We start from the raw sequence: 72,089 nt of genomic DNA on the forward strand, positions 1-72,089 counted from the left end.
TTAGTAAGTGATTTTTTTCCCTTGCTTACTTACTGTACTGGACTGGAAATAAACACACGATTTTGGTGAAATGCTGGAGGACTGCATTACCTAAAACTTCTCCACTTTTTTCAAACATGCAAAGACAGAAATCCCTGAATCAGTAGCTACAACCAACTATGAAATAGTGTTGACTTTCCAGACCCTTTTCTTGCCTTTTTTAAGGGTGTGTCAGGCCAAAAGCTAATTTAACTTGTAGCGTGACTACATTACTTAAAAAGTAAAGGGCAAGACGCAAATAAGCAATGAGTAACACAAATCTGGGACTGGAGACAGATATTAATGATGACGAAAGAAGAAGAAATCCAAACCGCATTTAGATTACCATGACTTTGTAGGATGAATCTGAAGTAGAGGTGGGCGATATGGGAAAAATGTCATATCACGATTTTTTTTTTTTTGCAAAATGACTCACCAGTTCAACCAAACTTATTTCCCTGTATAATGTTTTTTAAATGCACAAAAACTGCGCTGACAAGTTTAATCTATTTGAAAAACATCTTTGTAGGAGGTCTGGTGGTCTCTCACCCAGAAAATCTTTAGCAACAGAAATGTCTTTCCCTCGATTTGATCGATATTAATGCACAATTTGAAGGTTTTCCTCACCACTTTGAAATTAGGAGTTAGTAATGTGTCCTCTTTTTATGTTCATCAGGAACATTTTCACGCAGTGATGCATTCATTTAAAAACATGTAGACTTCGAGTTCTTGTGTTTCTGTTCTATTTTAGCTCTGCACAGTTCCTACAGCTGAAGCTTCATACAGGCTCTGCAGCCTTTTTTTTTTTTTTTTTTTTATGAAATCATTGGACTAACTTTAGTTTTGTGTATATATAACCATGGTTACTCACTCTCACCTGCCTGCTGCACACAACGTGTAACGTCGTTGAGTGTAATCCCTATAAGTTCGGTTATCACAACAAGTGAGATTCGGGTGGAGAGGCTTGATAGTAACTTTTAAAAACTGAGAAAGAGCAGAAAACACAGACAGCAACATTTTAAACACCGGGATTATATCGCTCATCACTGACTGTCTGAGCTCCGCTCTGTCTGACTCTCTGCAGACTGTTAACGTCTCTCCGGCTCGTTAAACGGTTCCTTGTGTCGCTATCTGAGATGTAAACTTAACTATGCAAACTATGCAGATAAGTTAACTGTTTCTCATGCCGTGTCGGTTTGGAAAAATATCATAACATTTGCATGTAACCGGGATGGAGTTTTTTTTGGGGACTTTACTTTTAAGTTTTGTTTTCGTTTTCACCCCTGCAGAGCAAAAAAGGAGGGGGAGACGCGTCTGTGTCGGAGCATAAACTGCAGCATGATAGAATAAACACATTAGCCCGGTTCTACGATCTCTCTGCTTTGGCAGATCGTCAGCACGTTAAAATCCTTCACGATCTAATATCGTTATATCGCCCACCACTAATCTGAAGTGATTGTTCTGCCCTCCAATCAACAAATTGAAAGAAAACGTAAAATCTCCTCTCCTAAACTTCACATCCCTAGCATCCCCTTGATTAATTTTAGTCACCAGAAGTCTCACTGCTCTGCACACTACTCTTCTAGAGTTAATATATGGTCTTTACACTGATAATTTGAGTTTGTACAGCAGGCGTCAAAGGGAAGATATGCCAAGCCAACACATACTGCATGTGTGTATATACTTCAGCCTATGTGTGTGTTGCATGACTACAGAGTGTAAAAACTGAAATTTCCCCTTGCGGGGATCAATAAAAATAAATCTTATCTTATAAATCTTGTAAATCTTACACTGCTGAAGAAAAGCAACACTTTGTCACTGTGAGTCAAACAGCACAGCGAGTTTGTCTAGAGTGAATGGAAGTTGCAAAGACTCCGACATTGCAAATTTGTTGTTGGAATAGTACCATAAAAACATTTTACAGTATGAAGCACATGTTTTTAGATAATGTAAATTTGCGCACTTCATTGAGCACAACAACCCACACTAACTTTAAAGAGGCTATATGTAACTTTCAAAAATACTGCGTTTGTAGTGGTACCGCATGGCCGCTATAGGAGAAGTGCATCAGTAACCTGTTGCTCGCTCTCCCTCGCGTGTTCGTCATACGTGCTCGTACGTACACAAACGAGCATCATAATCAGCCTCGAAACACTGGATATTTACCGGCATAATGTTTACAGAGGAGGTAAGTGGTCATACACATGTGAAAGTCTGTGAAGGAGTCTGTGTGTCTGTATTCATTCTCCATCCTACAAATGACAGTCTCTGCAGGCACTGGCTGAGAGCAGGAGTGTGTTATGAGTTTGTCCGCCTTTGAGAGCTCTTAGAGCGGATAGAAGTGTGTGGAAGGCGGCCTCTGGCTGTGCAGGTGAAGACCGGGAGTGTGTGACGAGTTTGTACTGTTGATCTCTGTAAGCGGAGTGAGGAGGACGTTGAGAACGTGCATAAAATGTCACTTCACTTGGAGCTTTCGCAGAAAATACGACCCGGGGAAAAATGTTATACAGGCAACACAGATAGACAGTGAACATATACTTTTTTACATCAGTTAACCGTTCGCTTATTAATGGGCGATAAAAAACTATTTATACATGTAAAAAGTTACATATAGACCCTTTAAAGAGCTAAAATGTTGTATTTTGTGTTTATCAAAAATTCAAATCCAACGGTGCATTTTGAAGGCGTAGTAATAAAGTTTAGAATAGTTAAGGCTAAGGCCTTATCCTCTGTAATCTCTAAGACACAGCATCTAACATGTCATTACCAACCACAGAACCTCTCAGCTTCTGTTTCTCTACATTGCAATCAACGTGGCCCAAAGCTTCCTCTTTTAGGTGTGTTCTGACAGCTTGGATATTTATGGTCACCACCAGGAAACATTTTCAAGAATGTATTTTAAAGATGACTCCATCTTTTATTCTCCAGTAAAATGTCAGTAAAGGGAACTTACTTAAGCTTGACCAGGATTAATTTTCAGCCATGACCGTTAAACATTGTTTCCCTTGATTACATCAGATCAGTTATACCGACTTGAATCTTTCATCTGTGCTTTTAATGTAGGCAAAGCTCCAGGGTCTGACTATTTTAAAGTCCCGTGACGGCCATAATCTCTATTTCTGGTTTAGGTTTCACTCCATCCATTATAATCTGATAAGAATCGGGGCCTACTAAACAAAGGATGGAGGTCTAAGAGCAATCCTCCCTCACCTCAGAAAATAAAACTGTCGAGAGAAGCTTGAAAATGAGCTTATGGTGAAATGTCTCAGGGAATTTCCAGAGAAGAATCCCCCTACACTTTAAACTCATCCTAAAATCCCTTTTGGTGTTTTGACAATAAATACTAAAAGATATTTGAATCTTGTAACTTTTCAAGGACCTAACTCAAAAACACCTCCACTGGAGTTTGCTATTTCTTTCAATCAGTGTTTTTACCGAATACAGAATACAAGGTCTGTTTTTGAACGGCTTCACCAGCTTGAATCACTGTAAAATCAATATCCTCTAGTGCCCACTCTTTTGGGGGGAATGCAAGACCATCTGTTATCATTTTTGACTTTAATGACATAATGGCTTAATGCACGACTCAGGCATTATTCATACCTCCACTCAAGAGAAACTAGTTTTTTTTCTTCTTTTTTGCATCTATTGGGCCGCAGGTCAACCATCAAATGCATAGAAAATTACACGCTGTCTAGTAAAAGAGGCTGATTTTAAAATTGATTCTGCAACTTGACTGCAGTCTTTTCCTGAATGACAAACCCAGGCTCCTTGTTAATGAAAACTAGCTAAGATTTATTTTAATAGTTAAAAGAGGCAACAAAACAGTGCAGCAAAATCCAGACCCACCCCACACACTGTAAAGCAGGAGCCAGGAAGTAAACAAAATCTGTCATCAATTTCCCCACAATGGTAGCTGTCCCTTTCCTTCTGGGTGGCTGTGACATTCAGGGCGTCTGCTGGTTCCCTGATAGTTTGCTTACCATTGCTATCAAACAACATTTATCAGATGCACTTGATGAATTCATCCCCAGGCAGCGCTCCTCTTCCAAATGTTAGGCCTCACACAGAGAAAGCTGCACTGGGAGGCGAACAAAACGCAAACACGTTAGGGTTTTACAGTCTGTTCGAGTCAAAAATGTGTCATCTTGCTAATACGAGCTAAAATATCAAAGCACATAAAAACCACCGTGTTGCATAATCACAGCCCCACAGCTACAATCAATCACTGCTATTCAGACGCAACTAGGAGTAGATCCCACACAACGATTGCAACTGAATTGCAGACTGAAACATTGACAATTACGGAGCACAGTGCCAGAGCTGAGAGAAAAAGTGAATGTGGCAGAGCAGGTATGTCCTGAAGTTTAAAAGTGTCACTTTGGTTAGTATGTAGTTGCTATATCAGCTGAGCTCAAGGGTACATGCATAGCCCCTCATCTGGCTTTGATTTACAGCAATGAAGGTGGAAAAAACTTTTTTTCTCGTCTCACAAGGGGTGTGCTGGGGCAAAAAAAGAGAGAGAGAACCCTTTCATTTCAGCACTCCTTATTTCAGCTTCTCAATTAACTTTCTTGGATTGTCAGTGTTTTGGATGCTTTCACTTAGAGGTTTGTTTTTTTTCAACTTGGCCATGCAATTGCAAATTTAATCATAGCTTACTGCCAAGAATTTACAACAAAGAAAGAGTAAAAGGAATTTGATTCCATGTCCAGATTTCTACTTCTTCAGAGAAGATCTATTACTGGATATAAAAGTCAACTGTACAGGATTATATGGAAGGATACATGATTAATGTACTGCTTTGATGAACTAAGAATAACCTGTGAGAAAATTGCCCATTTCCCCAGTTTCTTATTTTCATCACAGTCTAAGCCCCTCACTCAGTATCCTCATTCTTTATGGATTTTATTTTTTTCCTTTCGAACCTTTGGTTGAGAAACAACAGTACAGATAAGATTTCCTGTTTGCACTCCCATTTTAAAACTGGCCTGAATTTTAAATTGTACCATATGTTCCAAAATACAGTTTTTGCAAAAGCACATCCAGTAACACATCGAGTTAAAAATAGACAGCAGGGAAATTTGGAGGTCTTTCAGGTATGTTGTTGGTTAGCTCCACATGGTAGATCCATCGGAGTCTCTCTATTATGATCAAGTATATCTACAGATGTGGTCGGAGAACAGATTTATAACAAACTTGTGTTGGGATTCTTTGGCTCCAATAACGTTAAGATGTAAATCTTAAACTCAGACATCGACCTAAAAAGAAGTGTTTTTTAAAAAAGGGATTAGTCTTACTGTAAATCATGGTGCAAAAATAAGAGGATGGTGTCAAGAGTTGTGTGAAGCTGCAAATATGCAACTATATAATTGTATATCAAGAGAATCATTATGTAACCATAATGCCCGACACCATTACTTATCATTGAAAAGCTATAATACTGAACATGTCTGCATAAAAATGTCTCAAAAAACTATTGCTATGTGATGTCTATTTTACTTTTTTAGATTGTGCACTTAAATTATAACAAATGATTGCAACAAATGTCAAACACAGAACGATGGATCATTTATATTGCAGGTAAGATGTGTTGCATGTGCATATATCTTTTGGGGAAACATTGGAATCACCAGCTGAAACATTAGAGGCTGAGGAAGGAAATAGGGCCTGCTATTGCCAATGACCTCACAATACGATACATGGGCAGGATACCATACATATCGTGATACTTTGCAACACTATTAATTTAGTGAACATTTCAAAGAAGAGCTGGGACAAGAGCTTGCTGTGTCATTGAGTCAAAATATTTAATTCTATTCCAATATATCAGAACATGGGGTTTTCACAATATCAGAATTTAAAATTCAATATGATACAAGTAAAAATAATGGTTTTGAAACCACAATAACACAAATATAGACCCTGTGGAACCAAAATTCAAAAACTGCTGGAACAGAAAAAGCCACTGAACATTTACCAACTACTTTGAAATACTGTTTGCAGTTACAAAAGGCATAATAAGGAGAATTCACCCCCCCCACCCCCCCCCCCCACCCAATTCTTTCTCAATGCTCACTAATAATCCACTTGAAGTGTGTGGAAGTGTCAGTATGTTGTGCTGTGGTGTATAGAGCGCACAGCCAACACTCCGGTCAGGTCGGGCCTCAAAGAAAACTTAGTGATCAGGCTCTCTCTCTCTCTGCCTTTAACAGACACTACCCGACCCCTCACTTGGTCTGTAGAGCACAGCATACAAAATCTAACTACGTCTTCCATGTTTGGGTGGAGCTGTAGACATGTTAAATAGTTTGTTGTAGAGTATACAATATATTTCTTTATACAGGCCTTGAAGGAAGCTAGCAAACTGTTTGCATAAGCTGATGTTACTATTTCATAAAATTTCATGGTGACAATTTACTTGGCTAAACGTAAAACAAATAAAAATGTTATTCATGTCCTTGTCATTGAATTTACGAGTTCTCTGTGTCATGCCAGATCGATTTTCATCTTGAATGAGGATTTTTTTTTTAATAGAACAACTCCCATGATCCAGATGCTGATGATGATTCAAGTTTTTGTAACTGTTTGTATCATTGACTGTTAATAAAGATAGATTATGCATCTCTTGCCAACTTCACTGGTGACAGTATTTAAAGCCAGAATCTGTGGTGATGTAGAGATGGGCTAGTGTAGTCAGCGTCAACATTCTGTCCCCTGCTGCCACTCAAAACACACATTTAACTTCCCCTGTGCAGAAAACACGGACGAAATCACAGAATCTGACAGTGAAAATACAATCAACTGTAAAGTGTGAAATATTGTGGAAATTACTTAAATGTGGGTGTGATTAATAAAAAATATGTTGTTTTAAATGCATTAAGTGTAGCTGCTGCTTCTTTCTCCTGCTGTCTGCATGTCAGAGCTGTCACTGTTGAGCTCTATAGACACTGATTTTCTGCCGACCCTTAGTTTGACCTATATCCCCTCTGTCAGTAGTCAGGCTGTATGGCCTTAACTGCAGCCATGCAAAATGAGGTGTTGGAGATGTTTTGATTTTTCAATTTTGGAGAGCAGTCATGTTGTTCATCTCTTTAAACAGTATTTTATTTGAATTTAAGAGATCCCTTACTGCAGGAAATTCATCTTCAAAGGATTTTTTATTTTTTTAGGAACTTATTTTTGATCGATGGCAGAAATATTGGCAGCTTTTAAGTTGGTTTCATTTGTCCAATTTTGAATATTGCTGGAATCAACACTTTTTTGACAGCTATGTTATTTTAAAACCTAAGGTTGTAAATTCAAACAAAGCCCAAAAACACATCAACCGTTAAAGCTAGTAGTTTTTTTTTTTTGTTTTTTTTTGCATACACAGACAGTGGGATAGGAAAGACTGGTTTTGCAATTCAACATTTCATTGGACAAACGACAGCGCTCATTTCTTGGGCTTTCTTTACCAGGAATCTGATATTGGATTTACGGCATTATTGAATCCAGCAATAACTGAAATAATTGTTATAGTCATGCTCATACTGTCCTGATTTTAACCAAAAATACATTCCAAGGTCATAACCCACAGTTTCTGTATTGCTGTTCCTATTCCTATTCCTATGTGCTCTCATTTTCATTCCCTCTTCTTGCATCATCTCATACTCACTCAGTAATATGTTTTACATCTATTATGGGCAATGAGACTAACATTACATTACACTGCATGCCTTGTATTGCATGTAATGCTTGACAATCTACAATTTTAAGCCTATTCTGCTCATTGCAGGTTGTGGTAGATGGAACGATCAGATAAATACTTAAAATACAAAAGAAAATATGGGTTCAGAGTCCAGATGATGAGAACATTTTTGAGAAAATAAACTAACTAAACAGAGAACTCTGCAATGTTTAAAGAACTTAGATTCTTAAATATTTGATCAGTATTTCCCCCATTAAAGATTATTTGAGACGATTACGTCGTAATCGATTTAAGTTTTACTAACTGTGACCCAATAGCCTAAACTGGATACACGTAAAAATGCCACAAAAATCCATTACAAGGAAAGTTGATCCTCTCATTCTTAATTGACCAGTTAAATGTTGGCTACGTCTGTAAAGATACAATTTCAGTTTAACTGTATTCCCCATGGAGAAGATACAAGAGAGAGCTTTTTGCTTTGATGCTATACGGCTGTCTTCTCTCAAGAGTAAATACCATCAGAGGAGGCCATTAAGATGCCTGCCTACAAGCCTGTTGGAATCTGACTTCAATACGTTGGCCAACAGCCCTAGGAGAAAACAAAACTTTGGCCCAAGTGATGATCTGTGGTTGGCTGAGGGAGCAGAGGAGATATATTTTCAGGAACATGACATCAATAAGAGCAGTGTGCCTGTGTATTGGATCATCTCTTATCATGGTTGTCATCTCAAAGGAATTGTTTGCTTTCAAAACGTAATAGCAGTGGGACAGTTACCATCAGTCATTCCCTTCAGAAAGTCAAGATGCTGTTGCAATTAACACATTCAACTAATGCCTGGGCAATCTGCACAACATCAGACTTTTGTTTAATCACAGACATTTTTCTGCAAATTTCTCTTGCGAGTCTTTTACTTTACAAGAATTAGGTCAAATGAAAGCATTCAAATGAAATCAAGACAATAAAAGTATCCTCAACTTGAAAAACTGTTGTGCTTTCCATTAAGACTGATTATGAACTTTAACAAGATTGTGGTCCATTTCCTGTTCCTGTTAGAGCTTTTATAATCCAGAGTCATCTTTGTTCAGGTTACTCACTACAAGTGCAACCATTTTTGCACTATAATAAAAACACTTAGATATAGTACTGTGATATTAGACATGTAAATTGGCAACAACCCCAAAGGGAAATTTTAAAACCCTAGAGGGAAGGACCAGTGCTTTTACAATCAGCATCAGACTAAAACAATACAATACATGTGCAATCCTTCTGTAGTTTTAATTCTGCATTTTCAAACAGTTGGCTTTTTAGAATTTGAAAATATCTTCATGGCCCGAGAACTAATCCAAACAGGACATCACTCTGGGAATGACTTGTCATTGTAGACTTGGGTATAAGAATAGACATGGCTCTTATAATGTATTACTTCTACAGGCAATCTTCCCCAAACCGGTTATAAAATCGGCTTTGTATCTCCCTCTCCACTAACCCCTTCTTCCTGTTGGCTCTCATGTCAAGTTTCCATGAGATCGCAATGCCTTCCTGACTCTCCGGAGCCTCTGAGCTACCACACAGTAAATGTAAAACGATAATTCACTGGAGGAAAAAATGACTGCACGGGTAAATGCTAAAGACACGGTCGAACTAAAGGACAATGAGAGTTGGATGACAGATTGATAACAAAAGAGACAGAGCATGTACTTCTGTTCTCTCCATTATCCGTTTACTACAGATACATGCTGAGGTATGTCTGAAGCCATGCTGTATTTTGATAAAGCACATTCAGAGCACGGACTATTAAAGAAGCTTGAGGAGTTTAGTGTCTGGCTGGTGTGGATTGATTGTGCATCTGAGAATAAAGAGCTCTAATTAAAGCCTATTCAACGGTCTCATGGCCAATATTTTCATTTTTTATGTAACCAATAGGGCAGGTGGAACATAATTATATCATGAGATATGGGACTGCTTTTAAAACAGCAAAGAAATCTCACTCCAACTTCAGAACTTCAGGTCTAGAAGCAAAGATTCTGATAGCAGTAAGCTTGAGCTGCACTTAAATAAGGACCAGTGTTACAGTAAATATGGTAATGCATCAGTAAAATGTAATACTGTCAGTGAGTTAAAAGAAACTCTGGTAGAATGGCAATCCTACCCTGGGCCCATTTGTCTATGGATTTGTGTGTGGGTCAAAAATAAATCACTTAGGGTCGCGGATGGTCCCTGATTGCCAGAGCTTATAGTTATGGAATTAACAAAGAAAAGACGATTAAAGTTTTTTTTTTATCACAAAGTAAAAGTAAGAAGTGTCTGACATTTGGACAACTTTATCATTTTCAAAACGATGTATAAGAAATGAAAGTTCTTGCTATTTGTCAATTAAAGGTGCAAGTGCTACGCATATGTTTAATCACCTGGGTGGCCGCTTATATACCTGGGCGACCCAACTAGGTTAGAAACACTGCACACTTCATGCTCCTCTAGGCCACATGAAGATTACAGTATTGGGCTACAGTACACATTCTATCCATGGCAGTTCTATGCTCATACATCAAATGCCGTCTTTTTTTTCCCTCAGCCAAATCACACTTATAATCAGTTCCATGCCTTTCCTAAAGACACACTAATAAACCAAATATAGCCAATTGAAGGCATGTCCTTTGATTTTTTTTATGTAACTGGTTTGGATTTTCCCAAACCAACAAGGCACAAACAACGGTTAATGGCAAAGTTTGCACACATAAGGTTTACATGTTGGATGACAATTGCAGTTTTGCTGTGGAGCTAATACAGCTCAAGTAAGCCAGAGTGAAGCCGCAGTATATTCTACTGTTGAATCTCTACTGTTCAATATCCTGACAGATGAATGGGCAAAGCTCCTCAATATAAAGGACAGAGAAATGATAGCGTTTACATTGCAGACGTAAATGCCACACGGAAAAGCAAGTCTTGCCTGGAAGTCAACCAACTCTAACTGCTGGCTTCTCCGGAATTGCAGAGAAGTTAGCATCCATTCCCAGAGGCTATCAGACGATTTGAGACGATTATTACAGAGATTGGTAACGTGCAAAACAGTATTAAAAATCAATATGAAAAGAATCGTGATCAAATTGGGACTGTAACACTGCCATAAAAAATTGTGTTTTAAAGAAATGTTTTCCATATTTCACACCTCTACTTTGCATTATTTACTTTACAATGTTTTATTTATTATTATATAGTTGTAATACTTTCTGTTCAATGACATTTTCTCGCAGCGATTTCCCAGGCCACAAAGATCAGCAGTGTTTGGAAATCCTGACTGAGACTCTTGAATGTCTAACGAGGTGTTATTAAACACTGGGGATGAATGCCACAAGCAATCTGCTGTTCTTCTAACCCCATCCAAGCACAATGAAATTTCCCACCATCTTATCTACAAGTGAGACTGAACAAACACAGAATGTGTGCCCCTCTGGACTGTGAGAAACTGTGATTGTGTTATTTGGCTTCACTAACACTACCTCGGGAGCTATTATTGAGCTGATGTTGTGCAGTTAGAGAACAATTATCTGGCCTTTTTTAGCCTGTGAGGATGATGTAATTATTGTCGTTTCAGCCTTCTGTCCAGCTCAACGGACCTCTGCTTTTGAGCAGCTGCAGCAAAAGTATGTCACTGTATCATGCTGTTACTGTATAGATGGGTGACAAAGACAGTTAAAAAGGGAGCTTTGACATGGAAAGATAATAGCTGGTTTACATAAATGAGATGGCCTTGAGGACCACTAATTTCAAGTCTGTAGCGTTCAGAGGAATGAGAGGAATGAATCCTCCCAAAGGATTATGGTAAAAACTGTTTGTTTTTTCTGCACCTATGTGAGAAAAAAATCATGAAAAACTTCTGGAATCAGGAAAGTTAATATTAGTAAGCTTTGTTGAATGGAAGTGAAACAACCTTAAAAACAGTGAGCGGATAAGGATTCTCATAAGATTCTCATTTTCAGGTAGAGGTGGGCGATATGGGAAAAATATCATATCACGATTTTTTTCATACTGATCTTAAGACTAATTTACAAGTTACTGACCAGTTCAACCAAACTTATTTCCCTGTATAATATTTTTAAATGCACAAAAACTGTGCTGACAAGTTCAGTCTATTTGAAAGACATCTTTGTAGGAGGTCTGGAGGTCTCTCACCCAGAACATTTTTAGCACCAGAAAAGTCTTTCCCTCGATTTTATCGATATTTATGCACAATTTGAAGGTTTTCCTCACCACTTTGAAATATGATTTAGTTATGTGTCCTCTTTTTATGTTCATCAGGTACATTTTCACACAGTGATGCATTCATTTAAAAAAATGTAGACTTTGAGTTTGACAGACAGACACAACGAGGGATGGGAGGAGAGGCTTGATGGTAACTTTTAAATACTGAGAGAGAGCAGAAAACACCAAGAGCAACATTTTAAACACCGGGGTTATATTTATATTTATATGTTCCGAGCTGGAGAGGAACGATAATCATAACTGAAAGAGGAGTAGGAACAGTATACCGCAAATTCACTGTTTATTTACATTCATTTAGCTAAGTGCACTACAAGAGCACAAAATTGATGCATTTATAACTTTAAAAAAGTACAAATTTTTCTCCCGGGGGTGCATGCCCCCGGACCCCCCTAGAGGGTTCGGTGTCCCCCCACCATAGTCTCATGAAATCCTATGGGAAACACTGCATAGTAATGAAGTGAGATGTGTGCTGAAGGTAATGTGCATAAAATCCTTCATATGCAAATTTGACTGCAACATTGTAGAGGTCTGTTGCTCTTTACAATAAAGATTGCACACAAACATACCATCATCACCTGTGTTTGTTTCTTTTATATCAACTCAGTCGTACAGTCTATGGATATATATGGATATTACTTATGTTCTGCTTCCAGCGTTTCTCACAATAAGTTACTAAAACAATATTGTGGTTTTTAGGCTGTTGTGTTCTTTTTTTCTTTTTTCTGCCAGTGTTAGGATAGGCTGTGCCCGGCTGTGAAGCTGTGCCCGGCTGTGAAGCATTTAAATGTTTTACCCATCACCAGGGTTAGAAGAGGTTCCAGAGTCTCCAAAACCGTTATTTTGGTGTTGCAGGCCAAAAAGTCTGGGAATCCCTGAGCTAGAAGACTGACTGGATAACTTCTTATTTTTTATGCCTGTCAACTACTGTTACGCAGCATTTCAACATTTTGGTGCTTATTATTCAAAACAGAGTGGTACCAGAGATTCCTGACGCTCTGTCCTTTTTTTTTTAGTTTGAATGTGGCTCTGAGTTGAGTTGCTGAGAGAGTATGATCCAGACTAAGAGATTTTTTTTTTTTTTATCTCTAACTCAACTAAGGCGGCGGTATGAACGAGGTAGTCAAGTTAGACCGCCAGTGACAGTCATTTTGATTTTAAGTGCTGTTAAAAAGCACAGTTTGAGTCATGCGGCTGAGGAGTATACCATACTGTATATGTCATTTTTGTGAACCTAATATCATGTGGGCTAAATGAATGTAATGCTTTATTGATTCATGGAGATTAAAAAGCACAGTAACAGTCATGGCTAAGTGAGATCTTAAATCTTTTTTCGAAAAAAGATCCAATCGGTGACACAAATCCGTTAACCAATCCAAACAGTGAGATCTGTGATCTGTTGCACCACTAATAAGTTATACTTAAGAATTTTAGAAGGAAGCAAGATGAAGTTTGTTCACCTCTGTCTACATTAATGAAACAAAAATGTGAGATTAAGGCCTATCCATTCTCAAACAGCCAGACATCTAGTCATCCAGCTGAAAAAAAGGACATTTCCACCGATTATCATAAATAAGTGAGCTTCTGTCGAGCTACTGATTTTTCTTCTCTGAGCGGCTTCCGTTTGCCTCTCCATTCAATCCAGTTCATCAGTCAGCATACACAAAGATAAATCGCTGCTCTGCAATCATGAACATCTGACAATGCGGGATCAAATAAAACACCCTGTGCCGCTCTCTTCCAGCTGTTCACCATGCCGAGGTGGGGAATGTGCTGCCATGTGAAGGCCCGGATGAAGACATTCATTAAAGGATTAGGGCCCACACTTTGTACTGACACAAGAATGAGAGCAGCTGAAAGGAGAAGAATGAAATGATCAAAATGATATTCAAGCATCATTTTGCGCATGAGAGGAGATGCCAGCGGTGTAAGTAGCGACAATGAAAACAAAGTGCAAAGATCCTCACTCTTCTGAGGCAGCGCCGTGCTGGCAAAGATAACAGCAGAGGAGGAATCCTGCCGTGGCTAATCCTCTTTAGTGCACTTTTTCATGTTGTGTTTTAAGGTGTCAAACAGCCTGAGATCAAAGCGGCCATGTCCATTTTGTAGCTTATTTAAATAAAGCAGTGAGCAACAGATTCTCTAAAAGGTTGGAAGGTAAAGATGTTCATGCCACTTTTTACTTGCTGATAACTGACTTTGCAAATGATCAGACATGGGGTATCATTACGATACTAATGTCAGAGTTAAAAAAGAACGGTTTTATTCTATTAACCCTGTATGAAATGTTATCATTGCTATAATTTTTGTAACACCTGGCTCAGAGAACGAATGACAGAGAACTTTCTTTAAACGTTGGTAATAAATCATGATCCAGAGAAAGAAGACTTTTGGTCTAAGAGGATTTAAAAACAGATTCTAACATGAAGCTGCTTTATTCAGTTTTTTTGAACTCATTAATTATTGGGTCAGTTTGTTTGGAGAGGAGGAGCCCTCTGGATTATTCAGCACCAGTTACTAACAGCAGGATCCATGAGTGATAGGGAAGTAACAGTATCGTCAATTTCTAGAATGAAAGTGTCTTGATAGTGATACCATCGTGGACCTGTGACAGTATGAACAATAGGTCTTCCAGGCAACAAATATTGTGCCTTGGACTTCTTATATTATCATATCATGAAATTTTGAATGATAAAGGAACCCTAAAGTGTCAACCTAAGAAGCTCAGCTAATGATAGTGGCAGCCAGGCTTGCATACTGGTCTCAGAGTCTATCCCACCGATAAACCCAGATTTTTATGTCGGAACAACTCTAGTGGGCTGACACATTGTCTACGGAGGAGCAGCAGCAAGGTTATTTAAGAGATGAATTCAGAAAGTAATTCAGTTGGGGAGCTTTTCTTGGGAATGCTACCAATCTTCCAGGCTTCCAGTAACAGCTCATATCTTCAATTTAAGATGTCTCTGCGCTCCTCAAATACTTCATTCTTTGGTGTCCTAAAAACTGACTTTAAAATGTTTCAACTGTGCTTCCAAACAAAACAAAGGCGTTACATGTGTTTGCTTGTTTATTGAAAGTTTCAATAATAGGCAATTTGGCAGCAACAGTAGGAATCCTCAGCAGAAAACCATAAAAGTGGCAGTATGTGTGGTCTGGTAGTGCTGCTGCAGTTAACTCCAAAGAAGCAGGAGGAGGACCGGGGCCAGCCTATTTCCCGTAGCATAACACACGCCGACAGCAGGAAGACATGGCAAACTGGACTCCCCTTGTTCTCACACTCTGTGCCAAATTAAGGGAAATTCTTCTTGTGGCAAGTATCAATTACTCACTTTAAACAAACATCCAAGGCTTTTAAATATCAACAGGGTGCATGCATGTCCCCCTATAGGGCATCTGATATGGAAAGACCTCACACACAGAGTCACCTTTTTGCATCACCTTTCTGCTAAAAATGACAACATTTTCCAGACTATCTTCAACAAATGAAGTAAAATGACACAAGTTCACCAGAGAATTGATGTGAGTCCAGGGCTGTATTCAGTTGTTTTTTTTGGGTTTTTTTTTACAGTTATGTCACATTAAGCATCAGCAGGCAAACTCATCCATCATTCTCTGTCTAAAATGTCTCACTTGCAAATTGCCTGCAAGTGAAGTCTGTATTGCCCAGCTCAGCCCCATCTGGTACAGATATATACTGGCAACTTCAAATGGTCAGCCTCAGATCTCACAGCCGCCACATGGTGATTGGTGCTGGGGCGCGGTATGAATGAGATATTAAAGTGTGCAGTAGACTTGGGAAGATCACACTGCTCATGTCAAGGACAAATTAAACTAATATATGACAGATTTTAAACTGTCAAAGATGGAGAAATCTACAGCTTATACGTTAAGTCTTGAATGAGGCACAGCCACAACTTTACTTGTATGTATATGAATGGGCTGTTTCATATTTTCTCTCTTTTTTTTAAGTCATCAACCTGCCAGATTCAAACTGCAGACACACTTTGGCCTGAACAAAGTCTGGCAATTGATACACATTGTCCATATCTAAATTAAATAAACACATAGCAGATCAAGATTTTTAATTGGCTCTGTGTGTTTATGTGTGTACACAAAGGAACACTAAACTTTAGCATGGGGCACTGATTTCCATTATGCTGAAAAGACAGATGGAATTTGATAATGAAAATGGAATCAACAGCAAAACATGGAATATCTTGGAATTTTCTGAAATGTGGGAGTGCTGACAAACACAGACACACAAACACACACACACAGGAGACCGGAACACCAGCCACCACTACACCGGTTTACTTTTAGTGCAACAAAACAGTCGGTTCAACTTTCCTCCATTCACTCAAACTAGGGATATTAATGATTAATCGTTAATTGCAGTGTTTCCCCTACCATTATATTAGGGGGGCGGCCCGCTCCCCCAACGGCCACCCCCGCCCCCTTGAAGGTCAAGTAAAAAAAGATAAAAAGATAAAAAAATAAAAAAAGATTTTTTAAAGATTTTTTGGGGGGGCTTTTTGTGCCTTTATTGTAGGGATAGGATAGTGGATACAGTCCGTAATCAGGGAAAGAAGTCATTTAAGGATACCTTTCCGATAGAAAAGGACAGCTGTCATTTAAAAGTAACCCATGAACACCAAGATTCCTTCAAGTGTTTGTGTCGGTGTGTCCCCCCCACCCCCCCAACGCTGTAAACCTAGGGGAAACACTGAATTGATTAATCACTGTTAAGAATTTAACCGATTAAAAATGTATTAACCGACAAGCCGCCTGTGCGCCTCACGTCACCTCAAGTCCTGGCCAAAAAGTTGCACTTGAACGCACCGCAAAGACTACAGCCAACCTGATCCCAGAGTCCTGATCACAGATGTGCTAATCTTAAAACAAACACTAGGCAGTAGGCTACATGTATCATGGTGAGTATAGAGTATTTTATGTGCTCACAACTCACTCCTGAACGTGTAGAAATGTTGATTTGCCTACAAAACAGAATAATTAAGTGTATTGTGAAGAGGCTCAAATGGTTTTACTTCACCTTTATACAGAACTTTATAATGATTTTAAAAAGGAGTTTCAATCAGCCTTGTTAGAAACGGCAGTAGCGCCCGATAGTATTGTTTTGTTAGCAGCGCCGTTAATTAAGGACAGTCATACATTTGTTCAGAAATCTCATTATATAGGCTCTTCTAGCTGCTGGAGGAACTGTGGTTCACATGAAGCAAATCACTACTACCTGTTTTGGGCCTGTCCTAAAATACACAGCTTCTGGTGCAAGATCTACAGAGAATTAACATACGTCTTTGGATCAGATGTTACCCTTAAATGGGACCAACTCTTCGTTGGTAACTTGCATTCATCCACAAACCACAAAACTAAATACTTATTTGGAATCTTGAGCATTGCTGCCAGAAAGGCAATAACAAAGAAATGGCTCGAGCCAGTTACTCCATCAGTGAAAGACTGGTATGATGTAGTTTATGAAATATATATAATGGAACGGATCACTTTTTCTCTGAAGCTTCAGAAAAATAAATTTCAGGACCTCTGGATTAAATGGGTATCCTATATCTCCCCTAAACTCCCTTCTTTTGTTTAAGATCCCTTAAAAAACCCTTCTGGTTTTACTTTAGTTGTGAAACCCTGTATGCTTTGTTTTTGTATTTGCTGTGGAAAATCAACCCATGTCTTACAATTTGTCTTTTTATTTGATTTGTTCGGTTCTATTTCTATTCTTTTTTTTTTTTTTTTAATTCCTATTTGATTTATTTTGTTCTGTATAAATTTACAAAAATGTGAAAAGAGGAATCACTCTATTGTCTAACCACAAATTAACAATATGTACAAATGTCTGTGAATGTGTGATTCTAAATAAAATTGAAATAATTAATAATAATAAGTTGTGTTTGGCCACGTCCATCTGGAAGGGCTTGAATGGCTTTCTCACTCGTTTTAAAATAAGCTGATGGGGGATAACAGAAGAGGTAGACAGCTGGATAATGTTGGACAGTGGTGAAAAGACGAAAAAGGATGAGGGGTCACAAGAGGTCAAACTGAAACCAAATGACACTGAGTGAAATTCATTAATCCTGCACTTTACCTTTCAGGTCATTTTGTATTCATCAGTTAATCAGTATATGATTGTCGTGCGATATCAAATATCCCAGAATCGCTGGGTCATTTTTATTACTTTTATCTCAGGAAGCAAGTTGTACCATATTCTGAGTTACATATTTTCACATGTATGCATTTTAAATAGCAACCAGTTAGTTCATAATGGGTTACCACTCCATGGCATTATTTTATGTGCACTGAACACTTTCTGTACCTAGGAAGTGAATTACAACAGTCTTTCTAGGAATTTTTAAAAAAAGAAGTGAAGGACAAAATATCATATGATCCCCTAACAAGCAACCACTTTTTTAGTTACTGCACAATGACTTTAACAAAAAACAGTTTTTCTTTCCCAAATGGTTTCATATTTTAAATGACACAGCATGAGCATGAAATTACTGGCAGATTACACATCACATAGCAGCTCACCACAGTGGTCTTTCACTCCTGCTGCTTTATAATCACCAGCAATGGAGGGATGACGTTAGCTGCTAAAGCTAAAACTGGTGCACATGTCAGCAGCTCTACAGGCTTTAACATATTGCAAGACTCCAGCATTAGGGGATTTTTTTAGTGTGAAAAGTATTGAAAAAAGGAGTCAAAAGTCCACCGCTCGCCGGGAAATTGAAAACATGAGGGCGTTTTCTCCGAGGAAGGAGCACGGAGGCTTTTATTTCTTAAAGTGTTGACAGTGTAAGGACACCTGATCCAGAAACCTCCCTCCCCGCGGCTTCTTGAGTAGCTCCCAACGCTACACTGACTTCAAAAGAGCTGTGGGTCATTCAGTTTAATGGAAGTACTATAAAAAAAACATTCATTGCACGCTGTAATGTAATTTTAATTTTGACCTAGAAGAAAAAGGGCAACTGCTGAATGTAAAATAACCTACAATATCTCCATTCAGTGTTGCAATTATAGACAAAATCAGTTCCGGGAGTCCCGCTGTAACTATCAAACCGGTTTTATTTGAACTCCAGGGTTGTGTGAAACAGCTCCACTGTACATCCAAAGAAAATAAGGATTTTTGTGGCCGGGTGGCCAGGGACTGATGTGAGGCAGCAGAGACTACACATGTGAGGTTTAAAATCACACACAGTTAGAATGGCTGTGGACCATGAGAATCAAAAAGGAGCTGGGTTTTCATATCAGACTAATAAGAGTCATATGGAGGGAAAAAGGCATCTGCAGTCCACAGTGTGGATTGATGTGGAGAGCAGAGTGAGAGATCATGGCAGCTCACTGTTTTTTTTGTGCCGTTGCAAAAACAGACACCAGGACACGATGCGAGTAGCAGCCACTTCATAATGCGTTTTTCTAGAAGCAAATGAGGAATATAACTACTAGTGACTTTAAATGCCCCTGCTATGTATCCACATAAAACCACAACAATCTGCTAAGTGTGATTTACATCTATTGTATCAATATACGTATATGGTTGGGAAATTGTGTTTCAAACACAAAGCAAACATGTTAAAATTGAGACATTTTGGAAAGAAATTAGACTTTTTAGTTATTTTTTTTATATAAATCTCTTCTTGGTGCACAACAAAGGAGAGTTCACTTTAAAAGGATGTAAAGGCGACTGGAGCTTCCATAAGATCACTTTTCACTGGGAACCGCTTGCTGAAGGGCCCTATAGGCTTCAATTGAAACCTTAATTTCCTTGCAAATCCCATACAACAATATTAGTTTTAAACCAGCAAAGCATTTTACGTCATCTCAAGAGAGTGAAGGTGGCCAGAAGGAAAGGAAAGGAAATAGAGTCTTTTAGAGATTTTACACTTGTGCCAAAGGACTTAAATTACTATAGCACCTGAATTTGTTAATATAAAAAAAACTCATAAAACCTGTTGGAAAGGTAAGAGCGTTTAAAAAAATATATATATTTAACAGTGTGGTTTCAATTCTTATTTCCCACATCTGAATATATCAGCCATAAAATAGAAAACTCCTAATACATCATATTTGATTCTTCAGATTCAGGACTATCAGAGTTTAAAGACAATTTGAGCCGACTTCTTATTAACTGTTTCAAATCATATCACCGTTGGTTTTAACTATTTCACTTGAAAGTGAGGTGAGGTGCAACTGTACTCCCAAGACCTAAAAGCATCACTGAAGACAGGTTTTTAACATAAAACTGATTATTCATACTATTCAAGCTTTTTTTAATAATCAAGCCAGTTGATTTGGACAGGAGGAGATTCCTTAAGGACATTTGAATATACCCCTGTTCACAACACTGACAGACTATTTTGAAATTCAGTCTACAGCCTATATCATGCATTTATGTTGCTCTGTGAGCAGACTCGAGGCTCTGGACAGATTATTCCAATCTTCAAATCTTAGGCCTTCACCACAGGGTCTTAAGAGTCAATTTATATATATATATATATCTTAAGAGTCAAGCATATAAAGCTAAAAAAAAAAAAAGTACAGTAGGACTTTTTGCACCACACCAGTGTGTAAGTTGTTTATACATGTTTTTTTTTTACATTTTAAATTATATTCAGCATTTAAGGCAAGGCATCTGTTTATCGCATCGTTTTTGGTTTTAACCTGGCTCCTTCTGGTTACATGGCAATGTCTCCACAAGACACTGAATTTAAAATTAGACTTACAGTGAGGTGAAAACCATGCATGCAGCTCTTACTTTGTGCATGGGTTAGTGAGAATGATTTGTTGAGTACGGGTGGCTGACAAGGGCAAACACTCAGCAAAAGCCAAAAAGACTTACTGGTAAATTAGGAAAAAGGTGCAGCACAATTCAGAAACGATGCAAATTTAGTGGCAAATAAGAAGTTGAACACAAATGCAACAACTGAAATGCACTGCAAAGAAAATACAAGCCACACCCGGTCTGGGCACCCCAGAGACCAAATGAATCCAGTAAGATTTTAAAGAAGACGGTTGCCTGGTGGTTTTCTTGCCAGGTGTGTCTCCAGGCATCCTAGGGCTGCTCTCACTAAACACGACCTCAGATCTCTGGAGATGGTCACGTGAATTTATTATCAGACCTAATAACGATAAACTCCTGTGGTATACAGTGTGGGGAAAGTGGCATTGTTTGATGAGAGGGAGTGATGTTAAGCTGTAGTCAAGAGATTTACAGCGACTTCAACCTGGACACTGGGGATGACAGAGACACAGTGGAGATGGAAAAGGAGAGAAATGGATGTCTAGCATTCATTGGTGCCAATCTCCAAAGACCTGAATGGGGGTTTTATGATAGTAGCCCCTGGACTCCTTTGGTCTCAAGGACTGTATTGTATTGGTACAGACACTGGTTGTCTCCCCTCTCCTTCAGGCCGAATAAATCCAACCTCCTGGTCCAAAGCTCCTTTTCTCCCTCTGCCTGGAGCCCTACCCTGGGCAGAGTGAGCAAGCTAAAGTTACTACAGAAAACAGGTCCGTATCTTCTATCAGGTACAGACCTCAGTCAGCCGGGCAGCTAGCAGGACGACGACCTGACTCTGCACGGTGACGTCACAGCAACCTTTTCTCTACTGTATGCTTTACTATTTGCTGAAAGAGCAACCAAAGTCCCCCTCATGGATCATTAAAGATTCATTTCAGCTTGTGATTGAGTTCAGTTTTGCTTCCAGCAAGCTCATCAGTGAGTGTGGGGGGAAAACCCAAACATCAGCAGCAGCATGTATTTCTCTGAGAAGGATATCAGTTGCATCACTCAGACATTTTTGTGCGGTGACTGATGTTTTGAAAGGAATACAAAAAAAGAGGCTAATTGCAGTGTGGGATTAGAATAATAACCAGTAACTTCCCTTACATTGATGCAGAAGGTAAACTAGGATGAAGGGGGATTACAGCTTTGAGTAATTGACTTGTGCAGCATTTTAGCTCCCAGGGGCCTGTTTGACCTTGAAAAATTGTACTCTGTATTCATTATGGGCTCTAAAATAAAAGGGATGAATAAAGACAGACATGCTTTTCAGCAAGCAGAAAGAAATCCTCACTTGACCAAAGTATAATGCTGATAAGTTAAACACGGATAACACAGTGCATGCAGATAGATAAATATTGGGTGTGTTCGCAAAATGTCTTTTTGATAAACTCTCTGAATAAATCTGAGGCTGTAAAGGCGCCGAGTTCGGTAGTTGACTGAACCAAGCCAAAGCCATCTCTTGACATTGCTTCACATTCATCAAACCCTGTGGAAGCCTCACACTGTGATTGATCATAACTCACTAACCTGGCTTATCAAAGGGATGATGTAACTTCCCTTTTCAGTCTCAGTGATCACATTCACAGTTGATCTTTTTCTTGCCAGGGGATCGTTTACAGAGGAATGTTGGTTTCTTACCTCACTAAAAATCCAAACAAGAAGACTTCACGTGACGGTCAGCCAGAAGGGCAAAAGGGCATGAGGACAGACAGCTGATGCAGCAAATCAGAGATCTGCATGGTGATTCATACACCTGCTCTGTCCAATAGTGAGACGAACACATGAGAGCCAGCCAGGGGATCCTGGATCAGGATTAGCCTGATGGGGCCAGACAATGACTCAACAGCAGGTTTATCTTAGCAGAGTAAATCAAAAAGGACAGAGACGGTGCACCCAGGACCGTATGAGCAGATGCTTTGAAGATTTTTCTGTGAATTAGTAGCAGCTGATTCTGATGTTGCTATACGTACAAATAAATGTAAGTATATTTTTGGGGGTTGGGACTGATATGCTTTTTTCCCAATTCGATTTTTTCATGATTCTTGGGGGGCGATTCTATCACTATTTGATATGAATGGTGATGGCAACTTGCTGAATAGTACAGGCAGAAAAGTTTCAGTAGAAGCGCCAAGAGTGGCTCATACAATCTGAACGCTCTGAGGAAAAAAAAAACAAAAAAAAAAACACTGGGTGCAGCGGTTTCCTTTCACGTACTTCGTTGCTGCTGATCTTGCTCTCACGTCTTTGGAGCAGCTTTGCAAAAAGATGAATGGAGGTCTGTAACATGGCTCACTTCAAGCTAACCACAGCTAACGCTAACAGGCTAACGTTAATCAATGATCACCTCAGCAGCAAAATCTCCTCATTGGTTATCTTTATTCAGTTAGGATGTATTTGTTTATAAGTCACTTCAGTCAGAGAGACTGATGGGGGATGACAGATTTATAGCTTTAATAATAACCTGAAACACTTACGGCTTAGGTGTGCATTGTTCGCTTCTTTACACTTTACGCTGCTCCCAGCTCGCGGCTATTTTTCTGTGAATGGATATGACTTCACATTATCAAATCCAGGGAAAACACTCACTTTTTTAATCTTCCAAAAAAAAATCTTGATTCTTTAGTGAATCATTCTATAGCTGAAGAGAATAAGTACTCAAACCTTCTTTTATAAGAGAAAAAGTCATAATATCAAAGAAATGAAATAGCCTACTGTGTTTCAAGTAAAATCACAATAATAGCCTAAAAATAAATCTTAGGAGAAAAAGTGATTTGAATCACATTATTAATGCAATTATGTGTTCAACATTTATTGCAGTTTCTAAATAAGTCACAATAATATGATGCTTGTTGAGGTCTTATAAAATAGATAGATAGATAGATAGATAGATAGAGCCTACACCAGCACATGCACACAAACACATCTCACTCATACTTGTACAAATTGTAAAAGAATGTAATAAATACTAAATAAAAACTGAATATCAGCATGGCTATAACATGATTGGCACTCAGCCTGCTCCCTTATGTCATGACCAGATCACAGCCATATCATAACAAAGTATGAAAGTAGTCCATCTCATTAGACAGTCATTTTCATATAATGGCCAGGCACCATCTTTTCTTAAGGAGCTACTTAGTGCCGTATACCCTCCGAGAACATTACGGTCCCAGAATGCAGGCCTGCTAGTGGTACCTACAGTCTCTAAATATAAATATACTATGGGAGGTAAAGCCTTCAGTTATCCAGGTTATCCAGGTTCTCTCTCTCTCTCTCTCTAACCACCTATTTTCCTGGGAGCTCTTGAGCTCTCTTTTTACCTGCTCTTTGATGTTAAAAGACAAAGAGTAAGGTCTTTTACCTGCTTTTTGTAAAGTTTCTCGAGATAACACTTGTTATGAGTTGACGCTATACAAATAGAAAATTGATTGATTGATTGCTATAAGCCCTGTGTTATTGGGGGCTCCGATCTGTTGAAATGCCCCAAGACACAAAAGTCTGATACTGAAGAATCTAAATGAAATAATAGAAGTTCATTAATTTATTAGCTTTTCCAACTGTGTCTAAAAGTCTTTCTGTTCACACATCCAGTGGTCTGATAGAGGTCTGACCTGAAGTATCTTCACTTGCCTGCTCTTCAACAGGACTTTCAGGGCATCCAATTCAGCATGCTATCAATTAAATACAGTATTAACCTGCTTCTCAAGAGGGTTTGCAGTACAGAAAAAAAAACCTGTCAGTAGTTCAACTTACCGGTCAGTGTTTCACCTGCAAGGGACTCCTCACAGCGGCCTCCTCCTGTCCTGTCCCTGTGGTCCAGCTGTTGCTCGTCTGTCCGTATGCTGACGGCGGACATTCAGAGTTAGTTTGCCTATCATAACTATAGCTTGCAACAAATCCTTCTCCTGCATAATCGACGACAAAACGTTTTAAATGTGACACATTAAGACACTGTGCAGCTGTAGCCTTGACGTAATTTATTTTTAAAAGTTGCAAGGCTTTTTTTGTAACAAAATGTTGAATCTTTTACAGAGTTGTGGATTTGAAATTGTTATTATTTCATTTTTTTTGCCAATTTTTCAAAGTAGGCCTACCATTAGATTGGTTCACCCAAGTACAGATAGGCTACAATATTTTTTTCTTTGTGTCTTTTAGGTCATCAACCTGATCGTAACAATTAAACATCTATCAAAACACAAATCTGTAATCATATTTCGGCAACATTACATAATGCTGATTGCATGAATCAAAATCAAAGTATCCCCATCCAATAACATGTATGGTTTTATTCAGAACTGGAACAGATATTAGAGATTAGATGTGCTCCACACATAAAAAATGTTTGAATCAAGGCTTAAAAAACATTTCCTTTTTCACATGCCTTTGAATGAGCCTTAAAGCTTAGGCTACTCCAATTGTAATATTTGAGCCTTGTATTTGTTCACAGTAAAGATGTCTTCCCTGAGTAAAACATATTGAGTTGCCTTTGTGCATGAAATGTGCTATATAAATACAATGGCCTCTTTTTCTCTTGATCAACTCGTTTGTAAGGTTTGTTCTGGTTTTATAGAGAGAGAAAAAAAATCTTAACACTGGTGGATGAGGAGCAGAATGACAGTGAACCAAAACAGTAATATTTGAAGGCTGTAAAACTAAAACTGTGAGCTGAAAGGTGATACAAGTGTTTGACCAATAATGTGTGTGATTGTGTGCGTGTGTGTGTGTGTGTGTGTGTGTGTGTGTGTGTGTGTGTGTGTGTGTGTGTGTGTGTGTGTGTGTGTGTGTGTGTGTGTGTGAGTGTGTGTGTGTGTGCTTCCTGTCTGCAGCAGCTGTGTAAGTTTGGTGAATCACAAACAGGGTGTGTTTTTGGCTGCAATTATTTGCCTTCACTTTCTAACATCTTTGTCCAGATGATGATTGTCAGAGGCAGAATCCTGATTTTATTTCGATCTCAGAGCCTGTCTGAAGGATCAGAGCGGATGTGGAGGTGGTGGGGCTAAATTTTTCATCTTTATGTCCAAGGATTGATCTCAGGAGTATTTGTTGGACACAGGTTTGTCAGCATAGATGTCTAGCGGCTGCTCTAAAAGTGTGCATGATGTAGCCTACTTAAACTGAAAATAAAGATTTGATTATTATGGTTTGTTTATGTGTTTTACCACACTAGTTGGAAAAAGCTAGAATCTTCAGACTTTGTCTTGTTTTTATTTCTTATCTTTATTTGCCATTGGTTTTTAGAGTACTGCCTAAAAATGGTAGAGTAAGAAATTACAGAGTTCAGATGATACTAAGATTATTTGATGGTTCAGACCTTCATTTTTTAAAGGTGTGTCAAAGATTCTGTGTGTCTTCAGGTTATGTGGAAATCAATGTCTGCATCCAAAATGGTCAAACCTTACATCCAGATACACCAGTGAGCTCTGCCGTATTATGAAGGAAGCTGGAGAAGTGGAGGTCGATCTGAGGTGAAAGACTATAGGCCATCTGTCCCCTGAAACGGGAAAACCTATTGAGCAGTAAAGCATTTACAGCTGCTGTGTGTAGAATTTATTTGTAATAGAACCCAAGGTTGGCTGCTAAACTTTGAAAAACATGAAAGACCCATAACAAAGCTATGGATAAAGTGTCTAAACTGTTCATTTTCTATGCAGGTGTTCAAGGTTTCAGGTGTAGTAAAGATCCATTTCAATGTCATTCAAGCATGGTGAAAGAAGTAAAGTAGTGATGGGTGTGAGTCGACACAGACAGACAAAACCAGTCACCTGCTGGTCTTCACATGGGCTGAGCTCATTGTCTCTGGCTTGTATTCAGGGAGGCAGGCAGCCGTGTCTGTTCTGGGCAGAGGACAGGCGATGGATGATTAGTAACAGATAGGACTCTCCAAGTGGACAGGGTGTGACAGAAGATGCTAGAAAACAACAGAAACAGCTGGACAGCACACAGTGTGATGTGTTCTCTCTGTCAGGCCATCCACCTGTCCCCATGATTTTCTGACACAAAACATAGAGAAGCTTGGTTATTTTAAAGCATGGGCCTTCTTGTGTTCACTGGTAGAATGTGTTGTTAAAATGATCTGCACTTTATCAACTCTTCACTTGTCAAACTGCATTTTTGAAAGCTAGCTGAGCTTTGAAATGGCTTTCATGGATGTCAGAAAATATTTATCATGTTTATTGTTTGATTTCTGAGGATTTAATGCGTAGGACAAGTGGTATAAATTGGTAAAATGTCTGTCAGATGTCAGACTGGGCAAAAGCCATGAAATGGGGTTGAAGTTTCCATTGGGAACCCACAACCGTACAAACGCAAACGATATGGCTGGATGCCAAGCTATTTTGTCACTTAGCCATTTTATTGAACTTTGTAGTTTGAAATATCAAACATCTCTTAGCACTAATGTGTACTTTGGCACTGAGTGAAAGCTGTGCTATTGGATTTGTCCAAAATCAAATGGGAACAGTCACAGAACCACTGTGACTAAAAGCTCCATCCATGCAGGCTGTTTTTAACATGACACATCCTTCTGGTTCACTGGATTCAGACCCCAGTTCAAAATAAAGAAAAAAAAACTCTGCTGCTGTAATTTCCATTTCTCAACTGGAAAGGCCAGATTAATTGGCAATTATTAAACATTGTATAAACTTTAAAGTGCATGACAAATGTTCGCTTCACCAAAACACAGTTCTGTATGTGCAGTGAATATTATGCATGAGTGAGTGCACGGATGTGTGTATTTTTGATGGACGTGAAGCTGAAAAGGGGCTTCTTTTTTTTTTGCCAGAACAAAAACATATTATGACAGTTTGTGTTAACAGACATCAGTCATCTCTGGATGTGTGTTCAGAATGACAATTTGTGTGTGACTCCAAAACTACCAAACGTTTCTTTTAAACATGATTGCAGCTGGAGTCACGCTGATGTAGATTGATTGTAGCTCTCTTCCTTCAGACTGAGGACAAACGCCACAGTGGGTGATTAAATCCAGGCCCTCTGCTTGGACGCTGCTGGGGCGGATTTTCCGAGAGCAAGGGACTTGGCGCCGGGGATCCTGTGTATTTTCCACCCTGATCTCTGCTTGGCAGGGGCCTTAATAATAAAGCTCTTTTTACTGAGCTGCCTGGGGTTCCCTGTGTACAAACACAAGCCCTGCACCCCCTCTTGCCTCTGCTGTTTTAACACGATTCCTCGCCATGGGGGCTCACCCCACACCCCACTAAGCTCCCGTGCTGCAGTTGTTTAGAAGTTGGTCCCCAACCCGCCACAGAATTATGCACTTTCCCTGGGGTCCTGAGGAAATTTTACTGGTACAACTGTGCACAATGCAAGGTTGTAACTGTGAGCACAGAAAGCTCTTAACGACTGACAAACTTAGAAAGCAAAAAAAAAACAGTCGTAAAAAAGTCCTATAAGCAAAGTAGAGAAGGTGGTTAAGTTCATTTTCAAACACTTAACTCCTTTTCAGCTATATTCCACATCTAATTTTCTGTTATGACTAATTGCATTATGGAGTTACACAGGATGTGAATCCAGCATGATCACGGAAATGTTGAAAGCTGCGATGAAACATTCGTTCATGCAGCCACTCATGGAGGTGTGTTTATTTAACTACCTTGAAGGTTAATCTGGGTGCACAAAGGGTATGTGTGTGTGTGTGTGTGTGTGTGTGTGTGTGTGTGTGTGTGTGAGTGTGTGTGTGTGTGTGTGTGTGTGTGTGTGTGTGTGTGTGTGTGTGTGTGTGTGTGTGTGTGTGTGTGTGTGTGTGTGTGTGTGTGTGTGTGCAAGCATGCATGCATGCATTAGTGCGTGCGAGCTAGCGAGCGTGCGAGCGTGCGTGTGCGGCTCACAAGCCTTGTACACTCTGATCAGACTGCCAACTTTGAAACCTGAGGAGGCCAGAGAAACCTACTCCTCCTGAAAGCTTCAGCCCTGGCATGTTTGGGAAGAAACATTTTCTTTCTGCAAACTATTGCATTAATTCTAACTTGTACAATATAAACACATTTGATAAAGATCCAGTCTTTGTGTCGTCTCTAAAAGCCAAAACGGTAGCTTTGTATTAGAGGAAAAACTGACTTTTTTACTGTCTGCGCCATTTTTACCCATGAACAATAAAATAAAAACAACACATAAGCCTTGGGGATTACTGGAAAAAATTAGTCCACAACTGCAGTAGCCACTCGACTCAGCCACAACACACAACCCGAAGCCCTTATTGGGTGACAGAATATCAGAACTAATGCCTCATGTGGCAACCCCAGTTTGGGTGTTGTAATCTTGGTAAACCACATGCAACTTGCCATAACGTCAAGTTTTTTGAAAATGTAAGATAATTTAAGAGGGAGTGTTTAATGAGATTGTTTGGATGTTGCTGGTTCTGCTGAGGGGAAAAAAAACAGATTTAATGAGTGTCTTTGTGGATTTGACGAGGGGTGTGTATGAAGTCTAAATTATTTTAATGTGACTGCGATCTAATATGACAGCAGAAATATGGCTCCATTCTGTTCACAATTGGAGGATTGTTTTTTTTTTTTCTGCCCCTCCTGAGATCTTTTTGCAGACTGCAAATCATTTCAGAATACCAAGAGCACCAAACAGACATGTTTCTTCTTTTGCATGTTCCAAATAGAAAACCAAACATAAATTTTCTCAAGCTTTTATAATCTAACAACTGGAAGAGGCCACACACAGACACCAAAAAAAAGAACTGAACTGAGAAAAGGAGCTTAGTATTTATCTTCTCTGTGGAGTGAGAGTGAAGAAAACTCTGGTACCAAGCACAGCTCCTCTGGCGCTGAGCCAGCGCTGAATATCAAGAATCAGTTTACAGTTTGACTTCATCGCAGCGCCTCCCGTCTCTGCACTCCATCTGCAACTGAGTTTTATGTCTACAGACAGTTCAGAGTGACCATCTGTGTCTGTACCAGCTCTCTTGTATTTAACCTACAGTCTGCACTATGCACTCCTCCCTTCAGGTATTTTTGCTCATTAGATATCTGATTTGTCAGCTACAACCTCTTTGTAACATAGATTTGAGCATTAAACAGAGTATTCCTGCACAAGTAAAGTTTTTCCATTACTCCATTTGCACATATATTGCGTTATATATATTTCATATAAACTTATATTTGTATATTCTACTTTTATGTTCTTTGTTTTTTGCACACAAAAAAACACCCAGATAACCTTGCATGCATGTGTTAGCGCACTTTGCAACAACCTGGATTCAGATTTATTTTTATACTTCTTGTTTTCACATCTCTACAATATGCTTTAATAAGACTTTATCTTTTACTCCTTTTCCGCCCGATTGTCTGAGATCGCGTGCGCACAGCTCCCTCTGCCCATGCTGTGTTTCTGCATTCCTCCACATTTCTTCTTCTAATTCATGCCTTTTGCTCCTCACTCCTATCTGCACTATCTGCACCACCGAGCCGTGCCACCGGCAAACTGATGGTTTATTTCTTGTTTCTAACTAGGCCTACAATCAAGTCCCTTTACCTCATTTGACATAAACAGCATGCTGTTTTTCATCCCACCTTACCAGACAAACTAAATATAGAGTTTGAGATTTCAGCTGTGTATTTTAGGTTTTGGGTTTGTGGCTGCAGGATGGATCATGGTGCAGAGAGTTGATAATGTCTGTGAAGCGCCAGCAGGCAGAAAGGATCAGCCACAACCAGCACGATGACGTATTTTACCATCATGCAACAGCATTGCAGAATAAGTCATCATGCCATGGGTCTTTGCAGATATGTATTCAGTATTTGTGCTATTGATGCATGCCATGAGAGTGAATTACACCATTACCAATCATGTGGGCATCATAAAACTGGTGAATACCATAATTACAATTGCAACATGGCCATTTATTCCCATGTAGGGTGATATGATAAGTGTTGTTTGATGATAGCATTTATACAGACTTGGTGTCATTTTAAACAGATGATTCTAAACCGAAGTTTGCTGCCGCCTCATTTAAAATCCACAAACCATTTATCACAAAACGTTCATCAACTCTAAGTATTTTCCATTCTGTTTTTGTTTTGCAACCAAAGAAAAATCCAAATGAAGGTGGGTAAACATTAATGCAATGTGGTTACAAATCCATAATGATTCAAAGACAACGTTAGTGTAAATAGCTAATTTTAGGTTAAAAACATCAATAGTTTATTTTCATATTGAGAACAACCTCTCAAACCTCAAGGTCCAACTGTAAAATAATAATTTGACATTTAAGGGTATACAACTTGCCCATTTCTTACCAGGAGACTGAGAAGGAGATGTGATGACCATAGCTCTTGAGCCACCATGTGATTAGCTTAGCATAAAGACCAAAAGGGGGAAACAGCTGCGCCTGGCTTTTGTACTGATAAGAAAGCTAAGAAAAGCAAACCTGTCCAATAAGGAGACATATGAGTGGCATCAAACTTTTCTCTCCAACTCTCAGCAAGAAAATAAAAAAGTAGGCTATAATTCCTCAAATGTACTGTACAAAATGTAGAAAGCTTTTGTCAGGTGAAGTCATTAGGCCACTGAAGTGTGGACATTTAGGGTACAGAGGGAGAGCTGCAGGAGGTCATTAACAATAAGGAAAGAAAACGTTTTCAATCACAAAAAGTGTAACTATTTAGACAATGTTACAATTCATTTAGCAGATGCTTTTATCCAAAGCGACGTACATCAGAGAGTAAGTACTAATCCATTCATACACCACCACTGAAGCAACGGGAGCAATGGGGGGTTAAGTGTCTTGCCCAAGGACACATCTGACATGTTGTTAAGCTGGGACTTTGCATGATTTTTTGTTTTTTTGCTTGACAATTTGTTCTGTGTTTCTTGAGTGACACTTATATGCACTACTTTGCAGTAGGCCCAATTACTAAGAATATTTACGACTAATAAAATTTGGTTGGGTGGGACCCAAAATACGTCAGATTTGGAAATTTGGTTGAGGCATTGTGGAGTTTGGGACTGTCTACAGTCAGCCTTTTTTTTTTTTAGCATCATTGTGATTTATTACGTTGAAATTTCAGGCAAATAGATCTGCTTTTTCAACAGGTAAGCTTAACTACAAATATTTTCACTTAAATTTTTTGTAAAATGATCATAATATATACCAACATCATAATATATAACTGCAGGTATACTTTGAAACAAGAGTTTATTTTGATGACGCTCACACCAATCTCGGTCACATATGAGAGCAAGAACTGGTGACAGTGTGTTTTTGTCTGTCAAAACAGGTCAGTAAGTATGGTGAAGAAGCTACCTCCATGCGACCATGTCAAGAAAATCAATGTGACAAATGTAAGGAGGAACAAGTAAGAGCCCTAACTTCAACCAATTGACCCAGCTTTTTGTATTTACAGTAAGTACTTCCATGCAGCTCTGAAACATCACATGTGTACAAAGGGTGGCTGTGGCTCAGTTGGAGAGGCTGTCGTCTCTCAACCTAAGGTTGCCCGATGTGTTCTTGGGCAAGACACTTAACCTCAATTTTCGGCTGCTTATGAATGTGTATGAATAAGATTATTCAATACTTAAATACTGACGGACACTTTCCAAAGCAGCCTCTGCCATCAGTGTGTGATGGGCATGAAGGGTAAGTGAGGTGTTAAAGCCCTTTGAGTTGTCACAAGACTAGAAAAGCGCTATACAAGCTCAAGTCACTCATACATACATCCGTCCACCTGTGGTTGGGCAGGAGTCTGATGTCACACCCTGCTCGCCCTGATCTCTCTGTGACCTTCCATCTAAGGGTAATATTTCCCATGTTACTAAAGGTCAATGAAAAGAAGGTAACTGTTGTGTGGAATACAGTGTCAACAATTTTGGCATTGACATAAGTGGTGTTGCAGGTCAACCCAAAACAAAGTTTTATTTTGTCTCTTTTTTCATTCTTATATGAACCAAAGTGTTTAAACTGCAGCTGGAAAACACATCAGTTAGAATGAGGTGAGTTCGATAAGAGTGCAGAAAGGGGTGGTGTTATGCCACTGTCTCAGCTGGTTCTTGCATTAATGGCTAGTATTTCCACAGACCTATGTGCTAATGAACCTGTTGTACCAGGAAAAAGTCAGGAGAGAAACATCCAATGAATGCCAGGGATCAGTCATTAGCTAACTGGAGAACAATGAGCTCATCAGAGAATCAGTCCAATGGGAACTGAGCGCTGGACCAAAGTCAGGATGATCTCATAACTGAGCTGCTCGTAGGCAGTTTTATCTCTTTAAACTGTTCATGCCAGTGAAATGTTCAACTTGAACATCTGCAAGTCTCTGCTTTCTTCACTGTATATGTTTAGAGTTTAAATCAGAGTTAAAACAAACAATTGGACACTTGGAACACTTGTTGTTTTGTGTTTTCACTCTTTTGTGTCCCTCATTTGAACACTTTGGGCTGCCTGGTTCATTGGTGGAGTCAGTTCTGCTTGCATATAGCAACACTGCCATCAAGTGGCCACAAGGGGTAATCACAAACCTCCTGGATGAACTGACACGTAAAATACATCAGTATTCATCTGTGGTCGAAGAGTACTTCTACTTTACATTAATCAAAGCACCTATTTGTAAATGTTAAAATACTCAATTACAAGTAAAAGTTCCTTATTCCAAAACATTTCATTAAATTATATTTGAAGGTTTTAACTTCATGTTAGCATTAGTTAGCACCTTAGTGCAGGGGTCCCTAATGAAGGGTTTGGGTCCATGCAATGAATCAAACGCTTAATCTCTGGGTTGGGGAAGTGTACTAATGTATAATACTAATGATATAAGACATAAAAAAAGAACATATACAGAATTTAAAATTTTGTTTTGTTCTCTCTCTCTCTGCTTTTGGTAAATTCATGTTTTTGTTAAATCTTCCAGAACAAAACATTTAAGAACGTTCACAATGTTGACACCTTTTTTACGAGGCTTTTGAGAGTTGTATTTTTCTTAAGCTAATCACGTCTGTGGAATCAGAAACAAAACCCAGGTTGTTTGCCTCACAGTTTAAATCCAATGTCTGCTCTTTTCTGATATGTTTTGGTTGGTAAATGCCAGTTTAACTCACATGAAGGTTATTTTTTTGTGTCCAGGGTTCATTTGAACACAGTTTAGTTCATTTAAATGATAATTAAAGAATAATGTGTCTGTTTGCAGTGTCAACAACTACTTTTCTACATTCAAGATGTTCTTAACAGCTAAGGCAGAGTGGTGCTTTGTACTCTATTTCTCATTTGTCCTGACAGAGAGATGAAAACAGCCTTTCATTTTATTGGTCTTTACCAACTTTATTTTCATTCAGTTTTATTGCTCTATATAAAAAAAAAAAAATGACTGACAGTTCCTCCTAATCGTCCTCCTGGCGGATGATTATATCTCAGGTTGTTGTTGTTATCTTTATTTGTCTCGGTTTGTAATCAGGGATATCTCGATCTTGATTACAAAGTGACAAAAGTCCATGTCACATTGAGGATGATATCAATAAGTCACTAATCACGTACTTGTTTTAGGCGTGGTGCCTCTGGTTTTTGGTATTATAAACTGTAAGGTAAGCATGACAACAAATGAGACAAGTAACTTTAGAAAAAAACAAGTTTTATTCCATGTTAAATAGGTAAACATGAAGGCTGTTACAAATAAAATAAACAACTGTGTGTCATCGATATTTGATCATTTTCTGTGGACTGCAATGGATCAGAAACTCCTTCATATGCTGTATTAATCAAATCTTCTAAAAATGCTGACACTGTTTACATGGTTAACTGTGTAACGACAAACATAGTGTTGCATGACAACATGTGCACCTGCTTATACATAATCAAACAGAAAATACTGACAGCTTGCTGAGCCACAAACAAAATGTTTCCAAAATTAGTCTTGTAAAGTTAGTGAGAATATTTAGTCAGTCATAATCTCTTATAAAAATATTTCTATACAGTCACTTATAACGCTCAACATTGTGCATCACACATCCGATTTATTTCGTTTTTTTAGATTTTATTTTTTATAAATAGTTATTACAACAATGTACATCTAACTCTTTGACATCCCTATGTTATACCGTATGTTATACGGTAACAGGAAAGAGCCTGAGGACATTTTCAAGGCTTGTATGTTCGTGTGTGCGGTTTATAACTTGGCTTCTCTGATAACATGAGGTTCCACCAGGCTTTCATTGGGACAGTCCGAGGTTTCCTGCAGGTCAAAACATGCTTGTTATTTTAACAGTTTTAGAATCTGAAGGTCATTGTATGATTGAATATATGCTCAGCCTAGTATCGTGGTTCACTATTTCCTGCCAGATTGACATACAAATTGCAAATAGCAAATAACCTTTGGATGAGGATAGGAAAAGCAAATATTTCTATTGACTTTTTTTACATTATCTAACGTGTACTTTGGACCAAAAACATTTGAATGTTACATTCAGTTGCTGCAGGTTAAGGATTTGACTAAAGGTCTGCAAAAGACTCCCAAATAAAAATGTGCATGTGTTACCATCATTACACTGACTCAATCAGATTTTTTCAGTTCTAGTGGGACAACATAACATGTTTGGTCAAATATGTGAGTGAAAAGAGACAAAATAACATCAAAGGACATTTTTCAAAACGACATATTGACTTAAAGTTAAAGTTCAAGCACGGATGTTACCAATAACATTACTCATGGCAGTCAGGGAGTCATGGCAGTGTGACATTTAGCTAGCACAGTGGTTCCCAAGGTGGCGATCGGGACTATTAAAAAAAAAATTACAAAAAATAATTTAAATTGGCCTTTTTTTACCCATTATTATAAAATATATCTACAAAGAAGTAGTTCAATTTAAAATAAATCCACATCATTAAGTGAAAGAAAAATAAAATCAATGTGTAAAAATATGTAATTTGATCGTGACAGCAAGCAGGTGTCTGTTGCTCTGTACACATAAAGATGAACACACCTCTGTGTCTATTTATTAAGAATGGTTTGTCCACTCAGTGCTTAAGTCTGTTCATGGAAATTACTTGTACTATGCTGTAGCCTCTCTTACAACACATGACTTTATAAAACAGTTGTATGGTTTTTGGGCTGTTGTCCCCAGCAGCCTATTTTCAGGGTCGCAAGCTAAAAAAGTTGGGAACCCCTGAGCTAGCATGCATGAGACAAACAATCAAGGATGCTAACATGGCAGGTGTCATTTGTGACTGTCATATAAATTTGGGCATTTTGAATGTAGAAATCTAACTTTTCCTGGAAACAATTAACATATTTTGAAAGTTGGAGTTGTTCTAAAAACTTCTGTATGCACTTTTAAATCGTTATTGCCTTTGCTGGACAGCTGTCAGGCTAGCTAACAGCTTGCTAGCTCGCAAACATGACACATTTGCGGGAGAAAGGGAAACTAAAACCTACAACGCTTACATTGACAACACTCTGCAGGTAGTGAGAAATGACTAGTATGTGTCGCTATCCTTAACCATGAACAAACAGAAGAATTAAAACTACAGCAGACTTCTCACAGATACCAGGACCCTGAGGTTGACACATCTAAATTAAATTCAGCCATCACTCCTTTCATTTTTATCACCTGTGTCTTTACTGAAAAAGGCCCGTGTAGGGAAACATCACAAGACAACAGAAATAAATCAGAGGGCTGTTTTGTAATCAAAGCTGTTGTTTGGAGCTGCAGGGTGGAAAAATGTGTCTGTAAGGCAATAAGGATCTGAAATCTAAAATGGTATCAACATTTACAGTTTTAATCAGTCACCTATCTTCACCATAAATTGATTCTTTAAAAGATAGCAATCCATAAAATCTGAGCTGGAAACAGATGGAAGGATGTGCAGCAGGTGATTGCAAGCTGTGTGTGCTGATTGCTCCATGCTCCTACCTTTGTGTATCGGCGTGTTGAGCAAAGATTTGATTTGATTTTTGTAGAAGCAGAAAGGTTTATTGATCAGGCTTGAGAAGGAGGAGTCTGCGGCGTGGAGATTAGTGTTGTGGCTCCATAGTCTTGTCCCGACATCTGCCTCTCCGCCTAAAACAATAGCTACTGGTCACTTTTAATTCAGCTATTTTAAAAGGTGCGAGTCTCTGGTCCACAGTGAAGCTGAGTCATATTCTACTGCTGACCTAAAGTCACAGGACAAGTTACATCCAAACCAAATACAGCATGTACGGATGATGTGCTTTACTTACAGCTGCTTTGGCCAACATGTTTGCATTCTGTCTCCGCAGGTCGGACTTTATCAATCCTGCAGGGACAAAAAGACACAGAACAGATAACAGCTACATGAGATAATGGCAAACAGGTATTCTATAAGCAAGCAAGAAAAAGAATAAAAAAGGACAAATAATTTATTATCCTACACTAATAATAACACCTCGGAAAGACCCAAGCAGATGGATGCTTTTGAAATAAAAGTGGATGTTAAGGACAGGGTGTAGTAAAAGCTGATTCACCAGTAGATGGCTCCTGTGTGCAGACATGTTGCCTTCATAACAAGGGCAGTGTGCTTGAGCATAATAAACTTAGTGTTTACTTACTGTTTCCCAAGACTGTGAAAATACAGTGTGTCTAACTCAAGCAGGCACCTCGCTAACCTTCAAACTTTGCACTGGAAAAATTATGAAAACAGATTTGTTGCAACTTAATCATTAAGCTCTGTTTCTACCGGAGGAGAAATGTTTCACCACAAATGTTCACCTTTGTAACTGAATATATTATAATGGTGCAATATTGTTTGTGCATTCTTAAAGGGGAATTTTAGATAAGACTCAACAGTTTACCACAAATAAAAGAGCAGGAAGATCAGGTGCACATTTTCCACAAAGCTGTGTTTTTTTTCTTTGAAAGCTGGCATGATGATCACAGCAACTGAGTACACTCATTTATCTAAATGTTAAGTAAGTAACAATAACAGTGAGTCAGTGTGATGACCTTTGTGAGCAGACAAGCCTCTCTAAATACTGTATTCTCGCTATGTTTTTTTTTTTTTTTTTTTTTGTCCTAGTGTGAACAAAGTTAAGCGCTTCAGTGGCTAAAGCATTTTTAATGAGTTATACTTAGCTAATAAACCCCTCAATGGACCATGAGAAATGACTTAAGCAGCTTAGTATTGACCCCGGGGCCAGATTTCTCAAGTTAGGCATCTGAAAACAAACTGTGTGGCAGGAAAAGTGCAGCATTTCTGGCACGTTAACACATTTCTAAGTGGGGCAAAATGTTTCCATCTTTGACAATGGACAACAACATGTTAGTGAAAAACATGTTGAGTGAGGAGAACAGAGAGAGAGAGATTGTCTGTGGCTTCTGTCAAGAACTGCACAGTGACATTTAAACATCTTCTGGAAGAATTAAAAAAATAAAACTGAGTCCTTCATGTGCATTCCTGGAATTCAACCCTTTCCCTCAAAAACTCACAACAGAAGCAGTGACCAGCAAAGATCATTCTTCTCACTTGCAATATAGGAGATAAAATCAACAGCTCGCAATGACTCCACGCGGTGTTTCACTATCAGAAGTGCCTTACCTGTCATTATAGTTCCGATTAAAAGGAAGACACAAAGGAAGATGTTTCCTGCCAATGTGCCGAAGCCATCGATGATTTTCCCTTGGCAGATGGTGAAAATAATGCCAAACACCTGTGTGTGCAGAACAGGACACAGTTAGGGAAAAAAAGCTGCAAAACACAACCACATTTTCAGCAACAATGGAAAAAGGTAAATGCAAAACAAATGTGTTCATCCTCACTTTCATCAATCAGCAAATAACAGGGTCTCTGAAGCATGCAGAGCAAAAGGACCACTACATCCAATCAGCTCTATTTAGACCCTTATGTAATCATTACCTGCAGGTTGCTTGTCAGTGCACATTTGAATGAACACAGAGCTTCTGCGCAATGCAACTGTTTTTATTATTATTGTTGTCTGAGCAATTGGTTAACCCAACTATCGTCTATAGATGTTATAACGTCTCAGAGAGAAGGTTATAACATCCAGTCCAGTGTAGCCAGCAGTAAGAGATGTAGATCTTTCAGCCAAGACTTCCTTTTCTGTATGTTGCAACTTGTGAAGCAGTAAATGGAGTTGCAGTTCAGGTTCAATGTGCAATAGAGAGGATTTTTTTAGCAGCACTTGTGACCTTAGTGCTCACTGAGATGTACCTGTGCTGAACAATTGAGAAGTCCGGATGAAGTTCCCTCTGACTCTGGGTACGTCAGCTCGACTGCAAACTCAAAGCCCAGGGGAAGATAGCCGGTCATGAAAAACCTGGACCCCAAACACATAGACAAGAGCACATAGACACTCTAAATGTTATTCAGCAAAAATAATTATGAGTTTATTTTCTTGCAGCTTTTTTTCTGCCAATCTGAAACCATTCTGAGAATAATTTTTGACAACATTTCCATAATTTACCCCGGGAATTTCAAGAATCGACATTTGGTAGATTAACCTTAAAGCACCTCTCCAAACTTAGAACCTACTAAATGTAAGTGACCTCACAGGATGTTTACTTGCGCCCTTTTCTAATAATAAGGGATGTCATACAGGAACAACAGGTTTGAAAGCGTACAGGACAAGACCGTTTTCTCAGTCAATAACAAACTTGTTGTGCTTCCACTTAAGTGACAGCAAGTGAAACTCAATGACAACGTGGCAACAGCCATAAAAAGCATGAGTCAGTAACTTACTGTACTCTAACACGTATCTGTCACATTTCTGTATGCTTTCTCTGCCTGGAAATATGCTTTCAATACAAGAGAGATGACAAGGGAACATAATGCTTTGGCCTGATGTACTTCAGAAATTGGCAAATAATACATTGAATGAAAAGGTCAATAATGGGTGTAGAAATTATTTGGCATTACTGTTGAAAAAACAAACAAGAAAATACTGACGAATAATGTTAACTCTTAATGAATACCAGAAATTGCTGCAGAAGCGTGAAGCTAGCTGGAGCTAATTTATTCCTCACAACAGTCTTGTGTGTAACCACAAGATCTGGTTTAAAGCTGAGAAACTATGTAGCCTTGAACACATCATGACTTATAAAGATTTAAAACCAACATGAGTCTAATTTTTTCAACAAAAGAAATAGAGAAAAAAAAAAAAAAATCATCAAAAATATTTTCTCTCATTCCTTGATTCTGATGTGTGATAGTGTCTGCATCAGCAGGGACTCTGACCCCTGTCTGCCTTACCTTTTATTATTTTTCTGTACAAGAGTGATTTATATAATCTTTGGGAAGAGTTACTTACCCCCAAGACAAGTGACAGTCAGCAGACTGAGACTCAAAATAGTATAGCAACCAGGACACATCGCTGTCTCTGTTTATAGGAGAGACTACAGCGGGCGAGCTGCAGCGTTGCACCACCTTATTGTGGTTCATGTTATGCATGTTTATTAGTGCTTAAGAACTTAAAAAACTTAAAAGCCACTAAAGAACAATCATAAAATACAGTTTCATGTTTCTAATGCAGTCTTCGTTTCTCGCTAACACCTTCATGTTTTACATTTCTCCTTTGCCGCTGCTTTCTCCTGTTCATTAGTAACCATCAGTGATGCATTTACAGACAGTCACTAAAATGTCCTACTCATTCCACCTTAAACTGTTTAATTTCTCATTGAACAGTGACTCTAAAGCTTCAGTTTGAATCACAGTTCAATGATTCAGTTTGGAAAATCACCAAAATGTTTCTTCTTTCTTCGTAAAACTTTATGAATTTTAGATTTGTTTAAGCAGTCAAATCTTTTTGCCAATATATATCGTATGTGCTAAGGCCCTAGTCCAATTCTATTAAATATATATATATATATATATATATATATATATATATATATCTCTATCTATCTATCTCTCTCTTTTTTTTTTCATAATGATTTTACTACAGACATTTTCCTTTTCAATGTACAGGACACTGTCTGACCTCTGTTCTATATCTGATGACAACACTGTGTCACTGTGTACAAGGGCAAAACTTTACATTAGGTCCCGGGGTGTATGTGTGAACGCTAATCGTGCCAAAGTTGAAAGCTAAATAAGCATGGCGGAAAATTACTGTTGCAAATTTCAACAGAAAACGCCCACTTGAATATATTACCGAAACAGAGTTCAGTGAACTCCAATGAGAAAGTGTCGCACAAATGGAATAGGCACAAAATCAGGGCTAAAAATAATACATTACTGAGCTTACTCAAGGTCAGTTACTGAGGATGTATAATCATTTCCCCAGTCTGAATAATATGTGAACGTAGGCCGCAGTCCTCAAAGCGGGCAGCCAGGGTTTGAATCCGACCTGTGGTTTCTTTTCCACAACAACAATGTTCCCCACTCTCTCTCTATCAGATTTCTATCCACTATCCTGTCTATACAATAAAGGCATAAAAGCCAAAAAATAGCCTTTAAATATTACACATACCAAGTACTCTGTGAATGAAAACACAAAAACTTCACAACTATTAAATAAATCTTTATATCTACGTCTAAGCAAAACCCAAAGAAGAAAGAACAAATGAATGAAAGAATACCCAAGAGCTCCAGCGGTGATGAAGACCACCCATAGGTGTCCCAGATTGAGTGTAGCAGCATAAACTATCATCCCCACCAGAGACATGAAGTAGACCGCCAGGGTTGTCTGCCTGAAGACAAAAAACATTCAAAATATACAATAATTAACTCGGTTTTCAATATTGAATGATAAATAGAGACTGTGTGGACTATGTCTCTGTGTAACACTGGGGGCGGTTGCTTTTACATAAGCTTTTCAAGTGGTGTATTCATTTGTTGAGATTAAAAGCAGTCTCTCAGATAACATTGAAGAAAGCTCCCAAAGTTAAAGGGGACTTGTGCATAATATGTGACCTTTAAAGATTATATTTGCAGATTTTTTATGATGAAAACATCTTTTAACACGTTTATTAGGATATACAGAAAGCCCCTTGTAAATTAACAATGAATGAAACGATGTAAACTGGCCCCTTTAAAACAAACAATATTTCTGTTAATAAGCAAATCAAATTCAAATATGAAAGATATTTGGACAGAATACCAAACTTTTTACAAAAACATTCTTTCAATCATCTGGGTAAGTACTATTCACAAACTAGAGATTAATGATCATGGGAAATAACTAACTTGAGTCTAACATGTTGAATGACTATTTTTGATTGATTGGTAAGCGAATCAAAAGCCTACATTTGAATCACGTCTTTAATATGACTACAGAATGGGATCTAAAAAGTGCTTTATACTGTGCAATTACATTATAATTAACACATCTATTAGAGTAATTCAAAAACAAAGCCAGGCGGGGCTAAATATGTTCCTTCATGAAGAAAATAAACACACCCACATTCCTCCATTTGTTGAACAATTCTCATGGAAGTAACACAGTGGGGGGCAAATGAAACCGCCTCATTGCCTGGACACTCTGAGCCATAGGTCAGAGAGATCACAGTATAAAGCAGCACCTGAATAAACACTCACAGAGCCCCAACATCAATACAAAAACACTGAACAAGCTATTGTCTGCGTTTTTTTTTGAATCCCAACTCTTACTTGTAGGTTTTAGTTTTGTCCAACCAGATCCCACAGATGAGAGAGCCGACCATCCCCGCAATGACTATGGTGAGTCCAATCCTCCCAGCATTCACCTCTTCTCCCTAAGGGGCGATGGAAGACAGAACAATGGTGTGTGACCTTTTGACCTTACATACCATCAAGAGGCAAGGCAGTCTTAAAGAAAGCATGCAGCGATGTCAAACAAGGATGCTGAGCTGAATCTCATCCACATTTCATTTTGAAGGAAGGTTAAATTCAATTTCAAAAGCAGCATTATGTTTAAAAAAATCAAACCCAATTTTAAACCACCTACCATATGTAGCTAATATTCAAAAGATAAAAACACATCCAATTGTAGCTTAAGTAAGATTTCTCTGTTACCAATTGAAAAGTCAGAAAGGACAAAAACCCCTTCTAGTTAGTAATCACTGAATGCTGCGTCTGAGAAAAAGCACGATTATAGAATTAAATCTATTAAGTGCAGCTTATTGATGTTATGTTGGATTATTTCTTTGTAAAAAGGTTTCAGTTGATGCTGCCAATATGTGGAGCTGTGCGATTGAGCAGCTGAACAAACTTTTAAGCTTTGAAGACTTTGAAGTACTCTTTTTTGTCTCTTCATATACACACACAGCAGACAGAACTTACAGGGTAATGCACGATGATCATACGGTTCAGCAGAGTGCCAACAGCATAGAAGCAACCCACGTTCAGACCTGTGATTATGGAAAATACGGTTACACAATGTCTGCATAACAGAAACCACCAGACAAAAATAACTCAAACTTTTTAAAAAAGTCATGTTGTATGTATCTCCATCATGAAAAGCAAGACATGGTGTGAGAAGTAGAAGTTTTGGTTTCTGGTTGTGACACATGAACCTCATCAAGCCAGTTTCCAAAACAGCCCTGTCCCAAATTAAGGATTTCTATATAAGGACAAGCAGCACAAGATGTTTTTCTTGAGCTAAGGTTTGAGAAAAAGTTAAGTCACTCAGACAAAAATACTATACAGGAAGAATACACCTGCATAAAATCATTGAATTTAAGTGTATAATTTATGCTGTTTCAAAAATAGAACTGTGTAAATTAGCCTGTCACTTAGTGTTAAACAAACAGGGACAGGTGTAGCCTGCAGGACAGTGACACAAACACAGGTACACAGTACACCTAAGACAAAGTGAGCCATGAATAGTTGTCTGACAACCCAAAGATCATATGCAGAAACCAAGGACAGATTCCCACTAATAATAGTCACATGAGTTGTGTCACATGACAGACACAGGGAGGGTTATGCAATGTGGAAGAAAGAGTTTCCTTAAACTGCCCTCAGCTGTTGAACGTTGCTGGAGTTATGTGACAAACTTCACTTCATATCCCAGAGTGCTGTCACTTAAAAAAAAAAAACCTTTGACCTTTTCGGTGGCACCAATTCAATGCATTTGTAAAACATTGTTAGACTGTAAACACACTTCGAACCTTTACAGGAAACACTAGTTCTCATTACTGCTGTATAAGGGCTTAAGACTTTATGACTTGTGTTCATTTTTATGAAATAAACAATAAACCTTGTTACGATTTACTCAATCATGACCTGATGTGGAAGAGGGAAAGTGTGATGACGTGATGGATAATACCTGAAAAAAGGCAAACTTTTCAATTTGATCCTGTGAGAATCCATACTAAAATAAACTGAAATTACCAACATAAAAAACAACATGTGAATCTGTTGATGACTAGTACCAGAATATAATAAGTAGCACTTTGGAGAATAGGAATCACTGACCGTAAGTGATGATGAGGAGGATGAAGGGCTTGTTGCGGAGCAGCCTGAGGATGGAGGCTGTGTAAGAGTACTGCTCTGGTGGGATAAGACGAGCTGTGGCCTGGGCCTGAGTCGGAGGAAGTTCAGGACGCTCCTGGAAGACTGACAGAAGGGGTGGGGGTTATGAATTAGATATAGGGACATTGGGCATATTAGGGGTTATCATGCTGAAATAGAGATTTTGTTTCTTCTCCCAAAGATACAATTTCATGTTATAAAGAAACCAGCTGGACATGTCAGAACACACACATGATGCAGAGGCCCTTATTCACACATTCCACATCTCAGGCAGAAGGAAAGTCAGCCAGTGCCAACCTAGGGGACGTTAATCTTTGAGGCTGATAACCGTGTTTTGACCTGTTTCAGTCAGACTTTTTTCCTGGTTGAAAGCTCACACCCTTAGGCCCCATGGGAAAACACAGATGTCTGTCTCTGTAGTTCTTGGAGCTGAGCCATCTATTTCTCCCGGCTCGCTGACCCGACCTGAAGGTCTGCGTTCAGGAACCAGTTCTCACTAAACTAACCTGTTCGTTAAGATGTCTGCTCTGACAACACATTAAAAAGATAGAAATAGTCATCGCTGCATTTTACTGCACGTGATGCGATTGTTATTCAAAGGACACAAACTGTTTAATTAGCATTAATACTAATGCAGTGGTTTTAAGCATTAATATATAAAAAAAAAAAACGAATCTTTTACTGATGGTATTATTTGCTTTTGTGGGTCATACAGAGGCGGTCATATTGATTGAAGGCTGTTTCATAATCAGAAAAAAACTCCTCACAGGAACTTTAAGTTATTTCAAAATACATCTTAAACATGTTTACGGTGATCACGCAAAACTCTGGAATTTCTATAGACAGTGTCAGACCGGAAGTCCTCTGGTTTTTGTAGTAGTATAATCTCAGGGGGTGTCAGGAGGTTTTCGCTTAATGCGAGAAAACAGTCAGAAAACATGGAATTCAATCTGCAATACCTAGGCCCACTAGCGGCCACCCAACAAAGATTAAGCTTCAGTAGATGTAAAAAAAGAAAGACATTGTTTCTCAACACCAACTCCGTCCTCACTTCACAAGTCGTAGTTAGACTGTAAACAAATCAGCACATGGAACCAGAAGTCTAGACAGGTTGTCTTTTATTGCTGTTCATTGGCTCAGCCAGAGCCCAAAAAGGTTTACCATAGCTTCAATAGTCTTCATCAAATGATAGCTTTGGGGTACAGAGATTGTACAAGCTAATCTTAACAACACCACTGCAGCCTCTTTTTCAGTCAGCCAGATCCACCGACACTAATGCAGACTTCCTATTTGGTTGAGATTGGTTGTCAGCTAAACATCTTCTCTCGCTTCTCTCTGCACACTCATTATTCAGATCTCCTCGGGCTTTGTCTGGCCTGCTGAGTCACAGGCCTGTTGCAGGGCTACAGATGGCCCTGCCAGCAGGACAACCTTACACTTGGCATCTCGCATGTATGTGTGAGGGTGTGCTACAGTATGTGTGTGAGTTTATGTGTTATATCATGAAACTATTGTGGCCAACTAGTGGTCGTTACTCGCTGGTGTAGCCTAGAGCAGCATCAGACACGTGCTGCCTAGTAGCATCCACCATATGACTAAAAATAGGAGAGAGTTATCGGCCTATGATGTGGGTAGATTCAGAATCATCTTACTAACTTTTAAGATTTCTATCTTTCAAGTTTTTAAGATGAAAAATATCATATAAGTGTTTTAATCCATGCGAACGGTGTCTCCTGGAGACCCTTTTAGCTTAGCTTGACATGAAGAGTAAAAAAAGGTTTGAAAGCTAGCTTGGCTCTGTAAAAATTAAGCTACAAGAAAATCTATCTTCATGCATTTCTAGACATCTTTTTTTTTAGGATTGTAGGAAGTCAAGTTTGTTACCTTCAGACAAATCTAGGCTAGCTGGTCCCATGTTTCTATTTTCCATGCTATGTTAAGCTAATCAGCTAACTGTGGTGTCATGATTACCATATTAGCGATAGAGTGGTATATGTCCTATAAGTGTAATTCTCAAAATTATACACATTTCTTCAAGCAGTCATACGAAAAAATAAAAAATAAAATGTTATATTCAAAATTTGAATGGCCCAGCTAGCAAAATCAGCAGAGAGTGAGTGAAAGTCTGCTTTTCAAGGTTTTATGTACAACACAGACAGTTGAGTCAGTCTGAATGTTGAACGTGGAGTTACTACAGAATGCCCTTCACAAGCATCCTTTTGTATTTCTGGATGCAGCACACTTACGAGCTCCCCCACCCGCTCTCTGCCCTAACAGGACAACAGCTTCTTCATGAAACTTGTTCCTCCTCTTTGACAACTACCCAGCCCTGTCTTCTCTTCAGAACAATACATACTCACAACATTGTCTGCTACTTTATTCTGATTAACCACTTTTTGGATTAATCTACCTCCCATATAAAAAAACACATCACATGATTAAAACCCTTATAGGGGAATAAAAAGAAAATAGGGTCAAAATCCAAGAGTGACAGAAATAAGATAGACTATAACTAAGCAGTTTTCCCTGCAACTCATATCCTGTCTGACAAGTCACTGTGCACCACTTCCTTCCACTAGAAAATGCAGTTAAGGTCATTCATATCCCATAAAGTAACAAGTGCTTTGCAAAATAGTTCAGTTGTGTTCAGTATGCTAAACGGATCTTCCTTTAGTGCCCATTCCCATGATTTTCCTCCTGACCTTGCTGGTTCAACAACAGTTTCTTTTTTGTGGACCTCCCCGTTCAGAGAGGGTTTTTTGTTTGGTGAGAACCAGCAGGTCAGCACTTCTCTTATCCACTGAATGGTACTTCTTGTCACAGTGTAAATGAAAACCATCAGCAGGTAGCTCCATTAACTGAGGGAATCCCTCCGTCCTAAAGTGACCCAGACCATTTACTGTTTCTGAGAAACAACGACTAAAGTGCAGGAAATTAGAAAAGCTTGTTGACTGACTGATGAAGCCTTTCATTCATTTTATTTTCTGATTGGGTCTTTGAGCAATTTCCCAATTTCTATTTCTTTCTATTCAACAAAAACCATTGGTTACACAATACAGTGACATCAGTTAAGGTTAGTGTATCACATATCCAGCAAATTGACATCCCGTCTAAATCTAAAAACTGACCCAAAAAAAACCTGCTTCCCTCCCAGTTTCCAGCCATGTAGAAAGTTCAGTTTCATCCACATTGCTGCTCCAATATAATGAAGGCCAGTGAAATTTCTAATGAGCTGCACCAAGAATCCAGGAACTGCATTTGAAAAAAAAACTCTCTGGCAAAAGTACTATGAAAAATAAAGTGACTGAGATATCAACTGTCATTGATACTATGCTTTATTAAAGAAATAGTCCAAGTGAGAATTTTGTGAGCACTGATTGTAGCCATACAATGCTTTCAACTGCAAAACTGAATCCATTAATTTCTACTGTATTTGGACATCGGGAAATTTCACTTTCAAAAACTTGCCCAAAACTTTTGCTGGGATGGTTGGATATTCCCAAGACACAAGATAGATAACCCAAAAAGAGAAATTGGTTTGGATTGAATCTTTACTCATGCAAAAACACAAATCTTACCAAAGACGACGAGGATGAAGAGTAAGGTGGCCACTCCTGCTGTCATGTAGAACATAACTTTGATGTGGCTAGCCAGTTCGTCCATGTCCTCCACATTGGGCACCAGTATAGGAGGCACCAGGAACCCAATGGCAATGCCCAACTATAAAGAAATTAGCACAAAGAATACAATGTATTGTTTTTCAAGTCATTTGAAATCAGCGTAAAATGTTTTTCTTTCTCTATTAACCCCATGTACCAAATTAAATTAGAGAAGAGATCTTTATAAACAGGTAAAGGTTTCTGCAAACAGTTAAAAAGATTTCCTTGGGCTTCTCACACTAAGACACCACAAGTCTTATAAGACTTAGGCATTCAGCACAGCCCTGTATAATCTGCAGACAGCTCTCAGACAGGCTGGCTTAGTGGACTTTAATGCAGAGGAAGAAGAAAATAAAATGGTTATTGTTTGGATGTTTTGACAAACCTGGTTCCCCAGAACTCCGATGGAGCAAGCAGTGGAAACCTCTTTTTCACCAAACCACACTGAGGCAAGGTAAGAGGGAATACCGAGGACAAACACGGTGGCTACTGAGCAAATAAACTGGCCAAAGAAGGTGACTTGGAAAAGCTCTGGACCAACACTACCAATTTTTATCCAAGCACCAATGCAGTTAAACGCTGCCCCAACAAGGACCACATCCCTGATCCCCCTGTTTTCCAGAAGCCAGAGGACAGGCAAGATGAGCGGGATGTAAGTGAGGAGGTAGATCATGGACAACCAGTCAATTGCCAGAGAATCAATGTTGTAAAATCGCATGAATATGTTGCTAATAATGCCGTACTGAAGCCACATGAAGGCATTGCTTGCTGAGACAGCACTGAAGAGAAACAGCATGAGCCATCGACGGTGGTAAAGTTTGGTCTCAATCTTTGAAAGCAGCTCTGTTCGGTCAGAGTGTAAAGTCTCAGCATCTACCCGTGAACCAATGGAGATGGCTCTGCCCAAAGGTCCTGGACTCCACTGCAGCGAAGCAAGGCCTGGAGCGAGATTCTTTGAAGCCTTGGACCGAGGCCATTCTTCACCAGTGAGGTCAGGATTTGCATGGTTGTCTTTCAAAGTATTGTTTTGTGGCATTTTAACCTTCGTGAAGCGGGCCCCCGGGAAGCGAGAGGTGAGGGCTCTTAAACTTTCAGAGCTTGTGTCCGAAGAGCTTGCCGTCCTGCTTGCAAACTCCCTGTTGTGAAAAGATGCTTTGTACAAAAAAGACAGCAGAATGCGAGCACAACTGGAGTTACTGGAGTCCATTCACAACTGGTTGCACATAACTTCAGTCTTGTCATGTGACGTTAATACAAAAAAATCCTCCTATAAACAAAGGTCTTATTTCACCTCTGTTGTTAACTGTCCAAATAGCAGCGAGTACACCCAAAAAACTAAAAATGTGTTAAACTTTTACTAAGTCTCTTGTGAAAGTTTGCTCATTTTAATCTCTGGATTGCTAAAACAGGTTAACCTTTCAAAATGTTTGTTATTGATCACCTAAAGATCCCTGTTAATTCTTAGCACAATTGTTAGAATGTTTGCCTCCTCCAGTCATTTTGTCAAAACTCTTTTGGTAATGATTTCTTTTGTACTTTTGATTTACGACTGAGATTGTACCTTTTTAGTGACTGTGAAAGAAAATAAGAGTAGCAATAAAGTCTGTAATGTAAGTCTTTGAGATATGGCTTATAAAATGAAATGTTCTGATATCAAAAAGGCTCATTTTGATGCAATAAAAGAACCTTTTATAAACTGACAAAAATTGTGGACTACTTTGTACAAGTAACTAAATTTGGTTGTAATAACAGAATAAAAGGGGACATATACAACCTGATTTTACTCTGGCTTTGTGCAGGTCTCAGCAGGAATAGTGCAAAAGAGTGATGAATGTTTATCTACAAGAAAACAAATGTTTGTACCAACTTATTTAAACTCCAGTAAGACAGGCAGTTGTACTCTGGTTTACACAAAGCAACATTTCCAGCACTTAGTGGTGACTTTTTAGGTGACATTTACTGAACTGTAAGTTGACTCAAGTGTTGTTTGTGCTAAAGTGCTAAATTTGATGTTTGTCAGCAGTTGTTACTGTGACAGTGGCACGATGCTGATCTTTGAAATGAAAATAGAGAAAACTACTTGAGAACAGACGTCTTCGCACCTCTTGTGTTACCACTCAATAAACTGTCAATCACTTATCAGGTATTCACAGCTGCAGTCAGGTGGCATTAACTTGTTAGACAAGCTAGTATAAATGTAAGTGTTAAATCACATTTCCATACTGTTATTTAAAGTCACATTGGTCCAGGATGTAAATCTATTTGCAGAGGACTTTAGAGATTCCCCATTCTGCTTCAAGACACATGTTTTAAGTGTTGCCCTGACACAAAAGTTCACACTGATTGACCAAAAATTCTTCTTTTATAAAAGTCAACACAACCTGAGCTAGATCTTAGATTAATGTATTTAATTCCCACCTGCAGTGACTCTGCCTGCCTGAAAATGCATGTATATATATGAGAATAATTGTGTACTGTCTTGGGTTTATATAAAGGCTATACAACCAAATGTTTTCTTTATCTCAGTTTGATCAAATGAAATGTGTAGGTTATTTCCACAGTGGGCAACAACCGATAAAATGTTCGAGCCTACAGATAATCATCTTAATGTTGGTAATATTTGGAAAGTGAGTTTTCTTCATGCATGCCCGATCGCTTGCTGTCATTCATTCTCTAAAAATCTCAGCACTCAGTCTTGTGCCTTGAACGCACCTGAGATGCAGTGTGGTCGCCTGAACGTGCGTAATTACGCAAAAGTGTTAAATAGATGAGGGGATGTCCAAATGATAAGTGGACGGCTATCACTTTCTTTAAATGGTTGATCAAGTAGGTTAAGACCTTACCTGACCTAGATACTGACTGAACAGTCTGTGTTTACATGTTACCTGATTACCGAAGACTCCGATGGAGCAGGCGGTGGACACTTCCCCTGAACCAAACCAAACTGACGCGATCCTCGACGGCATCCCGAGGATGAACACCTGCGCAAAAGAGCAACAGAACTGTCCCAGAAAGGTGACCGCAAACAGGTTGGGTCTGACGCTGGCCACCTTGATCCACGTCCCCGCACAGTTCAGCGCGGTGGCCACTAACGCGATGACCCGGAGCCCCTTTTTGTCCAGCAGCCAGGTGACCGGGAAGATGAAGGGAATGTATGTCAGCATGTAGATCATAGACATCCAGTCTATGGTGAAGGCGTCCACGTTGTAAAAGTTCATAAAGATGTTGTTGATGATGCCGTACTGGATCCATTGGAAGGAGTTGCACAGTGAATAGGAGCTGAACAGGAGGACGATCAGCCAGCGCCGCTTGTACAGACGGGTGGGTCGCTGCCCTTCGTGGCCGCCAAACTCGCACTGATCGCCGGGAGGCTTCTCCGAGTCACCCGCCTCTTGCTTAACATTGTTTTCAGAGTCCGGCTTCGCTTTATCTCCGTTTAGTGTAGTGTCTCCTAAGGCTTCTTTCTCGCTCATATTAAACCAATGTCCTCAATACTACTCATGGAGTATCAAGTTTTCGCTCCAAACTTCTTTACGCTTTAAACTTTCCGGAGTAGAAAGTCGCTCTGTTTCATAGGGAGTGAACACCCAGCGGTGGAGAAGGAGAAAAGGGGAAGTTGAATCAAAGTCTATGTTTCAAATCACCAGTCTTTTTGAAAAATCTAAAACTAAAAAAATCGGGTCCGTTAATTCATTTCCTCCCCCGGGTTTTAAAGCAACTTCAGGAGTCGAACTCTTGCGCCTAAAGCCTGTACAGTTGGAATTTGAGTCAAAGATCATTTCATTTCCATGTCAGCCGACGTTTCGGAGTGTTAACACGTGTAGGAGCGTCTGCTGTGACCCTCCACCCGGACCTGAACACCGCTTTGAGGTCTTGAAACAAGTCGGTCAACTGAGGCTCAAGGGCGGAGTTTCATGCTCTGTTCTGTATGTTATCACTACAGACTGGAGCCGTCAGATACCGCACATTTCTCCAGTTCTTAACGTCCATGAAGTCTGCAGTTTCTGTTCTGATACAATGTGTCTGGTGTAGGCTACTCGTACTTTGGTGACTTCCTGTTTTCTCAGTATTGTAGCTTAAATGTTTTTTTTTGTTTGTTTGCTATTTTTAAACTAGCCTGAAGACAGAGAAATGGTTACAGAAACCCATACGAAATAAGAGCTCGAGTATTCAAGAAGAACATGAGTGTACACCCACACAGGGCAGTTTATGAATGATTATTTGTGCCCCCCCCCCCCCCAACAACATAGGCCTAACGTAACCCTCATCTCTCATAATGGTGCACAGCGCCATCTAGCGAACCCATGTTATCAGCACAAGATATGATGTTTACACATTTGAATGCATGACAAACAAGCCCCTGCACGATCACATAAAAGGCATCACATTTAATAAATATCTTTTTCTGGCTCTTGTCATATACCAGCATCATCTTCAGTACAGAAGTACACGAGTCAAGACCCCTTCAATTGCCCATTCTTTCTCCTTTTTTTTTTGGTACATTTCAGCCTTTTTTCTATAGAAAGGTATCTTGAAGTTACATTCTCTTTGTCCACAATCAAATCTGTCAAAGCTCCTGAGCATTAACCATCAACATTAACACATTGAAAACACATTATTAAACACAAGAATTTCAAAAAAAACATGAAAGAATAAGTGCTTTCAGTGACGCGGAAAAAACAAGCAATTTACAAAAATAAAATCTTGGGTCCCCTGAAAATTACCATAGGTTGTTTTTTTCTTGAAATGTAAACATAGACTGGTAGATAATTGTACTTAGTTCACATATTTATCAGATAAAAAGCAAAGGGATGAGCGAGACACAATAAATAGTTCTGAATATGCATGTTAGGGTGTAGACTCTATACTGTCATTGATTGGCAGACATTGACTATTGAATGAGGATTTCCTATCTTAGACACAGCTCCACTTAGTCTCTGTCTCCATTGAGGTCAGTCGTCTATTCACAGCATGTCGTCGATCAGATCAGTGCTGGTAGTGTGGTACAGTGATGTGCTGGTGATGGTAATTGCTGTGATGAGCCAGGGCGGTGCACAGAGGCTCGTGGCTGCTCAGTACTGACGACAGATACTTGGCTTCCTCTGTCAGCTGCTTCACTTCCTTCCTGAGGGCGGCGTTCTCCTTTTCCAGGTTCTCACTCTCCTTGAAACAAAAAAAGGAAAGGATAGTTAAGCTAAAATGTTTTCTATCAGTCATTTAATCTATGTGGTTAAAATAGATGACATGTAAGTGATAGCCTACCATTCTACTTTATCAATGATAAATCAATCCTGTTGTCATACAGGTACTTAAGCATGTTTTTGGTGCTTCAACCCTGAAATAAATTATTAGTATATTCTATACCAGAGCATGGTCGGCAACATTAGTCTTCAAGTTGGGTGGTCCAAACAGTTGGCAAATGGTAAATGGATTTTAGCTTGTGTAGCGCTTTACTAGTCTTCTGACTACTCAAAGCACTTTCTACACGATATGTCATAATCACCCATTCACACAACATTCACACACTGGTGGCAGAGGATGCTATGTAAAGTTGCCATTAGCATTAACTTAACCCATTGGTTCACATTAACACGCCGCTGACGAAGCAGCAGGAGCAATTTGGGGTTCAGTGTCTTATCCAAGACACTTCAACATGTACCTGCAGGAGCTGGGGATCGAACTCCCGACCCCCTGGCTGAGAGACCACCAGCTACCACTGAGCACAGCCGTCCCAACTTGCCCACACTGATTTATATTAACCATTCAATTTTTGTTTTTTTAAATGTACTTTTACTGAATCGTGGTGTAAAGAGCTTTGACCACAGAGTCTTTGGAAATCCCCTGACTCTGAATCTAGCACCATTGAATGCTGACAATTGTGGTTTTGGTTAAACTTTCTCAACAACTATCAGGTCATTTATCAATAAATGTGGCACTCACAAGTTCTCTTTTAGACACATAACCTTGTTCACTCCAATGTTTTCTCTATTGCCATCAATTTTTCTTTGTTTCATGACCAAATCCTGGCAAAACTAATTGCATGACCATAAGCTTTGGCTGTAATTCATTTTGAATGCTAGTTATCTAATGTTAGCAATCTGACTCTGTAAACCAAAGACTAGATTTGATTCTTGTGTCAGTTTGGAGCAGACACTTGCCGTTATGGAAGTTCAATGACTCTTGTGTTGGTGTCTGTAATGTTTTCTTTGGTCGTTTCTGCTGCACTCTGCTAATACGCAGTACCAGAGGAACTGCATTGGTCAACAGTGTTGTCAATTGTGACATTTCATACCGTTTTATAGCATTAAATAACTAATTTGAAAGAAACTTCTCAGAAGTTGACTTGAACACATATAGGTGTTAATACAACTAGCTATCATGACAAACTGGGTTGGAAAAATAATGTATACAAGCATTTAGACTCTAAAGAGAACAGGGGTCAAACTATAAACTCTAAATTAGAGTTTATAGTTTGACCCCTGTTCTCTTAGTAAATGTAAAGGGGGGGGGGGGGGGTATGAACTATACTGCAACCAGTCAGCAGTGGGAGCTCTAACTCTTTTGGCTTCACTTGATGCAAGGTATTCTGCTGTTAATACTCTTTATAGAGTCTATATGCTGTAAGTTGGCCGAGAGTTAGCATGCTAGCATGCTAGCTAGCACTTGCTGTTTGGCTGTGATTCTTGACATTTTGATGCTTCAATCTTACCTAGACTGATTTGTTGTGGCATCTTTTGTTTTCAACTTCATTCTTACGCAACAAAAGTAAAAAACAAGGGACGATGATGTCCATTATGATGGACTGTCTATCTCCAACAAGTATCTACAAACAGGCTACATAAGGTCAGTTATGTTACCAAATATCCATAAGTGGGCTATATATAAATAAATAAATAATTCAACTAGTTTTAATTATATGTAGGCTAAAGGTGTTCCTTTAAAACAATGGTATGCTACTTTAATGTGATTTTTGTATACTGAACTGGATGGAATTGAAAAGAAGCTAATTCAATTAAAAACTACATTTCTCCTTTCACTTGACTGTAAGGAAACTTATTTTTTTAATGTAAACACAGAGCATACTTCTTTCAAATCAACATGTGTGAATTCAAACAGTGTACCACATATTGAAAAGGTGCCATTCTCAAAGTTTCCAAAACAACTTCTCTAATGTGTCAACCAGACTGCACGTCTTTTTTTTTTCTTTTTTGTGGGAATGGAAGGCGAGAAATCTTCCACTTGGGTAATAATAAAGGTCATCTCACCATGGCCTAAAGTTCATAATAACTGAGATCTGTGGGCCTTACTGTCACAGAACCTTTTGGGCAAACCCCTGCACATGCGTCACTTAGCCAAATACAGCCCACTGCTATCAGCGCTTTACAAGAAGTGACAGCCTTTTTCTCCCCTGCTGCCCACGACAATTTCAAGCACATTTACGCGGAAGAAAAAAAAATACTACTGAAGAAACAGGAAATAAGCAGTGTCATAGAGAGGGAAAATTCATCTTCCTGTTTATCTAGTGCGACGATGAAAGCAAAACCACACTGCTCTGTGGTCCCCTGGTGTTCTCTGTGACTGTGACACAGTTTTAAAGAGATGAATGATATACGACATACACTTCACAGGAGGCATTCAAATCTATGTATCTGCTACTGCCTACACTGTGTCTTTGTCTCTGAAGGTCAATATCTCCTCCTTTCATCTGATAAAGTTCACAGAAACAGCTGCTCTGAGAACAGCTTGCTGATAAGGTGACAGCATGTAGACATATTGCAGGTTATGAAGGATTCATAAAGTTCTCACAAAAAAACGAAGCAGCCTTTTGTCTGCAGACAGATTGGAAAAGCACTCGTAAATGTGCTCGCTCTCAAGACATTTTTAAACATTCAAATCAAGGTGTTTTTTTTATGGGGGTAGAACATAAATAATGTTTTAGCTGTTTCTTATCTTTTAAAGCATCATCTCATTGCCAATTCAAACAAAGAGAAGCTGAAATTATCAAGTGAACCCCTTGAGCTGCACAGAAATAATGATGGGGGATTAATAAACAACCTCGTACACTGTTATGAAATTCAGCGCTGCAGTCTCTGGCTTTGGATTTTGCTGCAAAAGGGAGTGATTGCCCACACGTGCTAATTTATTCCTGAAGCTTCTGCAAACACACAGAGAAGCGTCCAAGTGTGCAGCCCAACAGAAGCCATGACACATCGCCACATGGTCAGGTAGCATTTTGTAAATATAGTACAAACTGTATCCTAGAGCCTTGAAGGCGCTGCATGCGGGCACAGATAAAGCACTGCAGACTGTTACAACTTGGACAAATGTCTACACAGTATTTTTGCAAGGATAGCCCTGTTGTGCTTGAACCTTCGGTATATAATCAGACTTTCAACCAGCATGGCAGTGCAAAACAAAAAAAGATGCTTTTGGAAAGCAATGTCATTTAGGGCTTGTTCTTTGGCTTGTGTAGAGAAACAATCCACTAAAAACTGAGCCATAATTTAAGAAGGCTTTCACCTTTAATACCATGCTTTCCAGAAGTACAAGTGTGACATAAATAGTGTCGCTTATGTTGCACGAGTTGAATGGATGTTGCATGGAAAGGGCTCCTTACCAAGTGTAGGCTGTCAGCTTTCTGAGTCTGCCTCATCCTGCTCTTCTGAGCAGCGATCCGGTTCTTCTCCCGCCGCATCACCTTTTTTACATCGTCTGAGGAGCCCTAAAGAAGAACAGAGATCCCAGTTATAAGGTGATAGTAAGAGTCAAATTGAACAGGCACTGTCCTGTAACTAAAACAAAAAACATTTGTTGATCAAAGGCATACTTATTCTTGGTGGTGCTTTTAAGTGTTGACTGCATAAAGGTTATTTTTTAAATGACAGTTTGGAGGAAGATTGTTTTAACTTGACACTTAATGTGGAGGGCGAGGTCGGGGAGTGGCTGAGTCATCGGTTAGGTAAAACACACGCCCTGTTTCATGTCCTGCACACTAGATTTTCTTGGTATCGTAATAACTAATCTCATCTCAAAATGCTGAGTCAGTCGTTCATCAAAGAGATCAAAAATGAATAATCTAGCGTTCTTCTGAACTGTCATTGAAGACCAAAAAACTACAGATGCAGCTGAAAATCAGAAATTGAGGATCCCAGCTTTTTAAACAAAAAAAATGGAGATATTTGACTTCCACAATGGTTCCTAAGAAGACAGGTTGCAAAAATGTGCTCCATACAGACACGTGAAAGCAGTCACATGCACAGAAACACACTGTAGTTACCAAACTGTGTGTTCCTGACAGCTCTCAAATCATTCAGTTTTTGGACATGCAAAAACAAAGGGTTCCCACTAGCCTACTTGGTGATACATTTCGTAATTCACAAAAGCCTACACTTGGAGGCGAGTCATGCCTGCAGCCCATGTGTGCAAGTGAAACACTGAGAAACTGTGAAAGAGTCAACTGTCTTGGTTGACGTGACAGGCTGAATTCTGCCTAACAAAGTTGCATGAAACACAAAGTTTTGCCAGAATTACTTACCATTTAATGTGCATGGTTTTACATTTTAAAGTGTCCTTTTGTAAGCATGTAAAGAGCCTCAGTAAAAACAGTATATCTTTGTATTGAAAGTAGACTGTAGAGCACACTTACCGGTCTGCTTCCAGGTGATGGGGACTTGTAGCTTGTGTCATTGCTGTCAGAGCCCTGAGCCATAGCCAACCGCCGCGACTGAAACTCTGTCTTTGTCCACTTCTGCTTTGTGTTTTGGAGTGAATGCGTGGAGTATATATGTTTATATGTGAGTGAGTGAAAGAGAGAGTCTGTGTAGCAGAACGAGTGCTGAGAACAACTTGTCTTAATGAGTCTCTTTCTTCCCTCTTTTCTTTCCCTTTCTGTCACTCCTCCCTCTCTCTCTCTCTCTTTCTCTCTCTCTCTCTCTCTCGCCCTCTCTCTCTGACACTCACACACACACTCTATGCAAGACTAACTGTCTGCTTAATTAGCTGTCTGATGTGGTTTCTGGTAAGAGACAGGGTAAGTTGCACTAGACTGGAAGTCACATGTCTGGTGGAAAGTTAAGCATGTAAGGTAATCCTGTAAAGTCCAGAAAAATAACAGAGCGGACGGTTAAATAGTATTGTGAATAAATAAAGGCGGAGATATTGACACCCTTAGAAAAGTTTTCCACCAAACTTAATACAAAAAAGACTTTCTTTTGTTAAAGGTAGCTAAAGGTCAAACAATTAAATCTACATTTCCTCTTAAAGACAAATACAAACCTTTCTGCTACCTAATTTTTGTGTTTACATATTTACTTATTTGTTAGTGTTTGATTGTATGTGTGGTGACGGTGGGTGTTTCAGGGTGCAAATGTTTTTGACTGCGGGCATTCCCTCTTCCTCTTTTTTTTAAAATCTGTCACACATGATATCATGTTTCGACTAAATCCTCAAGAGACAGTGCATCCTAAAAAGTCTTCATGGATGACTTACATGAGAAAATAAACACACTTTTCAAGGTCATTTCCATATGTCTTTCATCGCAACACACCAGCTGCTGCAAGGTGAAGCGTTGTGGAGGGGCTCGGGCATCGAAAAAAACTCGAGGGGCTCCCCAAAACCCCACCAAGAATTCCCTCGTTGTTTTTTCACTCTAAATGAATCTGATAAGAAGTTGAAGCATGGGTGGGGGTGAGGGGGATCTTCAACAAAATGTACAGGTTGAGGAGGCTGGAGTGGTGAACGTGAACAGTTCTGGGAAAGATGCATGCTGGTAATAAGTAAAATGTCTGTGTCTCAGCCCTATGACTTTAGAAAGACCCAACAGAGAAATATTTTATGATTGACTTAAACTCCTTAAAGCTATAACATCCAACAAAATCAACATTTAAGTAAGGGCAAACTTTGCAAAGCTATATGCATCTGCCCCCATCACAAGGTAGTATTTGGTGATGCAAGAAAAATGTTTTTTTTTTTTTTTCTAGTGAGGAGAAAAAAAATAAGATTCAGGACCAAAACAGCTTTGCTTGGCAGAACAGCCCTCCCACACAAAAACATGTTCCACCATCACAGGAATTTTGAAGAGCTTGGGCAAGGGCAGACATCTCTAACGCTTGGCATTTAACGCTGTCCAAGAGTGTTGAGACTGTAAAAAGAAATGGAGAGAGAACAGAGAGGGGAGCTGATTATAGTCAAAAGACTCAAAACAGTACAAATATAGAAAAAGTAAACAAGTCTACAGCTTCAGCATAGCATGGTTACATTTCTGTGTTTGATTAGAGATCTGAAACCTTAAAAGAACCTTCTGTTTTGGCATTTGGGTCTTTACTAAAGCATAATTTGGGTCCTTTTAAGTGTCAAAGTGATTGTGGTCCTTTTCTCATTTGTTTTTCATTTTATTTAAGGCTTTTTTCTTATCTAGTGAACTGACATTACCTTCAAACTAATCTAATCCATCTTAGGTATCATCAAAACAAAGATGGCTTCTTCTTTTTTTTTTCTTTTTGCTACAAAAACGTTATTTCTCCCACGTTATATTCAAACCAAATTTTGGTGTGATCTCACAGCTTTAGACGATTCTCACTCCTCTGCTTTAGGTCTCACTTACTCTTGGAAAACCCCCTCAAGGGCCAATAGATAGCAAACTGAGATGCCCTTATTTGTGGACTCTCTCCCTGGAAATAACAGTGGGAGGTTTCTAATAAGCTACAAATTATTGAAAGAGAGCAAAGATTTGCGGGACGCTTATGACTGGGAAAAAACAAACGTGATAAACAATTTTTACTGAACATGATAAATATTGACTTCAAAACGAAGGCCATTTATGAGTCAGGTGAAAACACAGTGTCTATTATGCTCATACAAGGCCCTGAGCTTAATTACTTTATACACTTAACAATATGAAGAATTCAAAAAAAAAAAATACCATAGCTTAAATAATTGTCACTTTACTGCCACTGGCATGGTTTGTGGTCATCCACAAAGGTCAACTGTTTGTCATGAAAAAGTCAAAGAAGAAAAGCAATTGTGTTGATCTGGGAAACAACTCAATGGTAAATTCCCACCCTTAAATAGTCTGATGTTCACTTCAGACATAAACTCTGGGTTTGTCTGTGTTCAATTCACTGAGTTTATTCTGAAATGGTGTGTTGTTTGCATGTTGCATTAAATCAAGATACAAGTATTTTTTTCCTTATACCCTTATATTGCAGATAATAAATCTGTAATTCTGTCACAACCAGAACCTGTCAGGGAGACAAACACTGAAGTAATGCATTACAAGAACTTTCTGAAGGTTAAGACTGCTGGGACTCGATATGTAGACAAATAATTTCAGTTTCTCTGATGATGACAATAAATGATAGTTGATATTGTCTTTTCCAGTGTAATCATAGTCACCTTCAGACAAAACAACACTTGCTGAGAAAGTAGCATTGACATTTATGTGGTTGGATACTTTCTAAATCTTGTTTACTCTTGACAGTGTCCCCAAAATTCACATTTATCCTTACATTTTCCATGCAAAGTAAGCAGATTGCCTAGTGGTTTGGTTGAGCCACATGTACAGAGGTCATATCCCTCGAAGCAAGGAGGGTGACTGGGAGTTAATTTTTTTGCATTTTTAAACAGGGGGAAAAGCAAACATATTTACAAAATGTATTTTGCTCTAAGAGCAGCTTTACTTTCCTCACAACTGAGAATACATCAAGTCAAGTCTGCAGGATGGACCACCCTGTTATGAAGTATGGGATTTGAACTGAGAAATGAAAACTTCTTCCATTGTTTAGTCAGGTTTTTAACATCAGAGTCATTATAAGCTACCTTAACACTACAGCCTGATGACATATTTTGAAAGCAGCACTCGAGGAGATTGATGTTTCAGTTTAAACATTTAATTTCACTGGTAGTGGCTTCAGACAAATGATAGGCTACTGTTTATCACAATATATGCTGAAATAGCCTAAATGTGTTGTTAAATTAGGCCTACATCCTGTGTTGAATGTAATAGGCCTACATGTGAAAACTTACTGACTTTTCACTGGTATGAAACTATCACCACAGACGTAGATAACAGAGAATGGAAAAAGCAAAATAGTCACTTTCAGTGAGTCGTCTGTAGTTTTAGTTTGGGTCCACCTGCAGGCGGTTATGAGAAGTGTTGACTGTGAATGCTGTAGTTGCGGGTTTTCTCCAGGTGGAGGAGGTGTAGGACAGCAGAGCAGCAGTATATGTATAGGGGTTTTACGTTGAAAAGAAGATGAAGAAGCAGCGACACAAGTGTTGTGTGATGTTTGAATCTAAAAGAAAGTGTGTGTGTTGAAACATGTTTTGGTGTGGTGTGTAAAAAAGACTGGGTCTCGCTGTATTACTCAGGCTGCACTACAGCGTCTATTCACAGGCGCGAACCCACTACTGAGCGGCACGGGGGCTTTAACCTGCTCCGTTTCCGGCCTGGGCCGATGCACCCCTCCTTAGACGACCTGGTGGTCCCGGGCTCCCCCAGGAGCACCATATCGATACCGAACTTAGTGCGGACACCCGATCGGCATAGTCCGCTGCAGCTCAGAACTCCTGAGCTCAAACGATCCGCCAGCCTCAGCCTCCCAGTGACTTGGATTACAGGCGCGCGCCACCGCACCCGGCGAGAGAAGGAAACATTCACAGGGCTTTTATCTTAGACTACAGTGACGTCATGACGCAGTACGTACGCTACAGCGGCTTCTAGTGGCGGAAAATTAGATTGTAACTGCAGTAATGAAGGCTGTCTGAAACTTCATACTATTGGATTTGAATCTGAAAATAATTGGGTGATTGTTTATCTTTAGTTTGTAGTAATGATCAATCACTCTCTGCAGTGATGTTACACAAATGTATTCCAGCCAGGGTCTGTAAGTCACAGTCAGCAAGAGATACAATTAGGCTACAAAAAACATACAGACAAACAACTACAACTTATCCAAGTTAAGGTCAGATCGATCAATTTCTAAATGATCATATATGGTTGAAGAACTTGTAACATCACTGACAACTTAGTGTTTTTTAATTTAGGGTTTGTTCTCACAAGTTTCATTTTGGCCTAAATCATTTAATACAAGCCTTCATGCCAAACACAAATGATTTACTCAGGCTGAAAAGTATAACTTTAATTCACATTTGATCATATAAACATTATGGGGGTTTGTCATTCATCACAAATTGCTTTGACTTGTTAGCTCTCCTACACCTACAGTAGCTGACTGTCCTTTATCACGCTCAAAGAGAGCCTCAAAGGTTAGGCTTATTTATTAACCTAGTCAGGCCTGGTTAAAAGAAACCTTCCTTGATAGGTGCAGTAGAATAAGATCACACCATCAGCAGGTCATACTGAGTTGATCTCAGGTGTTAAAAAGCTCAATCCTGCAGCGTCACTGGGTGGAGTCAGTCAGTGTCATATGAGGAGTTTGCATCTTATAAGGACCGGGTGTGTTCATGTCACCCCCTTTGTCTGAAACCATGCGTCCACTGCCGTCCAATAAGATTAAATAGTTTATATTTGAGTTTATTTGTTACATAAAGTGCATCTTTGTTCAATTTGTGTATGTTTTACTTCCAAAGCACACTAAAGTTTGTGTGGCCATAAACAATGAAGAGGTAGATAAAAGTTGATGAATGTTTGTATTCACCTTAAAGACAGTTAAGACTGAACCTCAAGAAGCCCTTACTTTCTTATTTAATCTTACGGATTCATAAATAATAGATCCATCCATCCACCTTGAGCTTGTACTCAATAATTGGTTAAATGACTTTTGGATCCATGTGTTTGAATGTTCACACCAGCTAGAGGTTCACTGGTCTAGCATTTTAAAGATATTCCATTAGACCCATTCACTTTAGTGAGAGTTTAGTTCATTCTTAGTGAAGGCTTTCTCTGCATTTATACCACCATCTGCCCTTTTTTTACTTTAGGCCTATGAGGCTGACACAACCTGAAATTTAAAAAAAGGAAATCCAAAACGACAAATCACCAAAAATATTCTCAAAGGCAATATTAACCTCTTTAGAGTACAGCCCAAATCATCTGTTTTACTATTTAATCCATCACAAAAAAAGCATTAAAGACATGAATCTCAGTTCAAACAAAAGACAGTCACTAACATACACAACTTCTACCTATGAGACAAATAACATTTCAAACTGAATAACAAATCATGAAATGTGTTCAATAAACCATTTCTTAAAAATGGCCTTCTTAATCTTTGCCTCTGTGCAATGCCTGTCAGCACCTGTGTGTCCAATCGGACTCAAAGCAGATCGTTTGAACTTACTGACATTGTTTCCTTTTTTCTAGATCCTTGCTTGTGTTGGTTGTATTTACTCTCTGATACGTCGCTCTGGATAAAAGCGTGTGCTAAGTAATTGTAGAATTAAAAACAGTTACCTAAATAACTGATATGATTCGCCCTGAAAGAACCTCAGTGAGAAATGTTTCCCTTTGATTGAACAAAAATCCAGCATTTAGGTTTTTTTTGCGCTATAGGAGGAATAGAAATCAACCAGTGAGTTTTTATCACAAATAACTAATCAGAAATAAAAGCCTGTTTAAGAAAAGTTGAATAATTCCTCTAGCCCTGAGTTGCTGTAGCTTATAGAGCCATTAGATTTAACTTGTATTGATTTATTATCCAGCTTTACAGAACAACTGTACGGTTAAATGCAGCTTCTGTTCTACACTTACCACCCTGCTACCTGGCATGCAGTGTTGAGTGTTGCTGTTGCAGGTTTCTTCCAGGTGGAGGCAGTGTAAGACAGCGCAGTGTTCGAGCTTTTTGTGATGAAAAGAAGATGAAGAAACAGCGATGAAGCTGTTGTTTGATGTTTGAATCTTAAAGAAAGTGTGTGTGTTGAAACATGTTTTGGTGTGGTGTGTAAAAAAGACTGGGTCTCGCTGTATTACTCAGGCTGCACTACAGCGTCTATTCACAGGCGCGAACCCACTACTGAGCGGCACGGGGGCTTTAACCTGCTCCGTTTCCGGCCTGGGCCGATGCACCCCTCCTTAGACGACCTGGTGGTCCCGGGCTCCCCCAGGAGCACCATATCGATACCGAACTTAGTGCGGACACCCGATCGGCATAGTCCGCTGCAGCTCAGAACTCCTGAGCTCAAACGATCCGCCAGCCTCAGCCTCCCAGTGACTTGGATTACAGGTGCGCGCCACCGCACCCGGCGAGAGAAGGAGACATTCACAGGGCTTTTATCTTAGACTACAGTGACGTCATGACGCAGGGAGCTCCTCGCAGCGGAAAAATCAAAATACAACTGCAGTATTGAAGGCTGATTCTGACTCAGGGTTAAAACAGCATAATATTTGATTTGATCGTAAATTTAGTGTTTGTTTCTCATGTGTGACTCAGCTGGTGTTATAGCTGAACCATGAAAGTGAAAAATCAACCCTGGATTTTTTGGATTGGTTTCTGCAAGAAGTCTGCTGTTAAGGTCCGTGATTATAAACATACCACCACTGTTCACATAACCACAACACTTATTTAATATATTAATTATGATAATTGTTTGGAACTGTACTTTTTAACCTTTCCCATATAGTCTAGGTATCCATTCTGTTTATATTTTACATATTATTATTTACTCATACTAATTATCAAAAATATAAATTATTTTACACAAAACATGTATGTCTGAAAAAAAAAAATCCATCATCTTGGCGTTTTGCATTCCAAGTGTATAGGCTACAGCTTTGAGTGAGTTAAGGTGTTTCTTGATTTGTGCTCTCACTCTTTTTCCTCTTCTCCTTACCAGCTGGAGCTCTTCAGCTTCATCTGGCCTGTTTGTGTGTGTGTGTGTGTGTGTGTGTGTGTGTGTGTGTGTGTGTGTGTGTGTGTGTGTGTGTGTGTGTGTACGTGTGTGTGTGTGTGTGTGTGTGTGTGTGCTGAGATGGCCCTATATATCATCCCACACTGGCTAAAGCACCTCCCACTGTGTTTGCTGTGGAATGGTTTCTCCTCTGTGGTTTCTTACAAGTATACGGAGACCTGCAGAGTGAGTAGTGGTACAGTTTTCTTTGGAACAGGAGGAGTTTTTTTTTTTTTTTTTGTTAGGGAGAAAATAGGTGGGTGTACATCTCGCTAGCAAATTGACATTTCTTCATCTCTGGTCACTGATGGTGTGACCTCTGTTGGTATGATGGTTTGAGGAAGAAGCAGCTCTGTGGAGGCACTTTGCTCTTTGCTCCACATGTGAGATTCCTCTTCTGCAGGATGTTACTGGTGTTGATTGTTAAATTGCTTCACATTTCGGGGCATGACATGTAGGCCAGCCTTGAGGCACTAGCTGGAAGGGCACCCTAAAGGACACTGTAACACTTTGCTTAAGAGGCCTAAAAGAGTGCATCATAGACTTTTTACAGACACTGAACCAGTCAACATGGACTAACAAGAAAGAATATAAAATAGTCCCTATTTATGGAAGCCCATTTCTGCCACTGTGATGGGAAAAAAAAGATCCTGTAAGTCATTATAATGAGTTAGTATCTCAAAATAATGAATTAGAATCTCAATATAAATGAGATAGAAAAATCATACTTTAATCTTTTATATTTACAACTTTAATCTTGTAAATGTATGTCTTTAATCACAAAATTTTAGATTTTTTTACCCCTTGAACATGGCTCAATGCTCTAATGTTACCTGTTCAGCTGCTCATCTCTCAAATTCCAACAGTCTCTGTCCAAATGGATATTTTCATTCTTCTTTCCTCTAGAGTGGCTATGTTCAGGCTTTGTGTCTGAGGGTTAACAATATTGAGTATCGCCTCCAAGAATCGCCACCTTAACGTGGTGGGGGAGTTTGCGTGTCCCGGTGAACCCGGGAGCTGTGTTGTCGGGGGCACTAGTAGCCCCTGGTAGGGTCTCCCAAGGCAAAGTGGTCCCAGGGGAGGGGCCTGACTAAGAGTGGTTCAACAAATACCCCTATGAAGCGGCACACATTGGAGCAAGTACACGGCCTTCTTGGAGTCTCTGGGTGGGGTCCTGGAAGGGGTTTCGCCCAGGGACTCTGTAGTTCTACTGGGGGACTTCAACGCTCACGTGGGCGACGATGGGGACACCTGGAGGGGAGTGATTGGGAGGAACGGCCGGCCCGATCTGAACCCGAGTGGTGTTTTGTTGTTGGACTTCTGTGCTAGTCATGGATTGGCCATAACAAACACCATGTTCAGGCATAGGGATGTTCATAAGTGTACCTGGTACCAGAGCACCCGAGGCCAAAGATCGATGATCGACTTTGTAGTTGTTTCGTCAGATCTGCGGCCGTATGTTTTGGACACTCGGGTGAAGAGAGGGGCAGAGCTGTCAACTGATCACCACCTGGTGGTCAGGCTGAAGAAGGAGGCCTTTCTGGCTTGGTTAGCCCAGGGGTCTCTGGAAGCAGCTGACAGGTATCGGGTGGCTCGGAGGGCTGTGGCTTCAGTGGTTGCAGAAGCAAAAACCCGGGTGTGGGAGGAGTTCGGGGAGGCTTTGGAGAAGGACTTTTTGTTGGCCTCAAGGAGGTTCTGGCAAACCGTCCGACGGCTCAGGAAGGGAAAGCAGGGCTTGCCCCAGGCTGTCATCAGCAGGGGTGGAGAACTGCTGACCCGGACTGGGGACATTGTTGGGCGGTGGAAGGAATACTTGAGGAACTCCTAAACCCAGACAACACATCCTCTAAAGAGGAGGCAGAGTCTGAAGATCCAGGTGAAGCCTTACCACTAAGCTTGGCAGAGGTCACTGAGGCAGTTAGAAAGCTCCTCAGTGGCAAGGTGCCAGGTGTGGATGAGATTCGCCCTGAGATGCTAAAGGCTCTGGACATTGTTGGGCTGTCTTGGCTGACACGCCTTTTCAATGTCACGTGGAAATCTGGGACAGTGCCTGTGGAGTGGCAGACCAGTGTGGTGGTTCCCATTTTCAAAAAGGGGGACCGGAGGGTGCGCTCCAATTATCGGGGTATCACACTTCTCAGGCTTCCGGGGACAGCTTACTCTAGGGTGCTGGAAAGGAGGCTCCGGCCGATTGCCGAACCTCAGATACAGGAGGGTAACAATATTGGAATTGCTCTCATTTTAAACATGTCCAAATGTTAATGGAACTTAACGTGCAGATGCAATAATGTTATCTTTGTTGTCTTTCATCAGCTGCTTCACAAAAACAAAAAATCGATGTGTAAAGAAGTCTCAGTGGACTCATATGCAGGCAGAATCCAAAGAAAATACTGGAGCACATAAAAAAGAAAAAACTCCAGGACAGAGGATCACCAAAGAGATCAAAGGTTTTGCTCACAGGAGCTTTAAGCACTCAGAAACATCAAGTACTTGCTGAAGACACAGGTTTAAGCAAAAATTGTGTGAAGGAATTTAAGACCCCTGGTGGTCATTTCTGAACATGACTCTGAGTCTCTGCTACTGTCCTGAAAATCAAATCTCTAGAGGCATGTCCATTAAATCAGGTACATAATGGAAAGATGCTAAAGGACTAAGTGTAGAAATCTACATAACTTTAATTAATTAAGGTCTGGGTTGGGTTTATTATGTGAACTATTAGTTGTTTTATATAGGCCTAGTTGAACAGTTTCTGTAGGCTATTTCCACTTGTAGGAATCACTTTAAAAACAGATAAAGGTGAATCATAAATGTGAGCTGCCACTGAGCTGTCTAATGCTGAAATCTGAGTCTCCACCTGCAATGATGAGAACGGTTCAGTGCGGCTGTTGCAGTTGCAGTTTCCTCCAGGTGGAGGCGGTGTGAAACAGCGCAGCAGCAGTAATACTCTGTGAAAAGAAGATAAAGAAACAGCGATGAAGCTCTTGTTCGGTGTATGTATCAAATGCAGAAAGTGTGTGTGTTGAAACATGTTTTGGTGTGGTGTATAAAAAAGACTGGGTCTCGCTGTATTACTCAGGCTGCACTACAGCGTCTATTCACAGGCGCGAACCCACTACTGAGCGGCACGGGGGCTTTAACCTGCTCCGTTTCCGGCCTGGGCCGATGCACCCCTCCTTAGGCGACCTGGTGGTCCCGGGCTCCCCCAGGAGCACCATATCGATACCGAACTTAGTGCGGACACCCGATCGGCATAGTCCGCTGCAGCTCAGAACTCCTGAGCTCAAACGATCCGCCAGCCTCAGCCTCCCAGTGACTTGGATTACAGGTGCGCGCCACCGCACCCGACAAGAGAAGTAGACATTCACAGGGCTTTTATCTTAGACCACAGTGACGTCATGACGCAGCACGTACGCTACGGCTGCTTTTAGTGGTAAGGATATTAGGACAAAAGATGTGTGCAGTTCAATGTTGTGTTCTTTACTACAACTTTGTATTGGAGTCACCTTTTGATATCCACTGAGAGACACTTTGATTTCATCCTTATTGCCGTTTTATTGAAATATGTGTTTGTGCAGTTTGACATGAGGCATTAAAGGAAATGGTGGTGCATATACTGATTGACAACTTCCCTGTGCCATAAGTGTGTATATATAGTTCTGTTGGTTAACAATATCACCATCAAAGAAAGAGAGGACTTTCCCAGGTCAAGTTATCATGGATAGTGTTACCCTAACCCCCCATTTATATTTATTTATAGGTATATTTGTACTTTTTGCGCTCATCCAGCAGATGGTGCTCTTTGTGTCACAACATCCACTTCAATGTTCAGAAAACCAAATGTATGTTGTTTTCTAGGGCTAAATGTGAAACTGATAATAACCTTCACATTACCACCCTGCTAGGATCCATTATCGAGAGAGTTAAAGACTATAAATATCTGGGTATATGGATAGATGACAGACTAACATTCAAACTTCACATTGATAATCTTACTGTCAAACTGCGACAAAAGATTGGTTACCTATATAGAAATAAATCAAATGTCCCTATGTTCTGTTGGAAAAGGATAATTGAAGCAGTTTTTCTTTATGGATTATGGTGATATGGTCTATAGGCATTCCTCTTCCACTATGCTTAGATGCTGTTTACCATTCTGCGCTTAGATTCATTACCGGTGATAGCTACATGACTCACCACTGCATTCTTCATAATAAAGTTGGTTGGCCCTCCCTCACTGAGACACGCAATAAGCACTGGCATCTTTTTATCTATAAAGCCCTCACTGGAAAGCTTCCATCATATATCACCTCCTTGTTACATCTGAACCCTGGTCCATTATTAACCCGCTCGAGAGAGAGAGAGGCTGGTTCTCCAGGTTCCTCATGCCAGGACTGACCTGGGGAAAACTGCTTTTAGTGTTAGTGCTGCAAACTCCTGGAACGTTTTAGAACAGGACCTGAATTTGTGCACTTTTATCCCTTATGGACACTTTAGAAATAATATTTTTAACCGCCCAATACCTGACTGTAACTGTTTTATTTGATTTTAATTACTGACTTATCATTGTAGTAATATCAAGCTTTTAAATTATTTTAGTGTATATATTTTATTGATTTTATTTTCTGTAGTAGCTTTATCTCCTTTCTCGTTGTTTATCATTTATGCATGTTTTCTCGGCATCATTGTAATTGAGGGTCGCCCTCAATGATCTCTCCGAGAACTTAAATAAAGGTTGATGACTTCTCAGGCAGAAAATTAACATCCAACAATATAAAATCAAGGTTTAAAAAGTCGAGCAGCCTGCATCATCAGACACATCATATTGGATGTAAAACCACTGATTCCATTCCACTATAATATTAAAATAGAGTAGAACAATGTTTACCTCTAGTATTTTTTAAAATATTTATTTCCATAATGGAGATAGGAAAGGAAGCACCGTAGCACCTTCCCTTGGCATTAAGGGAATCGGACTAGCTATTACCGCTGCATCATAAACTATTCCCAGTCTTCCACTCAGTGTGGGATGTATTTAAGCAGCAGAAAGGATTGACTCCAGCCTGGGACTTGCTAACCATGCAAGGGTAATCATTTAATGTAAAGACCTTAAGTCAAAGTACATTAAAACATTTTTATATCTGCGCGTCTCAGTATCTTATCAACTTAATTTTCCAATTAAAGTGAAGTAAAGATTTGACTTTATGAACGTGTCATATTTATAAAGTAAAATGTTTTTGTTTAGTTGAATATAATTTCTTATTTACAATAAGCTGCTGGATGTGATGAACACATCTTAGTTGACTGGGTCATTCTTTTGTTAATACAATGTAATAATTCAATTTCTTTTTTTATTAATTGTATCATGGTGAAGACAAATTGATCAAAATATGAGCTCAATTATTAAATGAGATGAATGTCAAGTTCTTTGAGAAGCTTTTTTTTTTAATATTCTGACAGCGTCAACAAAAACACAACAGCTCAACTTAAAAACCACTTCTTTAAAAATGATTTCAAACAAAACATTAAAACAGAATGAAATAAGGAAATCTGAGAATGACCATTTATAGACAGCTATTCAGAACATCTTCCATAGATTCACATTGTCGAGCCTCGTCAGACGTCAGTCAGGGCTTTGTTAGCTGTAAGAGAAAAAAGATGAACAGAGTTTGGAAGGAGCCACAACAAGTAAAACAGCATTTTGTAATAAGCTACATCTCAACCGTATTGTGTATTTACAATTAAATAAAGTTAGCTCACCACATACTCAAGCGGGAAAAATATGATTCAAATTGAGATGACTTAAATCATAGTTTAAACCTTGTATTTAACTGAAAAACCCTCCTGGATCTGTTGATCTTACATTTAGAGGTGTGGCAGAGAATGACTAAGCAGATATACTTTTATTAACAGTCTTTGAAAATCAACCCTAAAAGAAGTTTTTTAAAGCCACAGTAAGTTTCTCTTTAAACCCCTTCTCTTTACCTGCTTTGTGCTTTCGTCCACTTCAGAGCGTGTCTCGGTGGCACAGATATGTTCGGGTGGTAGAAGGTACAGCCGGCTCTTTTACACTGTGCCGCAAAGCGACAAGCCTGTAGGTGACAGATACAAAATGTAGAATGTCAGACAGCACTTCGTCTCAACTGGAGGCCTGTGTGCAAGTATAAGAGCAACCTTCAAATCAAGCACTTCCCTTATAACCTTTATAATAATGACGGAGAAAATGTCAAACCTCCATTCACAGTTTTTTAGTGGTTTACCTTGGGATGATAAAATGGACAGTCCATCTTCTTGCAGTCTGGGAAGAAGCGACAGACGGCTGTAGTCTGCACCGGCTGCACTGCTGTGAACACAAACAGTCAAGTTAGAAGTGCAGAATGGAAGATCTTAACATCCCATAGACTACAGATTACTGCTTCAGAGGAGATTTATGGATGTGCTACATTCATGGCAGCTACATGAACTTCTACTCAGCCTTGTTCATATCAGTGTTGCTTGTTGAGGTGGTCGACATGACAGTGTATACAATGAAGAAATATAGTTTTTAATTATGGGAGCTATTTGGAGCATGACTTTCAAATCTTCTGTGACCTCACATGTAAATATTGTACAGTAAGGCCCCGTGTCCAACTGGCGTTTTTTTCCGGGCAGAAAAGCGCTGGTTGTGCGCTTGGGAGTGCTTGAATGAAGCGTTTGTGGGCTGAAAAGAAAAGCGCTGCAAGCGTCCGTAATGTCTCAACAGACTGTTGACAACGGCAACTGTATGACTGACACTGCTCCGTTAATTTTTACTACATGTTTTATATTTGAGACCGTTTTTAATCTGATCAGACATGGAGCAAAGAGAATGTGGGTACAAGACACGATCCGTAGGTGTCGAAAATATAGGGAAAAGCGGCCGCAGAAAGAAAAAAAAAAGGCAGAGCGCTCCGAAGAAAAGACGCTGGGCACCGCGCTTTTTCTCTAGGTGGCTGCTTTCTTCCGAGAACGCTCTCTCCTCATGAAAAACAATTGAAAACGGGACCTAACAAGGAGAACAAATTCTACCCTTAAGGCCTTTGCACACTGCGTATGTTTTTCTCATCTGAAATTGATGCACGTTATGTGTCCCCATACTGCCAGCTGCTGTTCAGGATTAATTGCTTCGTGGAAATTGGTGGTCTTTTTAGTGTGTGGTTCCAGTATAGAGCAGAGCAGCGTATCAAACTGGACCACTGATTTTCATGTGGACGGACGCCATTGTTGTTGTTTTTTTTTCCAAGGAGTGAAAGAACCACTAAATCAACTTCACTGCTTGATCAGCCTACGTGATGAGGACGAGACATTTTGTGTCATACTGCAAATTTCCGCAATTTAATAGGAAAAAAACCCTCATCTGACTCAGTGTGCCAGGTGTCTGTGATTAATGTGTTTTTCTCCGGATTACGGATCCAAAA

General features: G+C 39.4%; 4 protein-coding genes across 6 annotated transcripts in view; all 4 read right to left on the minus strand.

Moving 5' to 3' along the window:
- Window positions 1-34,337: 34,337 nt before the first annotated feature.
- On the minus strand, window positions 34,338-51,898 carry LOC109987716 (heme transporter FLVCR2). 2 transcript variants are annotated; one of them, XR_002278125.3, is made up of 11 exons: window positions 50,697-51,897; window positions 47,731-47,872; window positions 44,096-44,236; window positions 42,959-43,026; window positions 42,308-42,411; window positions 41,278-41,388; window positions 38,912-39,017; window positions 38,279-38,390; window positions 36,945-37,000; window positions 36,637-36,783; window positions 34,338-34,958 (listed from the first exon to the last, which is right to left on the minus strand). XR_002278125.3 is itself a non-coding variant. In XM_020638895.3 (10 exons), the coding sequence occupies exons 1-10, from the start codon at window positions 51,282-51,284 to the stop codon at window positions 34,893-34,895; spliced, it is 1,494 nt and encodes a 497-aa protein (XP_020494551.1). In that variant the 5' UTR covers window positions 51,285-51,898; the 3' UTR covers window positions 34,338-34,892. The 2 variants fall into 2 exon arrangements, 1 of the variants encoding a protein (XP_020494551.1); XM_020638895.3 differs by lacking the exon at window positions 36,637-36,783 and having other exon boundaries at window positions 50,697-51,898.
- On the minus strand, window positions 47,879-50,690 carry LOC109987717 (solute carrier family 49 member A3-like). Its single transcript, XM_020638897.3, has one exon. It carries the CDS (start codon window positions 49,016-49,018, stop codon window positions 48,077-48,079), a length of 942 nt encoding a protein of 313 aa, XP_020494553.1. The 5' UTR covers window positions 49,019-50,690; the 3' UTR covers window positions 47,879-48,076.
- A 286-nt stretch (window positions 51,899-52,184) lies between the features above and the next one.
- LOC109987718 (basic leucine zipper transcription factor, ATF-like) lies at window positions 52,185-57,733 on the minus strand. The gene is made up of 3 exons (XM_020638898.3): window positions 57,458-57,733; window positions 56,429-56,533; window positions 52,185-52,974 (listed from the first exon to the last, which is right to left on the minus strand). Exons 1-3 carry the CDS (start codon window positions 57,518-57,520, stop codon window positions 52,798-52,800), a joined length of 345 nt encoding a protein of 114 aa, XP_020494554.1. The 5' UTR covers window positions 57,521-57,733; the 3' UTR covers window positions 52,185-52,797.
- Window positions 57,734-70,077: 12,344 nt separating this feature from the next.
- zc3h14 (zinc finger CCCH-type containing 14) overlaps window positions 70,078-72,089 on the minus strand; it is a 7,843-nt gene continuing 5,831 nt past the window's right edge. For both annotated transcript variants that reach the window (XM_020638823.3, XM_020638822.3), the window contains exons 15-17: window positions 70,914-70,996; window positions 70,639-70,745; window positions 70,078-70,295 (exon numbers count right to left, since the gene is read on the minus strand). In XM_020638823.3, coding sequence (XP_020494479.2) covers window positions 70,292-70,295; window positions 70,639-70,745; window positions 70,914-70,996 — 194 coding nt within the window. In that variant the 3' untranslated portion in view covers window positions 70,078-70,291. The remainder of the gene's footprint in view (window positions 70,296-70,638; window positions 70,746-70,913; window positions 70,997-72,089) is intronic.

This window comes from Labrus bergylta, chromosome 15 (assembly GCF_963930695.1).
Source record: "Labrus bergylta chromosome 15, fLabBer1.1, whole genome shotgun sequence".
NCBI classification, from domain to species: Eukaryota; Metazoa; Chordata; class Actinopteri; order Labriformes; family Labridae; genus Labrus; species Labrus bergylta.

Excerpts from the sequence above, each read along its gene's own strand:
- LOC109987717 (XM_020638897.3), bottom strand. The coding sequence starts at position 49,018 with ATGGACTCCAGTAACTCCAGTTGTGCTCGCATTCTGCTGTCTTTTTTG.
- LOC109987716 (XM_020638895.3), bottom strand. The coding sequence starts at position 51,284 with ATGAGCGAGAAAGAAGCCTTAGGAGACACTACACTAAACGGAGATAAA. Across the intron at positions 42,412-42,958 it reads TGATCATCGTGCATTACCCT|GGAGAAGAGGTGAATGCTGG; the intron begins GTAAGTTCTGTC and ends ATCGCCCCTTAG. Across the intron at positions 39,018-41,277 it reads ATCACCGCTGGAGCTCTTGG|GTTTTTCATGACCGGCTATC; the intron begins GTATTCTTTCAT and ends TTTGGGGTCCAG.
- LOC109987718 (XM_020638898.3), bottom strand. The coding sequence starts at position 57,520 with ATGGCTCAGGGCTCTGACAGCAATGACACAAGCTACAAGTCCCCATCA. Across the intron at positions 56,534-57,457 it reads CATCACCTGGAAGCAGACCG|GGCTCCTCAGACGATGTAAA; the intron begins GTAAGTGTGCTC and ends GTTCTTCTTTAG. Across the intron at positions 52,975-56,428 it reads AAGCTGACAGCCTACACTTG|GAGAGTGAGAACCTGGAAAA; the intron begins GTAAGGAGCCCT and ends TTTTGTTTCAAG.